A 58,304-nucleotide genomic window follows, 5' to 3' on the forward strand; every position below is an offset into this window, starting at 1 on the left:
CAGAATGAAGCAGGGCAAAGGCTAATAGAGTTTTGCCAAGAGAACGCACTGGTCATAGCAAACACCCTCTTCCAACAACACAAGAGAATACTCTACACGTGGACATCACCAGATGGTCAACACCGAAATCAGATTGATTATATTCTTTGCAGCCAAAGATGGAGAAGCTCTATACAGTCAGCAAAAACAAGACCAGGAGCAGACTGTGGCTCAGATCATGAACTCCTTATTGCCAAATTCAGACTTAAATTGAAGAAAGTGGGGAAAACCACTAGACCATTCAGGTATGACCTAAATCAAATCCCTTATGATTATACAGTGGAAGTGACAAATAGATTTAAGGGACTAGATCTGATAGACAGAGTGCCTGATGAACTATGGACAGAGGTTCGTGACATCGTACAGGAGACAGGGATCAAGACCATCCCCATGGTAAAGAAATGCAAAAAAGCAAAATGGCTGTCTGAGGAGGCCTTACAAATAGCTGGGAAAAGGAGAGAAGCAAAAAGCAAAGGAGAAAAGGAAAGATATTCCCATCTGAATGCAGAGTTCCAAAGAATAGCAAGGAGAGATAAGAAAGCCTTCCTCAGCGATCAATGCAAAGAAATAGAGGAAAACAACAGAATGGGAAAGATTAGAGATGTCTTCAAGAAAATTAGAGATACCAAGGGAACATTTCATGCAAAGATGGGCTCGATAAAGGGCAGAAATGGTAGGGACCTAACAGAAGCAGAAGATATTAAGAAGAGGTGGCAAGAATACACAGAAGAACTGTACAAAAAAGATCTTCACAATCCAGATAATCACGATGGTGTGATCACTCACCTAGAGCCAGACATCCTGGAATGTGAAGTCAAGTGGGCCTTAGAAAGCATCACTGCAAACAAAGCTAGTGGAGGTGATGGAATTCCGGTTGAGTTATTTCAAATCCTCAAAGATGATGCTGTGAAAGTGCTGCACTCGATATGCCAGCAAATCTGGAAAACTCAGCAGTGGCCACAGGACTGGAAAAGGTCAGTTTTCATTCCAATCCCAAAGAAAGGCAATGTCAAAGAATGCTCAAACTACCGCACAATTGCACTCATCTCACACGCTAGTAAAGAAATGCTCAAAATTCTCCAAGTCAGGCTTCAGCAATACGTGAACCGTGAACTTCCAGATGTTCAAGCTGGTTTTAGAAAAGGCAGAGGAATCAGAGATCAAATTGCCAACATCCGCTGGATCATTGAAAAAACAAGAGACTTCCAGAAAAACATCTATTTCTGCTTTATTGACTATGCCAAAGCCTTTGACTGTGTGGATCACAATAAACTGTGGAAAATTCTGAAAGAGATGGGAATACCAGACCATCTGACCTGTCTCTTGAGGAACCTGTATGCAGGTCAGGAAGCAACAGTTAGAACTGGACGTGGAACAACAGACTGGTTCCAAATAGGAAAAGGAGTACGTCAAGGCTGTATATTGTCACCCTGCTTATTTAACTTATATGCAGAGTACATCATGAGAAACTCTGGGCTGGAAGAAACACAAGCTGGAATCAAGATTGCTGGGAGAAATATCAATAACCTCAGATATGCGGATGACACCACCCTTATGACAGAAAGTGAAGAAGAACTAAAGAGTCTCTTGATGAAAGTGAAAGAGAAGAGTGAAAAGGTTGGCTTAAAGCTCAACATTCAGAAAACTAAGATCGTGGCATCTGGTCCCATCACTTCATGGGAAATAGATGGGGAAACAGTGGAAACAGTGTCAGACTTTATTTTTTGGGGCTCCAAAATCACTGCTGACGGTGACTGCAGCCATGAAATTAAAAGACACTTACTCCTTGGAAGCAAGGTTATGACCAACCTAGACAGCATATTTAAAAGCAGAGACATTACTTTGCCAACAAAGGTCCGTCTAGTCAAGGCTATGGTTTTTCCAGTGGTCATGTATGGATGTGAGAGTTGGACTGTGAAGAAAGCTGAGCACCGAAGTATTGATGCTTTTGAGCTGTGGTGTTGGAGAAGACTCTTGAGAGTCCCTTGGACTGCAAGGAGATCCAACCAGTCCATCCTAAAGGAGATCAGTCCTGGGTGTTCATTGGAAGGACTGATGCTGAAGCTGAAACTCCAATACTTTGGCCACCTCATGCGAAGAGTTGACTCACTGGAAAAGACCCTAATGCTGGGAAGGATTGGGGGCAATAGGAGAAGGGGACGACAGAGGATGAGATGGTTGGATGGCATCACTGACTCGATGGTCATGGGTTTGGGTAAACTCCGGTAGTTGGTGATGGACAGGGAGGCCTGGCGTGCTGCGATTCATGGGGTCGCAAAGAGTCGGACACGACTGAGCGACTGAACTGAACTACACTGAAGCTTTTTCAACTTCGTCAATTAGATAAGTCAAAATGGCATCTTGGCTTAATTTTAATTTGCATTTTTCTAATTAAAAATGGGAGTGAACCATTTGCTTTTCCTGCTCATGAAATATAGGCTCATATCTTTGATCATCTTATTGACTTGCAACAATCCTTTACATATTTGGGAAATTAGATCCTTTATTTACGATATTAGTTGCAAATATTTTCACAGTGTTGTTATTTGGGTTTTGACTTTACTTATGGTTGGTTTTCTACACACATTTTACAAACATTTCCATGTAGTAGAATTCACTGTTCTTTTATGGCTTCTAGGTTGTTTCATATTTAAAAATGCCTTCTCCTATTCTAAGATTATTCTTTTAAAATTTTTCTTCCGTTAATTCCTCTAGCATTTTCCTGATTTATATATTTAAATCTCTGATCCATCTTGGACTAATTTAATCCAAGGTGTAAAGGTCTAATATACTGGCTAACTTTTAAATCACACAGCTACCCACTTATTCTGGAACTATTTATTGAAAATTCCACCTTGTGCACATTGATTTTAAATGCTCCACTCTCACCAGATTGTAAGCTCCAAAAAGGAAGACTTGTATTTTTTTTTCCACTACTGTAGCTTGAGGAGCTAAAACAGTGCTAGAACATAATAGGCACTCTAAGATTGCTCAACATTTGGTGTGTACATATGTCTGTCTGTGTGTATGTTAAAGTAAAACACCATTTTAACCATTTTTACGTGTACTATTCAGTGGCATTAAGTACATTCACAATGTTGTGCAACCATCACCACTCTCATTTTCATAACTTTTTCATTATACTGAAGAAACACTCTCCCCATTAAAAGATAATTCCCTATTCCTCCCTCTCCCCAGTCCCTGGTAACCTCTATTTAACTTTCTGTCTTTATGAATTTGCCTACTCTAGGTACCACAAAGAAGTAGAGGCATATAGTATTTGTCTTTTTGTGTCTGGCTTATTTCACTTAGCATGATGTTCTCAAGGTTCATTCACGTTGTAGCATGTATCAGAATTTCCTTCCCTTTTAAGGTTTAATAATAATCTCGTGTATGCATATGCCACATTCTGTATGTCCATTCATCTGTCAATGGACATTTGGGTTGTTTCCACCCTTTGCCTACTACAAATGATGTTGCTATGAACAGTGCTGTACAAATAACTATTTCTTTGGCATATTTAGCCAGAAGTAAAATTGCAGCATCACATGACAATTCTGTTTAACTCTTTAAGGAACACCAAACTTTTTCTGAAGTACTCCACTAGTTTACATTACCATCAGCAACGCACAAGGGTCTCTATCTCACCACGTTCTCACCAAGACTTATTTTCTTTTTCTTTTTCATAATTACCTTCCTAAGAGGGATGAAGTGGTACTTCATTATAGTCTTGACTTGCACTTCTCTAATGATTAGTGACATTGAGCACCTCTTCATGTGCTTATTGGCCATTCGCATATTTTCTATAGAACAATATTTATTCAAGCCCATTGTCCATTCTTTAATCAAGTTGTTTGAGGTTTTATTGTTGAGTTATAGATTTTTTAATATAACTGGATATGATTTTTTAAATCAGTAATGTGATTTACAAGTACTTTCCATCACTATAGGTATTGTCTTTTCACTTGCACTTGAAAAGTATGCTCCATTCTTTGCCTCTTAACTTCAGAGTACCCTTGAGAATCTGCATCCGCTTCACCTGACAAAAGAGAAAACTGCAACCCAATCAAAGACAGCATGTCTGAACACACTGCCTGGCACCTAATAACAGCTCACAAGTTTCAGTTATTGTTAATGCTACTGTTGCTTCACAGACAAAAATGATCTATGAAGAATCATAGAAGCTGTTTCAGTAAGGCAATCGGTGGGAAAAGTAGAAAGCAGAAGTCCGTAAAAGCCTTAGCAGTGCCAGGCTTCACCAGCTCATAGCTATTGCCGATACATGGGTTTCCCAGGCCCGTTTACTTCTACTGAGCTCCGAAACACCCCTCTCCCAGGTAAACGCCGCCCGCCCCCAACACAACCAACCCCAAGGCCGCTTCCGGCCATTTCCGCCCGGCCGCAGCCAGTTAGTGCATGCGCTGTGGAAATGTTTGCGCGCCCGCTCCCAGCTCAGGCCGACACACCCAGCTTCCGGCGCCCAGATGAGATTTCCAAGGCTTGGCGCCTAATCATGACGTCAGCTCCGGTTGCCTTGCTGAATCGGAAGTGGGAGCTCTTCGGCCACTGAGACTGTGTTGTGTCGTCGCCGCTGTCCTTTCAGGCTCTGGTAAGAGAGGATATAGCTGGAGGGGAAGGGATCGTTGAGTCTGCAGTGGGATTTTTTTTTCTTCTAGTCGGATGCCAGTCCAAATCTCTGCACGCTTACCTCCTCCAAATTCTCCTGTCCTTTCCTGAACACTGGCTCTCCTTCATGAACTTCGACCCTGTCTGGTTTGGGAACCCCTTACAGTGCTCCTGTTTCTGGCATTTCTGCCCTCATTGCCATTCCGCTCCTGGAAAAGGCCAGAATCTTGGCCTTGCATTATCTTTGGCTTTCTTTCTCTAGAACGTGCGCCTAGTGGGTAGATCTCCCTGTGCGCCGCGAATCCCTTATGGAACCTGGGGGGATAAAATATGAAAAGTAGACAACAGATACTCTGGTGCCAAAGAAGAGAAAATTAAGCTTGGGTCCCTGTAGTCAAACAGTTGAATCCATATTGCAAGGTGTTGACATTTGTTAAGGCAAGTGATCATTCACCCCTCAAAACTTTCCTGTTACTGTGCTTCTTGAAGCTCCCTCAGCATTTGGGTTTGAAGGACACTTCTAAAATTAAGTAACCGAGCTCAGAAGCTTATATTTGATGGATATTCTCTTTGGAATCAGCTTTTCACTCCAAGAACGAGGATATGTATGTTTAGTCTCACTGCCATAGGCTGTTTTGGTCTCACATGGGAGCCCTCCTCAGATAAAATGGGGCCTAGGAAGGAATGCTGTCTGCTTTGCGACTTGATGAGATCCTTCTAGCTTGATGTAATGGAAGGATCTGTTGGCACATAGAGGCCTGAAAGGATTATTGAATGGAGCATGTAACAGTGAAATCATTTTTTAAATTTCTTTTTCGGTTTGATCTATGTATTACTCGGGGCTTCCCAAGTGGTGCCGTGGTAAAGAATCCGCCTGCTAATGCAGGCAGGCTCAGGAGACTCCAGTTCCATCAGTGCATTGGAAAGGTCCTCTGGAGTAGGAAATGGCAACCCACTCCAGTGTTCTTGCCTGGAAAATTCCATGGACAGAGGATCCGGGTGGGCTACAGGCCACGGGGTCACAGAATGAGACACAGCTGAGCAACCATGTGGGTGCATGCACACACACGTATTACTTGCCAGGAAAGAAGCCTTGTGGAGTATGATTTAATAAAGCTTGATTTTGACAGTCTCATTTTTGTGAAGTATTCCAAGTATTTCTGTTTAAAAGTAATACCAAATCTGATGTTAAAACATTTATGTGGTCATCTCTTTAAAGGCTGACAGTGCCCCCTTAAGAGGATTAGCCATATTCTTTATAAACAAAAGATTAACTTGGGAGGGCAAGAAGATTCTATAGGACTGGAGGTAGACAACTTTTATAAATGTAGAGCCTTGCAGCACATCTATCAGAAATATGTTTTTAAAGGGGATGTATGTATTTAAAGGGGAATTCCCTGGCAGTCCAGTGGTTAGGACTCTGCACTTTCATTGCCAGGGGCCCAGATTCAGTCCCTGGTTGGAGAATTAAGATCCTGCAAGCCTCACGGCCAAAAGTAAATAAATAAATAAAGAGGATGTATTTTAAAAACCAAATCCAAGAACTTCTAAGAATTGGTAGATGTGTCATGCCAAAGGCTGACGACAAGATAGTGCTTTATCTTTGTGTGGTAGTTGAAAGGAGATTATAAATTCCCAGTGAAACTGAATATTAAACAGAATATCAAGGTTCCATTTTATCAGACCTTTCTTTTGGAGTGGGTCACATCTGGGTGCTCTTTTTACATTTGTGAGATCCTTGACCAAATCTAAACTGACATCCCTACAAAGGCTCCATCAAATGATCAGTCCTTTCTTTTCATGTAAAACTTTCCTGGTTGCACAGTTAGCTCTTTTTCGATGAAAATAGTTGTTGCACACATTTGAAGTACATATGAGAAAGATGAGCTTAATGAGGTAGCAGCTGCTACTGCTAAGTTGTTTCAGTCATGTCTGACTCTGTGCGACCCTATAGACAGCAGCCCACCAGGCTCCCCCGTCCCTGGGATTCTCCAGGCAAGAACACTGGAGTGGGTTGCCATTTTCTTCTCCAGTGCATGAAAGTGAAAAGTGAAAGTGAAGTCGCTCAGTCATGTCCCACTCTTAGTGACCCCATGGACTGCAGCCTACCAGACTCCTCCGTCCATGGGATTTTCCAGGCAAGAGTACTGGAGTGGGTTGCCATTGCCTTCTCCATAATGAGGTAGGCAAAGCCCTTTTTGTCTTTCATCATGGATGACAACAGAGATTTATTTCCATTCTCTGTTCTACACGTGCTGAGATATCAAAGGGCCACAAGTGTCTGGCCTGATACCTTGACCTTCCACTGCAACCCAAGACAAACAGTAAAACCTTTACCTTAAAGTAGGATTATGGGTGCTGCTATTGATTACAAGAAGTTCAGGAGTGATTACATGTAAGATTGACTCATTTGATGCATGTTTGGGATTTTGTGTTTATGGAATATACCAGATACAAGAAAAAAATTATTAGGTATGAGCCTGTACTCAGATTGCTTACCTTCTAGTAAGAAAGAAAATCTACATTAGGAATACAATGTAGAAAGTTATAAATCCTGTTGATATAGATAAAATGTCATGGGAAGCTAACTTTTCGTGGGCCATTTTTTTTTAAGTCTTTATGGAATTTGTTGCAATATTGCTTCTGTTTTATATTTTGTTTTTTGTTTGTTTGTTTGTTTTTTATTGTGAGGCATGTGGGATCTTAGCTCCTGGACCAGGGAGGACAAGGAATTGAACCTACACCCCCTGCATTGGGAGGTGAAATCCTAACCACTGGGTTACCAGGGAAGTCTTAAGCTAGCTTTATGTAATGTGACAGTGTATTATTGAGAAAGGAGGAAATAATGCCATTTATGATGATAAAGCCTCTTTATGTCTCTTGATAGTCTTAAAGCCCATATGTGTCCTACGTTCTAATTCTTGGCTTTTCATTTGCTTCCTTTCTGCATAGATGGTGCAGGTGATGCATCTCCTTTGTACTAATCTGAACTCTTCAGCTGTATTTTTAAAAACCCATTTGAACTGGCTCCCACAGTGTAGGGAAATCTACTGGCTTTTTTATACCTGGGAAGGCTCTCTTTCCATCTCACATGTCTTTTCCTGCATGTTGGTTTAGTTTTAGGCTAGACCTTCTCTAGATGGTGGAAAGACAGCAACTCCAGGTTCCTGTCTTACCAGCCTAGCAACCTAAGCAGGAAAAAAAAAGTTCCCTTTTCTGTTGATTTAGCCAAAGACCTGAAGCTAGTGTTCATTGATTCTTTTAGGTTGGTGCAAAAGTAACTGTGGTTTCTGCATTGTTGAAGTTTACCATTTGATATTGGAATACATTCTTAAATGTGGTTATGTTATACATCATTTTGATGTGCATTTCTCCCTTTTTTCTTGCTAATGACTTATTACTTGCTATCTATTTTATATTTATTTTAGAGTATGTAAATAATGTTAGACAAAACCAAATTCGAGTGATTTTCTTATGCGAGTTCAAAATGGGTCGTAAAGCAGTGGAGACAACTCGAAACATCAAACTCATTTGGCCAAGGAACTAACAAATGTACAATGCAGTGGTGGTTCAAGTTTTGCAAAGGAGTTGAGAGCCTTGAAGATGAGGAATGTAGTGGCCAGCCATCGGAAGTTGACAGCAACCTATTGAGAGGATCATCAAAGCTAATCCTCTTACAACTACATGTTTTAAGAAGTTGCCAAAGAGCTCAGTGCTGACCATTCTATGATCATTCAGCATTTGAAGCAAATTGGAAAGTTGAAAAGGCTTGATAAGTAGGTAGGTGCCTCATGAGCTAACCGCAAATCAAAAAAGTCATCCTTTTGAGATGTCGTCTTCTCTTATTCTATGCAACAGCAAAGAACCACTTCTCAATCAGATTGTGACATGCAACAAAAAGTGGATTTTATATGACAACCAGTGATGTCCAGCTCGGGTTGCACTGAGAAGAAGCTCCAAAGCACTTCCCAAAGCCAAACCTGCACCCAAAAAAAGGTCATGGTCACTGTTTGGTGTTCTGCTGCCAGCCTGATCCACTACAGCTTTCTGAATTCCAGAGAAACCATTACATCTGAGAAGTATGCTCAGCAGATTGATCAGATGCACCAAAACCTGCAGTGCCTACAGCTGGCATTGGTCAACAGAAAGGGCCCAATTCTCCACAACAGCACCCAACAACACATCACACAACCAACGATTCAAAAGTTAAATGAATTGGGCTATGAAGTTTTTGTTTTTTTTTTTTAATTGAAGGATAATTGCTTTACAGAATTTTGTTGTTTTCTGTCAAACCTTAATGTGAATCAGCCATAGATATACATATGTCCCCTCCTTCTTGAACCTCCCTCCCATCTCCCTTCCCACTCCACCCCTCTAGGTTGATGCAGAGCCCCTGTTTGAGTTCCCTGAGACATACAGCAAATTCCCATTGGCTATCTATTTTACATATGGTAATGTAAGTTTCCATGTTACTCTCTCCATCTCTCTCTCCTCCCCTCTCCCCATGTTCATAAGTCTGTTCTCTATGTCTGTTTCTCCATTGCTGCCCTGCAAATAAATTCTTCGGTACCATCCTTCTAGATTCCATATATATGCATTAGTATACAATATTTATCTTTCTTTTTCTGACTTCACTCTGTATAATAGGCTCTAGGTTCATCTACCTCATTAGAACTGACTCATGTGTTCCTTTTTATGGCTGAGTAATAGTCCATTGTGTATATGTATCACAACTTCTTTGTCCATTCATCTGTTGATGGACATCTAGGTTTCTTCCATGTCCTAGCTATTGTAAACAGTGCTGCAGTGAACATTGGGGTACATGTGTCTTTTTCAATTTTGGTTTCCTCAGGGTATATGCCTAGGAGTGGGATTGATGGGTCATAGAGTGGTTTTATTCCTAGTTTTTTAAGGAATCTCCGTACCATCTTCTGTAGTAGCTGTATCAATTTGCATTCCCACCAACAGTACAAGAAGTTTTGCCCCATCCACCATATTCACCTGACCTCTCACCAACCTACTAGCACTTAAGTCTTCAAGCATCTTGACAACTTTTTGCAAGGAAAACAATTCCACAACCTGCAGGATGCAGCTCACCTGACCTCTCACTGACCTACTAGCGCTTCTTCAAGCATCTTGACAACTTTTTGCAAGGAAAACACTTCCGCAGCCTGCAGAATGCGGAAAATACTTTCCAAGAGTTCATCAAATCCTGAAGCATTTATGCCACAGGAACAACAAATTTATTTCTTGTTGGCAAAAATGTGTTGATTGTAATGGTTCCTATTTTGATTAATAAAGATGTATTAGACCCTAGTTATAATGGTTTAAAATTCATGGTCTGAAAACGCAATTACATTTGCACCAATCTAATAATAGGCCTTGCTAGAGAATCGGTGCCCACTCCTGAATCAGTCCCTTTGGCTAGAGAATGCTGTATTCTTTTTGGCCAAGCCAGATTCATATGCCCATTCCTAGAGCTAGTGGGTAAGGTCATCCCTTCTGAACACATGGACTGGGAGCAGAGTGGATCCCCAAAGGAAAACTGGGGGTGTCATGTTGAAAAATTGATATTTTGGAGACAGAAAAATAAAAAGAGCTCACTACACTTTTTGCATTCCTCTAGGTACCTCAGGATAGAGATAGGGTGGTGGTCAGCTAACAGTGACGCGATTCTTGGTGCTTCTACATGAATTAAGGGAAATAAGTAAGGGCAATGCCAAAGAACGTTCAAACTGCCATACAGTTGCATTCATTTCACATGCTAGCAAGGTAATGCTCAAATCCTTCAAGCTAGGCTTCCAACAGTACATGAACTGAGAACTTCCAGAAGTACAAGCTGGATTTAGAAAAGGCAGAGGAACCAGAGATCAAATTGCCAACTTGCTTTGGATCATAGAAGAAGCAAGGGAATTCCAGGAAAACATCTGCTTCATTGACTATGCTAAAGCCTTTGACTATGTGGATCACAACAAACTGTGGAAAACTCTGAAAGAGATGGGAATACCAGACCACCTTACCTGCCTCCTGCAAAACCTGTATGCAGGTCAAGAAGCAACAGTTAGAACTGGACGTGAAACAAAGGACTGGTTCAAAATTGGGAAAGGAGTACATCAAAGCTGTATATTGTCACCCTGCTAATTTTACTGCTATGCAGAGTACATCATGGGAAATGCCAGGCTGGATGAAGCACAAGCTGGAATCAAGATTGCTGGGAGAAATATCAGGAACCTCAGATATGCAGATGACACGACCCTAATGGCAGAAAGCAAAGAGGAATTGAAGAACGTCTTGATTAAGGTGAATAAGGAGGGTGAAAAAGCTGGCTTAAAACTCAGCATTCAAAAAACAAAGACCATGGCATCCAATCCCATCACTTCATGGCAAATAGATGAGGGAAAATTGGAAACAGTGACATTTTATTTTCCTGGGCTCCAAAATCACTGTGGATGATGACTGCAGCCATGAAATTAAAAGACAGTTGCTCCTTGGAAGAAAAGCTATGACAAACCTAGACAGCATATTAAAAGGCAGAGATATCACTTTGCTGACATAGGTCCATATATTCAGAACTGTGGTTATTCCAGTAGCCATGTATGGATGTGAGAATTAGACTATAAAGAAGGCTGAGCACCAAAGAATTGATGTTTTCAAACTGTGGTGCTGGAGAAGACTCTTGAGGGTCCCTTGGATAGCAGGGAGATAAACCAGGCAATCTCAAAGGAGATCAACCCTGAATTTTCACTGGGAGGGCTGATGCTGAAGCTGAAACTCCAATACTTTGGCCACCTGATGCAAAGAATCAACTCATTGGAAAAGACCCTGTTTCTAGGAAAGATTAAGAGCAGGAGGATAAGGGGGCAACAGAGGACGATCTGGATGGATGGCATCACGGAATCAGTGGACATGAGTTTGAGCAAACACCGGGAGATAGTGATAGGGAAGCCTGGTGTGCTGCAGTCCCTGGAGTCACAGAGTCAGACACAACCTAGTGACTGAACAACAACATTGCAATGTTTAAAGAGCAGGAAAGACCTCGCAAGGATTGTTAATTCCAGCTTTAAGTATGCTGTCTTTCTTTTTTGCATGATTAAGCTCAACTAAACTATACATAATAAAAAGTAAAATACATAGAGCAACATCTAACCTTTCAGTTCTCTGAAGTAGTCAAGTCCAGCAGCATGCTGAGACGAGACTAGACTGTCATTACAGCTCAGTAACCATTAGCTTTTAGGCAGAAAGCTCAACAGAGGAGCATGAAGCAACAGGTAGAGATGCCCCAGAACTGTCAAAAAGTGTTATAGTCTCTCTTCGAAAGAAGAACTTTTCCAACTTGTATTAGCTTTTGTTAGTGTGATTCCGTAAGGAGTCTTAACTCAATTAAAGGTAAACCGAATGTTCTTTTTTCCTCCTGCCTTAGTGTCCCTGACCCCACTCCTTCTAAGATCTCTGTCCTTGTAGCAGTTCAGCATCCTCGTAAGCAGAATATTCATACCCTTTGTCTCTTCTCACCCTTTTCAGGGTTGTATTTCTATGCTGTGGCCTTACAATTTCAGAAGGGGAGAAAGCCTTTCAGGGAGGTCTGCTCATCCCGTTATACCCCTGAGTCCCCTTGGCGCTTGGATGAGGAAATGTTATCAGAAGAGTGCAAATGCAGGCTCAGTCAGCTCTAAATACCTTTGAGGTATATATCTATTTCATATTACACAGCAGGAATTGTGTTTCTTCAGTATTGTAAAAACTAGATAAACAGGGAAGGTTAAATGTAGAATTAAGCAGAGACCATTTAGTTCTTGGAGAAAGAAACATCAGTAGTCATAAGCCAGGAAGTAGAGATAGATTGCTTACTATAGATTTAAAACCCATGGTATGTTCCCAATCTGATTCCTATCCTGGTTTGCAATTCCACCTCTGACATACAGGCTTCCATTTAGTTTCTGTGTAGCTGAGGAGTTCCTGGCTCCAACCCTTAAGTCACAGAAGCCTGAGCAAGCTCAAGCAACCACTTTATGCTCATGCTGAATGAGAACTAGTCAACCAGCCTAGAGATTGATGGGAAATCCATAGTTTTTGTCATGTTTAAGTGCCACATTGTTGTTACAACTAGTAGCTCAGTTTCCTCTTTGACTTGAATCATCCTCTCTATTTAACCTATTTTTTTTAAAGGTATAGCAAATAGAACATGTCAACAGATAAATGCATTCCTGAGCATCTTTTAAGTTTCTTGGTTTTAGCCACCCCCAAATCAGGCCAGCTTGTCCAGTTGGTCAGTTTGTAACCATTTTGTGAAAAATGCCTTGAATCTTGGAACAAAAGTTGGCAAGTCTTACCCAAAGCCTTTTAAAATGTACCATGGTCAAGAAATGGGAAAAGAAACAGCTATGATTTTATCACAATTGTCGTGTTATCTGCCCTGCCGTGTCTTAATACCTGTCCTTTCTATAGCCCCTCCCCCTAGGTCTGGATGGAGGATACTTTAAAGTGAAATGACAGACCAGGAGAATAACAACAACATCTCAAGTAACCCCTTTGCTGCTCTTTTTGGCTCCTTGGCTGATGCCAAACAGTTTGCAGCAATCCAAAAAGAGCAGCTGAAGCAGCAATCTGGTAAGTGGAGGAGCCAATAGCAGCGGATGAGATGACCTAGAATGGGGTCTTCCCAAATTAAGTATTCTTTGGGTCCTGAATTGCAACTGGAATTTGTATTTAGGTCAGAAGTTGGTATTTTATTCGTGTTTGTTGTTTGGTTGGTTTGGGGGACTTCTCCCCGTCCTATCCCTGGCTTAAAAAGACCAGAGAACAGATGGTTCTTGAGTAACAGATGCCCGTCATGCTCCCAAAGCTGTCAAGCTTTCTTATTTTACAAATCACCTAGTGAAAGATACTTGACAAAGATGCTACAATTTTTTTAACATAGGAAACTGAGGTTATAGTTGTAGGTGTGGAGAACAAGTCACATGCAGCTGTAGACAGCAAGTGTGTTAAAGGAAGACTTAGAGCTTTCTAGCCTGTAGAGAAATGAGATTTGTTCTTAACCCTAGTGCTTCAGAGTCTTATCTCAAGCAAAATGCTTCTTTCGTTACACTTTCATAGCTTACTGCTTTTAGAACAGACTTCTAGGAAAATCTGATCCTTTCCCTTCATGTGAAAAAAATTAGGACAATATCTCACTAATCAGAAAAGTGATTTTCCTCATCTGGGATCAAAGTAAAGATCAAGTCTAGCTTCCTCCCTATAGGTAATATATGAACTAGAAGAATTAGGATGCTATTTCCCAAATATATTAGTTTTCTGAGGGTATGCACAAACTTTCAGGGCAGAGATTGCTCCCTTTCTCCTCCCTCCAAAAAAAATAATGGTGTTTTTATTTTTAGGAAAGGAGAAACATTGATACTTTGCCTTTATTTTGTTTATTTCAGAAGTGTTCAGATATGTACACTTCTGTGTACATATAGCCTTCCTCTCTGATTAGGATTGAATAAAAAGGAAGTGAGAGCAAGACAGATGAGTAGTAGATAGAGATGGATGAAACAAAGAAGAAATACATGTAATGCTGACCTTTTTAATGTGATGGAAAGAGGCAGCTCTGAGTCTCAATCTCTGAAAACTTTCCCAGATTTCTAAAACATAGGCCCAGAATGGGAACCCTTGGTTTAGGAGATTGTAGGAGATTGAAGAGTGAGGAATTGGAAAAATAAGGAAATGAGAAAACAATTTTAAGTACGTGGTTGAGGGAAATTTTGCTAATCAGCACCTGTCACTCTTGGAATTCATAGGAGACCTTCATGGTATAGGAATAGAGCAACTGAATACTCATCCTTCTGGCCATAAACAGATGTAAGGCTGGCTAGTATTGGGAGCATTGCAGTGGGAACAAGTCAGGTGCATGCCCTTCTGTTACTATTTTGGCACCTCATCGTCTTAGTTTGTTTACACTGAGTTTGCCCAGGTCACCAGGTCTAACCTGTTTTCCTCCAGCAGTTAGTACTCTAACAAAACCTTTGACCTCCTGTACTGAGCTTCACTTTTGCTCAGTTCACCACACTGAAGCAACTCTTGCATCTGAGAATTTTGCCAAGGCTTTCAGAGTAACCATTTTATCAGCAGAGGAAAAAAGCAGATACAGGCTTGCATGTGGCTTTTAGTGAGCAACACTACTTATACATCCCTTTAGCATCAGTGCCATTCTGAGAAGCTCTCTTTTAAGTTGCTTTATAAAAAATTAAAAGGATTCTATCAATAAGAAAAAAATAACTAATTGAAAATGGGGAACAGTCTTTTGGACTCTATGGGAGAGAGGGTGAGGGTGGGATGATATGGGGAGAATGGCATTGAAGCATGTAAATTATCATATGTGAAATGAATCGCCGGTCCAGGTTCGATGCATGATACAGGGTGCTCGGGGCTGGTGCACTGGGATGACCCAGAGGGATGGGATGGGGAGGGAGGTGAGAGGGGGGATCTGAATGGGGAACACATGTACACCCGTGGCGGATTCATGTCAGTGTATGTCAAAACCAATACAATATTGTAAAGTAAAAAAATAATAATAATAGTAAAATTTTTAAAGAAAGGAATCATCTAAGTCAGAGCTTATGGAATGAAATATATGAATAATAAAGGGAAGTTGCATCATGAAAATAAAAAAGAAAATGGGGACAATTTATATATACTCAAATTACTTTAAAAAATCCAATCTAGCTAATAATTAGAGAAATGCCCATTAAGACAACAATTAGATAGTTTTTAGTCTGTGCAGTTTGTGAAGCTTTAAACAGATACTCTCTCATATACTGGTGCTGCTGTTAGTTGCCAAGTTGTGTTTGACTCTTTGTGACCCCCCCATGGACTGTAGCCCACTAGGCTCCGCTGTCCATGGGATTTTCCAGGCAAGATTACTAGAGTGGGTTGCCATTTCATTCTCCAGGAGAAGATCTCCAGGGGATCTTCCTGACCCAGGGATCAAACCCGAGTCTCCTGCTTTGCAGGTGGATTTTTTACCATTGAGTACTGGTGAAGCCCCATATACTCATAGCCATGTGAATTATAGTAGTTTTGGTTTTCTTTTTTGCTGCACAAGGTCCAGCTGTGGCACACAGGTTCTTTAGTTATGGCATGTGGGATCTCCTGGAGAAGGAAATGGCAACCTACTCCAGTATTCTTGCCTGGGAAATTCCATGGACAGAGGAGCCTGACAGGCTACCATCCTTGGGGGTTGCAAAGAGTCAGACGTGACTTAGGGACTAAACAAAAACAACAAATGTGGGATCTAGTTCACTGCTGCTGCTGCTAAGTTGCTTCAGTCGTGTCCGACTCTCTGCAACCCCACAGACGGCAGCCCACCAGGCTCTCCTGTCCCTGGAATTCTCCAGGCAAGAATACTGGAGTAGGTTGCCATTTCCTTCTCCAATGCATGAAAGTGAAAAGTGAAAGTGAAGTCGTTCAGTCATGTCCGACTCTTAGCGACCCCATGGACTGGAGCCTACCAGGCTCCTCCGTCCATGGGATTTTCCAGGCAAGAGTACTGGAGTGGGGTGCCATTGCACTAACCAGGGATTAAATCCTGGCCCCCTGCATTGGGAGCATGGAGTCTCAGCCACTAGACCACCAGGGAAATCCCAGAGTAGTCTTTCCGAGAGTAATTTGGTAGTACATATATGTTAACTTTTAAATATTCAGGCTTTTTAATCCAACAGTTCTGCTTCTATGAATTTATCCTACAGAAGTGCTCATACAAGTGCACAAAAATAATAAGTTATATGTGGTTCAGTGTTGTTTGAAATCATGAGAAATTGGAAACAATCCAACGCAGAAGACATAAGAGACGTGGGTTCAGTCCCTGGGTTGGGAAGATCTCCTGAAAGAGGGCATGGCAACCCACTCCAGTATTCTTGTCTGCAGAATCGCATGGACAGAGGAGCCTGACGGGCTATACAGTCCATGGGGTCGCAAAGAGTTGGACACAACTGAAGTGACTTAGCACCCACTCACATACCGTGACAGATGTTAACCTGATTTATTGTGGTGATCATTTAACAATATATACAAATATTGTCACGTTGTACACTTGAAACGAATATATGTCAGTTATACCTTAATTTAAAAAAACAAGACGTTGCCTGACTTGCTGCTGCTGCTGCTAAGTCGCGTCAGTTGTGTCCGACTCTTCGCAACCCCATGGACTGCAGCCTACCAGGCTCCTCCGTCCGTGGGATTTTCCAGGCAAGAGTACTGGAGTTGGGTGCCATCGCCTTCTCCAGTGGCCTGACTTGAAATGTTCACTAATAAGTTAACATCCAAAATTAACCTCCCCCCTTGGTGACATTTATCATGTATACTTGGTTTCTCTTAAAGAGAGGATTGTAACTGTTAATGACTTACATTTTCTGGCAGATGAACTCCCAGCCAGCCCAGATGACTCGGATAATAGTGTGTCAGAGAGCCTGGATGAATTTGATTACTCTGTGGCTGAGATCAGCCGCTCATTCCGTTCACAGCAGGAAATATGTGAGCAACTCAACATCAATCACATGATCCAGAGGATCTTCCTCATCACTCTGGACAACAGTGAGTTACAGATTTGCAGCCAATGGATTCACTACTCTGCCTTTCCTGCTTGGGCTAGGGATTCACTCTTAGAAACTTACTGTATCTGATGATTAAACAAATCCACCAAACTCCCAGGAACACGGGTTTATTTATCTTTTCAAGGAAGCTTTTGTTAAAGCAGTATTTTGACACACATACAACTTTCATTTCTGTTTTTATACTGACTGGACCGTGTAGCTGCTGCTGCCTTTTCTACTTTAAAAGGGCTATGGGAATGGTAGCCAAGTCTGTTTTCTCCTCAGGGGTGATCGAAACATTTTGATGCAAGCCCCAAGAAGAATTAGATAGTGTTTCCCCTCTGTGCTCTGTCTGTAGTTAAACCCCCAAACTACTGCTGATGTCTGGGATTTACTGTTTAAATGTCATGATGTTAGGTTTATAACAAAGCACGTGCTCTTTGGGGTGGGGGTGGGGGGGTTAAATCTGTAGATACTGTTCTGTGTGTCAAAATCACTCTGATATTACCTGAGTCAAACTTCGGATTCGAGAGAAATGCTGTCAAGATCAGTTGTCTGTGTAAGGCAGAAGCATTATCCTTAACCTATCAGACTAAAACCATTTCTCAGGTGACCCAAGCCTGAAAAGTGGGAATGGCATCCCCAGCCGGTGTGTGTATTTGGAAGAAATGGCAGTAGACCTGGAAGATCAAGACTGGCTTGATATGAACAACGTAGAGCAGGTACCATTCTTCCATTCCTTCCATGAACCTTCAGTAAAAATCAGCCATGCAGCTGAATTCTGCTCTCCATTCTCCAACCGTGGCTTTCTTAGCTCTGTCTCTTATACTGTCTGTGTTGTCCCTCTTTTGGATCTGCTCATCTACCCGTGGTCCCATGTCCAAATCTACCCATCCTGCAAGACACAGTTAATAAGTCATCCCGTTTACAAAGTTTCGCCTGGTATAAGTTGTTATTTTTTCTCTGGGCTCTTACAGTAATCTCTTGCATCTCTTACAAGAATTGTCTCTTTCCATCCCATGTAGTGGTTTCTTTATGTACCTCTCTTCTCTCTCCCATAGACACTTAACTTATTGAGGCCAAGGCCCCTCTCTTTCTTTATATCTTTTTCAAAATCAAAACTACATTCTACCTTACAAGTGCTTAATTAATATTAAACAGATGAAAGTTTGGTAGGGAAGACACTTGACAACTTGTAGTTTAACTTCATACATTTCAACTGTCTATATAAAGTCTGAGTGAAATCAGCAATCATGAAGAGTAGATTTCATATATAAGTTTAATGTCTCATTCTCCACACCATTCAACAAATATTTTAATGCTTACTCTGTGCTTGGGGCTATGCTATACACTTAAGCTTGCTTTAGGATAATGATATAAACAATTAAATTTGTATACATAATTTTTTTTAATTGAGGGATAATTGCTTTACAGTGTTGTGTTGGTTTCTGCTATACAACAGTGTGAATCATCTATAAGTATTAATATACATATATCCCCTTCCTCTTGAGCCTTCTCACCAACTCTCCCCATCCCACCTCTCTAAAACTGAGCTGAACTCCCTGTGTTATACAGCAACTTCCCACTAGTGTTTTATTTCACACATGGTAGTGTATATATGTCAGTGCTCCTCTCTGAATTCACCCCACTTTCCCTTTCCCCCCCTCTGTGTCCACAAGTTCATTCTTATATTCCTGCCCTTTTTCCCCTCTTACATTCTGTGATTCTCATTATTACCTGTATCAAAATTATCTTTTATGTCTTCATGTTCTAAAATTAACTTTGCAGTGGACAGGGATGGAGGTAGATAAATCAGGAGTTTGGAATTAATAGATACACACTACTATATACAAAATAGGTAAACAACAGAGACCAACTGTATACCACAGGGAACTATATTCAATATCTTATAATACCTATAATAGAAAATAATCTGAAAAAGGATAGATATGTGTGTGTGTGTAACTAAATCACTTTCCTGTAACACCTGAAACTAACAGAACATTGTAAATCAACTATACTTCAGTAAGAAAATAAATAAAAGTGTAAAAGTAAATTAACTTTGCAGTGATTTAGTATTTTTGTTTATTTGTTTTTCCTAATAGGCTGTCTTCACTCGCTTATTACTTCAAGATCCTGGCAACCACTTGATTAACATGACTTCTTCTACAACATTGAATCTCTCTGCTGATCGAGATGCAGGGGAGAGGCACATTTTTTGTTACCTTTATTCCTGCTTTCAGAGAGCCAAGGAAGAGGTAAAGGAATCACTGCCATTAAGTACTCTTGGGTATGACGTAACCCAGAGAGTTGGATCGGTGTCTTTTATATTAGTTTGTATATATCATAGTGTATCTGAAACTGGATATCAAAGGTCCTGTTAGTTTATGTTCTGAAGTTTTAATTTCTCCTTTTCTGTGGCTTGGGGTCTTCCCCTTCCTCAATTAACAAGTACCTCTTATTATTCTTTCTACAAACATCTTAAAAAAAATCACCTTTATTAAAAAAAAAGATCTGATAAATTCATTTCTACTGAGGTGTGTATAACAGAGTAGACTAAGCTTGATCACTTCCAGCAATAGAATTTCTAAGAGGTGATTCCTTAACCCAAGGAATGAACTCTCATGGCTTTTCAAGCATCCACAGGAAAGCCCTGTTGTTTTGGGACACAGTGTCTTCCCCTTTCTGTTTGCTGTATCTGCCCTTCTGCCAGGTCACAGAGCTAGCATCTTCCCTCTCTTTGTTGCTGTTTCCAGATTACCAAAGTTCCAGAGAACCTGCTACCCTTTGCAGTACAGTGTAGGAACCTCACTGTGTCCAATACCCGAACAGTCCTTCTCACCCCAGAGATCTATGTTGACCAAAACATCCACGAGCAGCTGGTAGATTTGATGTTGGAAGCCATCCTAGGAGGCCGTGAGTACATAAGCAAGATCTGTGAGCGTCTGCATTTGATTTCTGTAACATTCCTCTGATTGCATTAAAAAGCCTCAGAGTCACTATGGTTCCAGCATAAATGAATAAAAAGAGCTCACCTCTTGACCTTTGGGTTTCAATACCAGTAGAATTATCAAAAGTTCAGCAGAGTAAAGAGCTGTGTGTAAAGGCGTATAGAAATTCCTTTGGCCTCCTCTCTTTCGTTTGTCTTCCATCAGATTTTGAAGGTGTAGCTGAGTTTCTGGATGAGGTCATCGAAGCCTTGATATTAGATGAGGAAGTTCGAACATTTCCAGAAGTCATGATTCCAGTGTTTGATATTTTATTGGGCCGAATCAAAGATCTAGAACTCTGCCAGATCCTGCTGTACGCGTATCTGGACACTCTTCTCTATTTCACTAAGCAGAAGGATATGGCCAAGGTAGGTCTGAAAGCTCATATGTGTTCAGTTGAGTTGGAAGCTTATGCTTCCCTGTCCTGAGGGCAGTGTAATATTACCTATTGTGTAAGAAAGGTACAATGGTTCTTACATAGCCTTTTTTTGTTTTGTTTTGTTTTTTGGCTACGCTGTGTGGCTTGTGGGATCTTAGTTCCCCAATCAGGGATCGAACCCACATCCCCTGCATTGGCAGGCAGATCCTTAACCACTGGACCACCAGGGACATCCCAGTTGTTGTATAGTCTTAACTCTTTGAAGCTCTCTCACCCCATCACTTACTTCATCATATGGACAATTGACTAGGACTTGTCTTTTCCTACAGGTTTTTGTAGACTACATTCAGCCCAAGGATCCAAGTAATGGGCAGATGTACCAGAAGACCTTGCTAGGAGTAATCCTGAATATCTCCTGCTTATTAAAGACACCAGGAGTCATAGAAAATCATGGCTACTTCCTGAACCCATCTCGTTCCAGTCCCCAGGAGATCAAAGTACAAGAGGCCAACATTCATCAGGTGGAGCTGTTTCCTGGTGCATTCCAGTCCCCAATCTCTTAAGTATTGTTTCCTCAGGAAGCAAATGCAGACAAGGCTGCTTGAGCCTCTTGGGAAAGCAGATTGATCTGGGTGACTCTCTGCCGTAATCGTGTAAAGAAATGGCCCTCTTTTTAGCATGCGCTAAGAGCAGAGGACAGACCCTTGTTTGGTTCAGAATAAGCTGCTACTATTCTTTGCCCTGTGTTGTAGCACAGTCACCTGCTCTCAATTCTCATTTTCCTCACCAAGGTATTTCTTATAACTTCAGCTTCTAAAATCTTCTGAATGAACTCCAGCTTAAAAGCCAAATTGTTTTCCTTTTCCTCCTTTCCCCTATGTCATTTCTTTGGGCTTCCTAGCATAAATTATATGGTAGAAGTCTGGCCATCATACGGCAATCAGTGGTTGAATTGGGGGCAGTTTAAATCTCCCATCATCACACCTTTCTAAAGCAGAGGTTGGCAAATTATAGCAGTGGTCAAATCCAGCCTGCCGCCTTTTTTTGTAAGTAGTTGTATTGAACCTAGCCATACTTCTGTGTATTGTTTGAGGTTTGACTTTATGCCACAGTGGTAGAGTTGAATAGGTGCTACAGAGACCATATGGCATGCAAAGCCGAAAATAGTTAGCATCTGGCCTTCTGAAGAGAAAGTTTACCAACCCCTACTCTGAAGCTATGTAAATGCTAGCTGTAGTTTGGCAGCTCATCAGGAAGACTTACACGTGCCCAGAATTATTATTTTTTTTTAAATCAGAAGTGGGGGGGGCAGGGTAAGGCACAGGGAGAGTAAGGGAAAGATGAGGATTCCTGTATTGTTGGAAATGGCCAGTGGCTGAGGTTTGAGAGTAACGAATGTTAGGATTGTGCAACTGGAATGTTCTGTGGTTGTGTTTTCCGGTTAAACAGTTCATGGCTCGGTTCCATGAAAAGATCTACCAGATGCTGAAGAACCTACTCCAGCTCTCTCCAGAAACCAAACACTGTATCTTGTCCTGGCTCGGAAACTGTTTGCATGCAAACGCAGGCCGCACCAAGATTTGGGCCAATCAGATGCCAGAAATCTTCTTCCAAATGTATGCCTCGGATGCCTTCTTTCTGAATCTGGGTGCTGCTCTCCTGAAGCTATGCCAGCCATTTTGCAAACCCAGATCCTCTCGGCTCCTCACCTTTAATCCTACTTACTGTGCCCTGAAGGAGTTGAATGATGAAGAACGAAAAATAAAAAATGTACACATGAGAGGTAGGGGGGAGCTGGTCTTCTCAAAACTGTGTGTGTGTAACATAAGGCCTTCACTTCCATATCCTTTTCCACAAAGGTCTCTCTTTCTCAAAGAAGATAAGGCAAAAAGAAAAGCTATTATAAACTTTTAAAAGACAGACTTTTAAAACTTGATAGTTTTAGATGTTATGCTTTACTGAGGCCTTCTCTCTGAATTTGGCAGACTTGGATATTCACTCATTCATTCATTCTTAGGAAAATGAATAAAGGACAGTCTCTGTCCTTTTTGAACTCAAAGGCTCCAAAAGGAGGCAGATATGTTAACAGATCATGATAATATGGTCTAGGGCTAAGCTATAGGAATCCAGAGAAGGGAGTAAATGATGAATTCTGCAGAAGGTTGGAGGTCTTCATAGCTGAGTCTTGAAAAATGTGTTGGGTTTATCAAGCAAAGCAGTCCCTTTTATAGAGGAAATAACTATGAAGGTACAGAGCTGTGAAACATCTTAACTAAGGAGCATTAGGAAGCTCCACATGGCTAGAACACAGGGTAGCTGGGGGAAGGGGTATGGAGGAAGAATATTGAAGCCAAATTGGAGAAAACTCAAATAATACAGAAAAGTGAAAAGAAGAAAATAAACCACTCTTAGTTCTACCACTCAGAATGAATCTTAATTATTATGTATTTCCTCCCAGTTTTTTAACTCTTCTAATTATAAAAGTAACATGCTCAAAAGCAAATAATCTTATATACAGAAAAGCACAGAATAGTAACAAATGATTACCTATCTCCTGGAAAAATCTATCATTCCTTTTAATTTTTGGTGATTTCATGACCAAGCTAAAGAGATTTAACTGCGTTTCTATAGACAGAAGCTAAAAGACATTTTTAGACCAATAGAGTAGGAATGTTACAAGATCTGTTTTTAAGAAGATATTACTCAATTCACTGGAAGCAGGATGGAAGTTGAACTAGAATAAGGGGACACTGGAGCCAAGATAGATGTCTATTGCAAGACATTTACTCTTCCTTTTCATTTCTTTGAGGTTTGGACAAAGAGACCTGTTTGATTCCAGCTGTACAGGAGCCAAAGTTTCCCCAGAGCTACAACCTTGTAACAGAGAACCTTGTCCTGACAGAGTACACCTTGTACTTGGGATTTCACAGGTAGCTCCTCTGATGTCATTAGGAAAGAACTGTTTGGTTGTGTTGATATCAGAAGGTTAAAAGTGAGTCTTATAACAATCTCACTTTATTCTGAAGGCTTACATTAGGATCTACTAGGAAAAGGGCATTACACGCATTAATCTTTGTCTAGATAAATTGGCTTTATCCATGTACCTTGAATTTATTTTGCATTTTTGACCTGTTAAACTTTTTTAAAAATTAAAGATACACTATATTATATAAATATAGTGTAATGATACAGTATGTATTTCTCTCAATCTGCACATTTTTAAATCACTATCTTCCTTTTGTCATCCACACAAGTGGAATTTTCATTTAATATTTCACATTCTGCTCTTCGGTTTCATTACTTATTATGCCTGATGAAAAAAGAGAAAGCTTTATTCTATGGTATAGAGAGACAAAATTGACAAAAATTAAATGTTTTAAGAGATTTCAGAACAATCATAAAAATCTGTGTATCAAAGAGGATTCTGGATGCGTGAAAATTTGAAAGCTAAGGTGTGTAACTTCCGAAAATGGTCTGGTTCTGGCTAACCACATGTCATTCTGTGATTTTTTTTTCCCTCTCTGATTTAGCTGATTGTGACAAGCATAAATAAGGGGGAAAAATAGCTATTCACTCATAGTCTATAGGAAGGCGTATTGAAGACAGCAATTTTTAATGCCTTTTTGGGAAACTTAAAATGACATAACATTTTTCAAAGCTCATCAGATTTTTCAAAAAATGAAATTATGTCTTTACTAGAGCTACTTTCTCTGTCATTGATATTTTAAATGAGACAGTAGATAACAACTTACCACATATTTATTAACCTATTAAAACACAAAAATGAAAGTCATCTAGTTTCTCATTATTGGCTAGCTAACCCTAGACATCATCCACAGGGCCAAAGAGAATGAGTTTGGACTGTACACGCAGACACAACTCTCCATGACATTGAACTATGGGTCTTCCTTTCATTAGAGAACATTTGGATGACCCTTTTTGAAGAATCACTTAATTTTATATTGGACATCCGAGGACTGGAAGCTGCTGTTAGGTTGCATTCCAGGTGGCTTCTGGTTTATATGTGGTCATTGCTAATCTGGGAAGTGCCTGGTGGCTCAGTCTGTAAAGAATCTGCCTGTAGTGCAGGACACCTGGGTTTGATCCCTGGATCAGGAAGATCCCCTGGAGAAGGAAATGGTAACCCACTCCAGTATTCTTGCCTGGAAAATCCCAAGGACAGAGGAGCCTTGCAGGCCTCAATCCATGGTGTTGCAGAAGTCGGACACGACTTAGTGACTAAACTACCACTACCATCACCACCATTGCTAATCTGGATTCCATTCTCACCAGCTTTAGTTCTCTACTAACCGTGAAAAGACTGTCCATATATCCACATCCAAGTACAATCATTGCCCTTGGGTGGTGTCAAACTATCTTGTACTTTGCCTAATCATTATATATCGTACATAATAAAAGCCCAGTCTACACCCTGCTTAACCAAGCCACTGTTCTTTGGATAGTGCATTTCAGCCAAAGGCAACTAACTATATGTTGAATATTTGATAACATTTTCCTGGTGCTGTGCTCCCAGCCCCATTCTGTCAGTAACTTTTGTGATATCTGTGTCATCACAACCACAGCCCTACATCCTAAAAGGGAATACTAGAATAAATATATGAGGATTTGTTTTTCAGAAACAGTCTGTACTCAACCATCTGTGTGTGAGCCTTCTGACCCAGTCTCTTCTGCTTTCTTTTTTTTTTTTTTTAAATAAATTTATTTATTTTAGTTGGGGGCTAATTACTTTACAATATTGGAATAGTTTTTGCCATACATTGACATGAATCAGCCCTGGGTTTACATGTGTTCCCCTTCCTGGACCCCCCACCCACCTCCCTCCCCATCCCATCCCTCTGGGTCATCCCATTGCCCCGGCCCTGAGCCCTTGTCTCATGCATCGAACATGGAATGGTGTTCTGTTTCACATATGATAATATACATGTTTCAATGCTATTCTCCCAGAACGTCCCACCCTCACCTTCTCCCTCAGAGTCCTTAAAATTGTTCTATGCATCTGTGTCTCTTATTCTGTCTCGCATATAGGGTTATCGTTACCATCTTTCAAATTCCATATATATGCATTAGTATACTGTATTGTTGTTTTTCTTTCTGGCTTACTTCACTCTTCTGCTTTCTTGAGGGCAGGTTGCATGATCAGATGGTAAAAATCAACCAGAATCTGCATCGGCTGCAGGTAGCCTGGCGGGACGCTCAGCAAAGTTCCAGCCCTGCTGCTGACAACCTCCGGGAGCAATTTGAACGACTGATGACCATCTATCTTTCTACCAAGACGGCCATGACTGAGCCACAGATGCTACAAAACTGCCTAAACTTGCAGGTGTCCATGGCTGTTCTCCTGGTTCAGCTGGCCATAGGCAACGAGGGCTCACAGCTGATAGAGCTGACTTTTCCTTTGCCAGATGGCTACAGTTCTTTGGCTTACGTGCCAGGTGAGCTGACTCTCCCTTGAGAATTTTCTATTTATAGCCATCTGAGTTTAACTGGGTCACTTTGGAAGTATAATACTCAAAATATCCTACCTTAGCTATCATTCAGTTGTTTTTGGAGAAACAATTCAAACTCGTAGATAATGTCTGTTGGTCAGAGCCTGGGAGAACTGACAGCTGGTTCTTCAGTTATGTTGCCACTGCTCTGCAGATCAGAAAATAATCTTCAGAGGGTGAAGTGCAGTCAGGGTTTTCAGAGCTGTTAGTTTCTATCATTAATATCGTTTGTCATTCAACTTATTAATTTATCTGTCTAACCCTCCCCCCCATGCTAGTCTTTAGGAAAAAAAAAAGTCATCTCCTCTTGGTTAACCCAGAACAGAGAATGTGTATGCATGTTATATTGGTTGAGGGGTCAGCAGGTATTGTCCATCAAATTTAGGTTATATTTTTCCTTTAATTTTTATTCTATCTTGGAATATAGTTGATTTACAATATTTTGTTGGTTGCAGGTGTACAACAAAGTGATTCAGTTATATATATATACATACATCCTTTTTCAGATTTTTTTCCCATATAGGTAATTACAGGTTGAGTAATTTCCTATGCTATATAGTAGGTCCCTTGTTGATTACCTATTTTATATATAGTAGTATGTATGGGTTAATCCCAAACTCCTAATTTATCCCCCTGCACTTCTTTTCCCATTGGTACAGGTTACATGCTCTTAATCCCTGTACTAGTCATTGATTGCTGAGTAACAGATTACCCCAAACATAGCAACTTGAAACAACAAACATTATTACACACAGTACCTTCGGGTCAGCAATCCAGGATTAGCTTAGCTGCATGGTCCTGACTTTGGTCTCTCACGAGGTAGCAGCCAGGGCCATAAGAATCTGAAGACTCGACCAGGGCTAGAGGATCTGCTTACAAGGCTAGTCATGTGGTTGCTGGCAGATCGCAGTTGCTTGCTGGCTTCTTTTGCAGGCCACACAGGACTCTCTTTAGTAACTATTCATGGTATGGCAGCTGGCATCTCTCAGATCAGGGGACAAAAGTGGAAGCTGTAGGCTTTTATAACCTAATTATGGAAATGACATGCCATCATTTCTGGAGTAGTGGAGGAGGAGATATACAAGGGCATAAATACAAGAAGGCTAGGATCAGTGGAGCACCCCAGAGACTGATGACCATAGTCATCTAATGTTTTCATCTCTATTCAAGATTCTTCATCTAAAGTGTTATTTTAACTCACAGTTAACTTTGAGTGTGGAAGTATATATCCATCAGTGTACTTTCTTAAACTGTACTGGTGTGTTAACAACGTTTTATATCTCTACTGTTCTTTTATTTACTTGGATAAAACTAAAATTGCCTTACATTCAAAGGAGATTCTGCATTTTTTAACTTATCCTTTCTAGTACCTGCAAGACATTTGGGGGTTCTTGTAAACCTTCACTAAGTAGAGTAAAAGAGAAGAATTTAAATATTGCTTAATGCAGAGAGTCAGATGTTTGGCTAATTCCAGTGAAAATTTTGTTTCTCAGAATTTTTTGCAGATAACTTGGGTGATTTCCTCATTTTTCTCCGTCGCTTTGCCGATGACATCTTGGAGACATCAGCAGATTCCTTGGAACATGTCCTTCATTTTATCACCATTTTCACTGGAAGCATAGAAAGGTGAAGTGCTGAAAGCGTGGCTCTATCACAGTGCAGAGCTGTGAAACATTCAGAAGACTTCGAAGCCAAGAAATAAACAAGCCTGAATCATAAGGGGTTGCCTTCAGAAGTTGTGTTAACATTAATGAATCACCTGACTATACTTATGAGTAGCCCAAAATCCCATACTTGAGAAGCATAATAAACAAAGGACTTTGCCCACAGAGAATTTGAACCTGCATATAAGGTACCAGATGGGAATTCCCCTGCTAGTCCCTGGTTAAAATACTTAACCTTCATGCCAGAGACCTTGCCAGGCGCTAATGATCTTCTAATGTCTGATAACAAAGTTTGCTGTACAGTCCTGAATTGGATGAGCAGTAAACTTGGGTAAATGCTCTCTGATCTCAAGACTTACCATTCACAGCTTCTAGTCCTCTTTTCCAGAGGAAGATGCTCACTGACCTGTAGAGTTGCTTCTCTGATTTCCTGGTGGTGGTAGACCAAAGGAAACAATGTGTACGTAAGTGAGAATTTTCTGCACAGAGAGCCACAGTCCCCTGAGCCGTGTCACTGAGACATAGATAGAAGCCACTCCTCCACTGAACTGAACGGGCCTAGTGAGAAATTCTAAACCAACAAGTGTTAGGCACACCTGGTATGCATTGTAAGTTATGTAGAATAATTAATTATATCCTGATCCTTACCCCCAGAAAGCCTGGAAAGGCAAGTTTATCCCAGGTGAAGCTGTCAGAGAATAGTAAACAGTAGTACATTATTAAAGAGAAATAAACAGAATGGCAGAGCATTAAATAGAAACTTACATGCTCACCCTCATCATTGGTAAGCCGTGATCTTAAGAACTGAATGGTATACTCTGCATATCCCCAAGAAATTGACAGACTTAAAACTGCTCAGTCCTGTTTTCTCCTGTAACTCTCTGTACAGATATTACATGATGATGTTTTGATTCCTCATGTGGAGAAAAATAGTTATAAATTTGGGACTAAAGTTTTCTGCTTGCTCAGTTTGCTTTCTGCCCTATTCATAGGATGAAGAATCCCCACCTAAGGGCCAAACTGGCTGAGGTGTTGGAAGCAGTGATGCCCCACATGGATCAGATCCCAAATCCCTTGGTATCCAGTGTCTTCCACCGGAAACGTGTGTTCTGCAACTTTCCCTATGCATCCCACCTTGCAGAAGCTCTCATCAAGGTCTTTGTGGACATTGAGTTTACAGGTAAAGCAATCTAGAACCAAGAAGCTAATGTGTCGCTTAATCAGTTTTTAAATGTAAAATACCATAAGCCATCATTTACTGCATATCTACCATGTGCTACCTTGATGCTAAGTGCTTTTTTCACATTGTTTCCTTGTCACCACCTTGTCAAAATTTCCTTGTCAAAAATACAGGAAAGCTTTACTGTATTATCCTCTTTTCCCTATGAAGACATGGATGCTCAAAAAAGATTATATGTTCATGTCATACAACTAAGTGGTAGAATCAGATCTGTCTCACTTTAAAAAAGAAAGACATACACTCTTAACAACTTTACTATCACTTTTGATAGACTCATATTCAAATAAATTAGGCTGTCCAATTAAAACCTGAGTCTTGCCTCAAAATTATAGAATGGTGAAGAGTAAGACAGTATGCTGATTGACATATCCTTTTATCTTGTCCAGACAGTCTAACTGTTCTACAGTTTGTTAGATTAAGAATAACAGCAGGGAAAAAAAAAAAAAAGAATAACAGCAGGAAACATTCCCTAATTTCTCTCATGGCCTTTTGAGCTCTAACCCTGAGATGCTGTGTTTGAGTTAAGCAGTACCCCATCTCAACCAGTAAATAAGGTAGCAAAGTAGTTATTTAAGACCCCTTTAAAGGGGGTGTCCTACCATCCAGTGATAAATACAGTTAACATTAAAGAGACATTTAGCATTTTACTGACTGCTTTTCTCTATTAGAATTTGGACTTCGTTACTTGCTCACCTCTGAGACTTAGTTTCCTCATTTGTAAAATGGAGTTGAAGTGATGATTGAGATAGTATATGTAAATTTTAATTTTATATATATATATTCATATATATATGTATATCTGTATAAGAAATTGCACAGTAAATGCTGCAATTATCTCATTATATGGCTACTACAATTCTTTGGTTGTAATATTAGAGGATGAATTATAAAATAATTATTTATTTGGGTGCTCGGGGTCTTAGTTGTGGCTTGCAGGATCTTCAGTCTTTGTTGTGGCGTGTGGAATCTTTAGTTGCAGCATGCAAACTCTTAATTGAGGCATGTGGGGTCTAGTTCCTTGACCAGGGAATGAACTTGGGCCCCCTACCTTAGAAATGCAGAGTCTTAGCCAGTGGGCCACCAGGGAAGTCCCAAGGGTGAATTATAATGACTGTTTTATTTTCTGAGAAAGTGGAAGTTGAAAAAGATTTAAGAGACTTGCATTAAGTTGACCCAGAAGGAAAACCAAAGCCTTCTGACTCCAAATCCCACACTCCTCCTTTATTATATGACCCAGCCTATGGAGCTCTAGTGGTACCTTTGGCATGTCAAAAGCTGTACAAGCCTCAGATTTTCAGCTCCTGGCCTGATTTTTCAGAGTAATCAGGACCCAGTTGGCCCCACAGTTGGGATGTTATCCGTGAAGAATGTGGGGATTACTTAGTGGCCCATGCTGCACGTGGCTGTCACTGCCACAATGGCTAGCTCAGAGGCCTAATTCAGAGTCGGATAAGCACTCTATGTTTGGATGTGAAAGCATTTGTTTCCCTTGGCTTTTATTTTGCAGCTCAGTCCTCATCCTTTCCTGAGGTCTGTATCCTTTATATCTGTCTCCCTCTTGTTCTGTTGATAAGGAAATAAGTAAACACTTGGGTACAACTCTAGATCTTTATAAACTCCCAGGATTGGCTTTACCAGTATCCTTAACACATTCAGAATTTTCTAAAAAATGGCTACACATAGACATAGGGCTTCCCCAGTGGCTCAGAGATAAAGAATCCACCTGCCAATGCAGGAGACACAGGTTCAATCCCTGGGTCAGGAAGATCCCTTGGAGAGAGAAATGTCAACCTACTCCATCTTTCTTGCCTGGGAAATCCCATGGACAGAAGAGCCTGGTGGGCTACAGTCTGTGGGGTTGCAAAGAGTTAGACAGGATTGATATCCATCTGTCCGCACATAGACATAAGCTCATATTCTTTCTCTAATGGTACTGGCTCTGCTGATGTTTTGCTCTACCTTATTCCAGGAGACCCCCATCAGTTTGAGCAGAAGTTTAATTACCGCCGCCCCATGTATCCCATCCTCAAGTACATGTGGGGAACAGATACCTATCGAGAGAGCATTAAGGTGAGAGTGGTTTTGGTGAAACCAAAACTGAGTTATCTTTGCTGCAGATAAGCCCTCGTGGGTTGTGATTCAAGACTAAACTGATTTTCTCTTGGGCTGGGTCTTAACAGGATTTGGCTGACTATGCCTCTAAGAATTTAGAAGCCATGAATCCCCCACTTTTCCTCCGCTTTCTTAACCTGCTAATGAATGATGCCATCTTCCTTCTGGATGAAGCCATACAGGTAAAACAAACAGATTTAACTGCTCTTATACCATCATGCATACTTTTTACCTCTTAGTCATAACAGAGCAATCCTTATGCCCCAAATACCTGTCTTGGACACCAAAATTTTGCAAGTAGTAATGTACTGCCAACCTTGCCATTATAGTTGGATAGCTATTCTTCCATTAGAGACAAAGATCAAGGATCATCGAAGCCTTATGAGCTAGGATGAGATTTTGGCAGAGTGGAAAAGAAAGTGTGAAAGAAAAGCCAGACTGGCCCAACTAATCAGTCTAGCACTACAGAAGGAAATTAGAGAATCTTCATTCAGTTAGTGACTTTCAGCCTTCTTCCATTGCAAGACATCAGTAACAGTGACCAACCAAAGCAATGATCCTTATCCCTCTTTCCTAAAAGACTCTGACTCTTATGCCACTATTTGAAAAAAGTCTCTGGTTTGGGTAATTTTTTTCACATAGAGACTCCAAATCATCAGTATTTTTCGTTTGTCCACTGCTTCCCAAATCTTTAGCTCTATCTGAAACATGAGTTTTACAACATACACCAGAGGTCACTCAGCTCCTTTAGCTTAACCATCTCTTGTGGAGCTGCTTCTTTCTCCTATAAAAATTCCCTTTATCTGCAACAGGTGTAAGATAGGGCAGTGACCCAGGGGGAGACAGAGCAGGTAAGTTATGAGGGTAGCCTGTCGGATAGCCCACACACTCCTTGTGTTGATTAGCAGTCTCCCAGTAACTTGTATTTAATTTGTGAAAAAATGCTCCTGCTTTGATCATAATCCCATGCTTGAAGATTTTTAGATCTGTTGCCTTAGAAAACAAGTAATAAATAGACCTTTCTCAGCAAAAGCTGTGTGACAGAACGAATGACACAGACAGCATCTCCATGGGACTATAAGCATAACATGCTTGCTGCAACAGCAAGAGTGATGAGAAGTAGAGGGTTTTAAATATTTATGGTTCTCCTTCCAGGCATCTTGCATATTTGATAGAGCTTTGTTTTTTGATAAGCAGTTTTGGGAGGTGGTTTTGTTTTCCTTCTTTCAGGAAGGGGTCATCCTTTTTTCCCTGTAGCCTGTTTGCTTTTATCAATGTTTCATATACTGTTTATCCTCTTCTCTGTTTCATAGACTATAATATTTCTGGGGGAATAACCCATTACTCTCCCCAGACTGAAACAATGTTTCCACGGTTTCTTTTTAAAAAAATGTTTTAAAGGCTGTGCCATGCGGCATGTAGGATCTTAGTTCCCAAACCAGGAACCCATGCCCCCTGCATTGGAAGCACAGAGCCTTAAACAGTGGACCACCAAGGAAATCTCACCTCAATTTCTTTTTAAACTTAATAAAACCTCCTGTCTCTTATGTAGTCCTTGGTTTTCCCAGCTTAGTGGACTAGATTTTAAATAGGACCTCTTAAATATCATCTTCCTTTTAATACACTTTGTCCTCTGATACATTCCACCTCTGGTTTCTGTAGTATTTGAGCAAGATAAAGATTCAGCAAATTGAGAAGGACCGAGGTGAATGGGACAGTCTGACTCCAGAAGCCCGCCGAGAGAAGGAGGCTGGCCTACAGATGTTTGGACAGTTAGCACGTTTCCATAACATCATGTCCAATGAAACAATCGGTACCCTTGCGTTTCTGACATCAGGTAAGGACACAACACACTGCTTTCCCCAAAAATGCAGTGGTTAAGACCTGCTTCAATTGAGGGATCAGCCCCGCTGAGGCTCTGGTGACAGTATCCTCCTCCACAGTCTGAGAGGAAGTGAATCTCTAGAGAAGCTTCAGAAAGAATGTTGCCCACTGTTGACATGGAAATGAGGAAATGGTCACTCTCACACAGCTGCCAGAAAGCATAAGTTAGTGACATTTTTCTTGAGCACAACTTAGCCATGTAAATATATCTGGGGGTGTTTGTGTTGACTTGAAAAAATATCCTTGAACTCTGGTTAAATGTGGTAGATCAGAGACATTTATCACCACTCCCTCTGTAGCCCCACTGTCCAGTTCAGCAGGCACTCGCAACATGTGTCTGTCAAGCATTAAACTGCAGCTAATCAGAAATGAGATGTGCTGTAAGTAGAAAATACACACTGCAAGACTTTGTATCTAAAAGTAAAAACTTCCATTAATACTTTATATTGGTTATATATGAAATGGGGGCTTCCCTGGTGGCTGTGATGGTAAAGAATCTCCCTGCAATGCAGGAGACCTGGGTTGGGAATATCCCCTGGAGAATCCAGCTCCAGTATTCTTGCCTGGAAAATTCTGTGGACAGAGGAGCCTGGTGGGCTACAGTCCATGAGGTCACAGAGTTAGATACAACTGAGTGACTTAAGCACACACACACAAATACGAAATGACAACCAAGGATCACCAGGCATTTGAGAAAATCCTCTCAACACAAATAATAGCCGAAAACGCCTTCAAATGTGTTTATAAGTCTCAGAGGGATGAAAGAAGATACAGCATACACAAGACAAGAACAAAGAGGCAATACCAGAGATTATCTAAAGAATAAGAGCTCTTGAATATTGAAAATACAACTTCAGAAATTTTGAAAAGTCAGTAGGACAGTTAGAAAATAAATTCAAGGAACTCTTCAATGAAAACAGATCAGAAAAAAAAATAGATGGAAATTAGAAGAGAAAGAAGAAGAAAATATCAATCTATAAAGTCTCAAAAGAGAAAAATGAAAGGGAGCAAAGAAATAATACCCTCCAAATTCCCCCAAACTAAGAGGTTCTAAATCAAAAGGAGCCCCTAAGTGCCCAGCACAGGGAATCTTCAAGACCCTCACACTAAGGTATATCATTGAGGTATTTTAGAAAATCAGGGTAAAGAGGAGATCTTAAAAGGTCCCAGAGAAAAACCAGGTAATGTGCAATGGTTTAAGCATCAAAATATCTTCGAATATCACAACAGTGACATTTGAAGCTGTAACACAGTCCTGATGGAAAATTATCTTTTCAGCCTAGAATTCTATAGCCAGCCAAACTGTCAATCCTGTTTGAGGGTAAATGTAAGGAAATTTTCAGATGTGACGGTATCAGATTTACTTCCAGTGTACCCTTTCTTGAGAAGCTACAGAGAGATAAACATACTCCGTCAAAATGAAGGAGGACCTAATTAAAATTAAAAGCTTTTGCACAACAAAGGAAACTATAAGCAAGGTGAAAAGACAGCCTTCAGAATGGGAGAAAATAATAGCAAATGAAGCAACAGACAAACAATTAATCTCAAAAATATACAAGCAACTTCTGCAGCTGAATTCCAGAAAAATAAATGACCCAATCAAAAAATGGGCCAAAGAACTAAACAGACATTTCTCCAAAGAAGACATACAGATGGCTAACAAACACATGAAAAGATGCTCAACATCACTCATTATTAGAGAAATGCAAATCAAAACCACAATGAGGTATCATTTCACACCAGTCAGAATGGCTGCTATCCAAAAGTCTACAAGCAATAAATGCTGGAGAGGGTGTGGAGAAAAGGGAACCCTCTTACACTGTTGGTGGGAATGCAAACTAGTACAGCCACTATGGAGAACAGTGTGGAGATTCCTTAACAAACTGGGAATAGAACTGCCATATGACCCAGCAATCCCACTGCTGGGCATATACACCGAGGAAACCAGAATTGAAAGAGACGCGTGTACCCCAGTGTTCATCGTAGCACTGTTTGCAATAGCCAGGACATGGAAGCAACCTAGATGTCCATCAGCAGACGAATGGATAAGGAAGCTGTGGTACATATACACAATGGAATACTACTCAGCCATTAAAAAAAATACATTTGAATCGGTTCTACTGAGATGGATGAAACTGGAGCCCATTATACAGAGTGAAGTAAGCCAGAAAGAAAAACAACAATACAGTATACTAATGCATATATATGGAATTTGAAAGATGGTAACGATAACCCTATATGCGAGACAGAATAAGAGACACAGATGCATAGAACAATTTTATGGACTCTGAGGGAGAAGGTGAGGGTGGGACGTTCTGGGAGAATAGCATTGAAACATGTATATTATCATATGTGAAACAGAACACCATTCCATGTTCGATGCATGAGACAAGGGCTCAGGGCCGGGGCAATGGGATGACCCTGAGGGATGGGATGGGGAGGGAGGTGGGTGGGGGGTCCAGGAAGGGGAACACATGTAAACCCAGGGCTGATTCATGTCAATGTATGGCAAAAACTATTCCAATATTGTAAAGTAATTAGCCCCCAACTAAAATAAATAAATTTATTAAAAAAAAAAAAAATGAAGGAGGAAAGGGGAATCCCATAAGAGAGATGCAGAGGAAGTTCCCAGGCTGATGATGGAGGTAGCTTGTGTGACTACACTATAGGCCTATAAAATTGGAGTCCAGATGGGAGTGATGGATGGAAACTTCCAAAAAACATCTTTAAAAACTGTTTTTGAGAGTTCTACATTTCTGGTGGAGAATTTAGAAAGATTTAATGATAGGTACTCTGAAAGTAGGCAAAGCAATAATTAAAATTTTTATTAAAAGTGTACCCACTCTCAGCTGGAACTAGTTACAGAACAAAGAGACCTCTGCCCCAATTCCCAAGAAGTATCTTGACCATGAAGTCTCTGAGTTGGGAGTTGTTAGGGGAAACACATTGACTGAAACTGCCTACCCTGGCCAGGCACCATAGTAGCGATTAGCGTGAGTTATTTTATGACAGGAGGTCCTGGTAAAGAGCATGGAACTAAGCTACCACCAACCGGAAGAATTTGAGAAAGGCCAAAGGAGATGCCACGTATCCTACCCACTCCAGGAATCCTTCTTGCTGGCATCCATCTTGGCTGAGCAATGCATGTGCCACCAGGAAGGACCCTGAGTCAGAATGATGGGCCAGAGAAAACCCAGGAACTAATCTCATCACCATAAAACCTGAGACTGTGAGCCACATGGCAGAGCAGTCCTCCTGGGTTCCCTTACCCTCCTGCTCTCCACCCAGGCACCCCTTTCCAATAAAATATCTTGCTATATCAGCAAAAACAAAGTGTGTGTGTGTATATATATATTATTATTATTATTTTATATAATTATTAGAATACTGTGTGGCTCTGCTGTAAGTGATATTTTCATGCTCTTAATGAAAAATCTAAATTATTTCTCCAAAGATCTGCTTATATATTAGGGAAATTTATATGAGGAGACAAGGGACAGGAATATGAACTAAACTCCCACCAGTAGTAAAGTCAATATATAATGACTAAAATGGAAAAATTAAGAACCAGCAATACTAAACAAGCTGTACTCTACTTGGCTTGTTGCACGTGGCATGTATGTATGTAATTATTTTGGAATTAGTGACCTAGCAGTCAGTTTCTTACAAATTTGTTATAGGATATAATAAGTCTAAAAGGTGTATGTATACACATTGAGGTTCATCAATTAGTATAATGCTTTTAACAGGAAAAAATTTAAAACAATCATAATATCCAGCAACAAAGATACAGTAAATAAATAATTCATGGTGCACTCATATGTGGTTGTTAAAAAGGCTATCAGTTCAGTTCAATTCAGTCGCTCAGTCATGTCTGACTCTTTGCGACCCCATGAATCCCAGCACGCCAGGCCTCCCTGTCCATCACCAACTCCCGGAGTCTACCCAAACCCATGTCCATCGAGTCGGTGATGCCATCCAGCCATCTCATCCTCTGTCGTCTCCTTCTCCTTCTGCCCCTAATCCTTCCCAGCATTAGGGTCTTTTCCAGTGAGTCAACTCTTCGCATGAGGTGGCCAAAGTATTGGAGTTTCAGCTTCAACATCAGTCCTTCCAATGAACACCCAGGACTGATCTCCTTTAGGATGAACTGGTTGGATCTTGCAGTCCAAGGGACTCTCAAGAGTCTTCTCCAACACCACAGTTCAAAAGCATCAATTCTTCAGCGCTCAGCTTTCTTCACAGTCCAACTCTCACATCCATACATGACTACTTGGAAAAAAAAGGGTATAAATCATCACTATCCTATAGTACTTCATATGATTGTTGTTTATTTGCTATGTCATGTCCAACTCTTTACGCCCAGTGTAGCCAACCAGGCTCCTCTGTCCATGGAATTTCCCAGGCAAGAATACTAGAGTGGATTGCCATTTCCTTTTCCAGGGGATCTTCCCAAACCAGGGATTGAACTCACCTCTCCTGCTTGGGAGGCAGATTCTTTTCCACTGAGCCACCTGGGAAGCCCACTTGATGTGATAGAAATGTATAAATCTATACTGTCCAATACTATAGCTACTGGCCACACATGGCCATTGAACACTTGATATGTGGCTAGTGTCCCTGAAAAACTGGAGTTTTCTACTTACTTTTAGTTAATTTAAATAGCCACACATGGCCCGTGGCTACCGTGTTGGATAGCACAGGAACCTATAAATGGTAAGATATTTATGATACTGTTAACGAAAAAAGTTACAAAGTATATATAATATGATAATCACTTTGTTTTAAAAATGTATATGTGTGTAAATATGGACAGAAAAGCTAGGACATATTAGCGAAATGTAACTAGTGTTTACTCTGAGTGGTTGTTTTTGTATTTTGTTTGCTTTGTTTACCTAATATTTTCTAAGATTACTGCAGTGAAAATGGATTTCAAAAAAAGCAGTCCCCAGAGGTCTCTAAGTAAAACTCTAGATGCAATAAGTTGAAGATTTCGAGTGGATTGGGTTTTCACAGGCTTTGGCTTTTTTTCCAGAGATCAAGTCCCTCTTTGTGCATCCTTTCCTGGCCGAGCGCATCATCTCCATGCTGAACTACTTCCTGCAGCACCTGGTTGGCCCCAAGATGGGGGCCTTAAAAGTCAAGGATTTCAGTGAATTTGACTTCAAACCCCAGCAGCTCGTTTCAGATATCTGCACCATCTACTTAAATCTTGGGTACCTGAGATTTAAATGTGACAGGCCAGGGGGGTTACTCATGTTTTAACTGGGGATTTTGCTAATAGAATGAAATAACTAGCTGGTAATTATGTGGAAGTAGAAAAGATTTGTTTCTAGTTGGCTGACGAAGTAGTCTTCTGTGGTTTTAAATCATGAGATTTCGTATGACCTGTTGGATGTTATTTAGAATTTCCAGCATTCTGCCTTGATCTGTTCAAAGATAAACTTTACTAATTGTTTGATTGTTTGGAAAAGCAGTAGTTTTTTATTTTAAAAAACAGTATATTTTTATGGTCACCAGATACTTGATAAGACTTCCTTCCTAAAAATTAGCAGAGATCATTCTATAAAAAAGAACATTCATGATACCTAAGTGATGGGGAAGTTTGTTTCTCAAGCCCTCCGTTATTGCCCTCTTTGATCTGCCCTCTTTGATCTGCCCTCTTTGATCTACCCTCTGATGCTTAGTTTCTTTCTGATGCTGACCTTCCAGGGATGAGGAGAATTTCTGTGCCACTGTGCCCAAGGATGGCCGTTCCTATTCCCCAACTCTCTTTGCACAGACAGTCCGAGTCCTGAAGAAAATAAATAAGCCTGGGAATATGATTGTGGCTTTTGGCAACTTAGCAGAGAGAATCAAGGTGAGGAGGATAATTTGCTTATTAACATGTTCAATAAAAATCATGTTGTCAGCTCAGCTGTTTTACTTTTTTACCCAACTTCATAGGGAAAAAGAGCATTGTGTTGAGAAAGTATAAATAAATGAATGAATCCTCCTGGCCAGTCGATAAGTAAAACGACCATATTCTTTAATAGTAATTTTCTTTTCAATATGAGGGTGAGAACAGAAAAATAAGAAGCTTCTGCTAAAAGAAAAAAATTAACAGATTTTAATAGGCTGTTTTTATGAAAACTTCTCTGTACAGTGTTACCAATAGATTTGAAAATCTGTGATATTAACACAGAACTTTTTAGAATAGAATTCAAGATTACTAGCTTCTAGTCATTGATTTTTATTGATTTTTCTCTGTTCTATTTGTAGTTGGCTTATATAGGAATAACCATACATTTTAAAGATTAAAATACTATATTGTACTCAGCTAATCCCTTTGGTTTGAACAGTTTCATTAACAATTACAAAAAGGAAACATTATGGCAGAGTCTAATGGAAAACCTTCCTAACTGATTACAGTCTTCCCTTCATTGAGTTACTTTTTTATTGAATTGAGCTTCATCTTTGCCTAGAGCTTAGGCAGATGGATCCCTGAGGAGCTAGAGTCATGAAAGAATCAAATGCTGAAGCCACTTTTAAATTCCTATACCTGTTTGTACCTAAAACCAGAAACTGCTTTTCATACACAGACTACATGAGTGACTCTGTAATTATGCAAATCAGAACCCCTGCAACCTCGCATCCCCTTACAACAGGGCTGTTGTCAGAAGTATGGATGTTGTCTGTGATGTTTTGTTTTGTTTTGTTCCCTGTAACACTTAAAACTCATTTCCAGTCATGACTACTAGCAGCTGAGCCAAACTGACTGAAGATTCAGAGTTGGGGCTAAATGTTAAATTTGCTCCTGTAATATCCATCCTGGCTTGTTTAGACCATAAAGATAAAAACTATTCCTATCGCTGAACAGGGTTATTAATGACCCCTTAAGACTAGGGAATCGTCGCGGAGCATTTTGAACTCAGCTGCTTCTGTTAATTCCCCCTAACTGGCTGGTTCTTATGCTCAGTCCCTAGCAGACCTCCAACAGCAGGAAGAGGAGACCTATGCTGATGCCTGCGATGAGTTCCTGGACCCCATCATGAGCACACTGATGTCTGACCCCGTGGTGCTGCCGTCCTCCAGAGTGACTGTGGACAGATCCACCATTGCCAGACATTTGCTCAGGTGAGCCAACCTCCAAAAGCAGCCTCAGGAGTACACGTGTACCTTTGTCTGCTGTCATCTTTTTCTCCCGCTACTGGGTACTGTGCACCCAATAGGTACCCCAGATTGTTAGTTTATTAACGTGCTGTGTGGAGGAGGCATTTTGGTAGAAGTATATCACTTGATTGTTAAGGATGTCAACATCTGATATAAGACACTCTGTTAAGAATTGCTGGCGCTAACCTTACCTCGTCTTCCTCAAGGAAATAATTCCTATCAATATTTGTTATAAAATAAGTCAACCTGGCATATAAGTTGACTTGAAATTGTGGCTCAGCTAGTAAAGAATCCACCTGCAATGTGGGAGACCTGGGTTCAATCCCTGGGTTGGGAAGATCCCCTGGAGAAGGGAAAGGCTACCCACTCCAGTATTCTGGCATGGAGAACTGCATGGACTGTATAGTCCATGGGATCACAAGAGTCAGGAACGACTGAGCAACTTTCACTTTTAGTTGTAAAAATATAAAAGACAGGTTGTTGGGGTTTTTTGTTGTTTTGTTTTTAATTCAGGTTTTACACTCATCATATGGGTTTACCGACATTCTGCTGCAGCTGTTAGACTCAGCCATGGTGACTTCAAGTTTTCCTCAGCCTACCTCCTCTAAGTACAACATTAGATAGAAATGGGTACTGGGAGACTCTGCCTATTTAAAATGAAGTTATATAAGCTGACCCAAACCTAGGGAAATAATGTTTTTTAAATATTGGAAAAAAAGATGTTTTGCTTGATGGTTTGTGATTAAGCGCTCACTGTATGCATGATTCTGTGCTGGGCAGTATGTCTTTTCCAAAGTGTCACTGAGAATTTATATTTTTATTGTGGCTTCAGAATACAGAAAGAAGATATATTAGCCTTTAAAATATGTTATAAATCATCTTACCTGGGAGGAAGCCATAATCTGCATTAGTTGAAGAGCAGTTGGTTAACTAAATCAAGTGTCAGTCTACAAAGCTTTATCCCTTAACGTCTTACACTGTTTCAGGAGTCTGTCACTAAAACTCCAAATAGCTCTTTATGCTGACATGATTGTACAAGGTCTATGTCCTAGGGCAGTGGAATCAAATACCATCTGAAGAGTGGGGCTTCCCTGGTGGCTCAGATGGTAAAGCATCTGCCTACAATGCAGGAGCCACAGGTTCAGTCCCTGGGTCAGGAAAATGCCTTGGAGAAGGGAATGGCTACCCACTCCGGTATTCTTGCCTGGAGAATTCCATGGACAGAGGAGCCTGGCAAGTTACAGTTCACAGGGTCAAAAAGAGTCAGACATGACTGAGCAGCTAACATTCACACACACACACACACAATCTGAAGAGGAATGTTGAGATAATGTTTGTAAAACAGAGAGACAAAGTAAGTAAATAATCTGCAAAGAAACCTCTCCCAAATCACTCTCTCTTGTCTCATTCTTTCTAACCTCAAGCTAGAACTTGATTCAGAATCATAGTAATACACTCTAGCTTCATTCACAGGGTGAGATGTCCAGGTGTTCTGTTTTTGGCTGAGGATGTGAGAACTTACAGAAATAACCCCATCTCCCTTTTTCTCTTTGTCCCAGTGACCAAACAGATCCCTTTAACCGTAGTCCCCTCACCATGGACCAGATCCGGCCAAACACAGAACTAAAAGAAAAAATCCAACGGTGGCTCGCAGAGAGGAAACAACAGAAGGAGCAACTTGAATAAATACTGTGACCTAAGCAAACCAAAAACCAACCCCAGAGTGTAGATAAACAATTGTGGTTTCTCTCTTTCTGGTTCTGTTCCTTTCCTTTTTCTTGCCTTTTATTTTTAATTTTTTTCCCTTTACTGAACTAGAGAACAGCTCTTGCTCAAATTATGGTAATTAAAATTCCTAAGAACTTTACAATGCACCTAGCTTGCAGGAAATTATATTTCTTATAGCATCACCACATTTAGAAATCATCACTAATTTTTACCTTTTGTTATCTCTTCCTGTTCCTTCCCCCTTTTCCTACCTTAAATTATATTAACTTCAGCTATTAAAACCTCCCACCTCCTTACTATTTCTTCTCCGAGAACTGCTCAAACATCTTTGGTGAGCACTGCTTTTAAGTATATGATGTCACATATTTCAGTGACAGCTGATATCAGAAAGTCCTATGTTATCAAGGTACTTACTAGTTAGTCTTCATGACGCAGCCCTTTTCCTTGTTACAGCTCTACACTGTTACAGAATAACTTTTTATGTAAAAGCGGATACCTTGATGTTTGAATAGATTTTTTTTAATAAGATGACAGATGAGATGAAAATAGGAATCTTATGCAGCTTCGGTGGGTAGCTCTCAGTTTTGTGTTCTCTTGTAACTCAGAGATACCTTGGAGGGCAAACACTCCTCCATGGAGTTGTCATTACACAGAAACTTCAGCCCTGTAATATTTTTAGGAGGATTGGTAGAACAAATTTGCAGTTTTGACACTTTATTCAGAAAACTCCAAGGTGAAAAAAGAAGGTTGTTGCCCTTTTTATCTACTGGAAATCAAGGACTAGGCTTGTGTAGAAAAGTTAGGCAACAAATATTGTAACCATGAGACATGTCATTTCAAGACACTAATATCAGCAGTGTATCTCAGTGTATATATATATATATATATACACCATGTACTTTTTTATATTGGCCTAGTATAATACAGAGAACCACTTTATATTGTCTCTTCCATGGTAAGATGTATGCAGTGTGTGGCCATGTTTACTGACACTTACTCTAGACAGAATTCTGAGACTGTAAAATGTATATAGTTCATGTTCGTTTGGGCTTATGACCTGATAAGAGCTGCTTCTAACTCAGCCTTAGGTCATCAATTAACAGAATAGGAATTTGAGCACAACCATGTCCACAAGCCATTTTAAATATCCACTTAGCCCTATATAGTTATTTAGCAGGTGGATGAGCCCCTCACTTTACAGGTTGAGCTTGAGCTCCCTACTAAATCGTGCAGCTTAACATGCTGAGTAAGTCGCATTCCCCTATGGACTGTCTATACCAGTATCCCTCTAAGCCCGGAAATACAACTAACGAGTGATATGATCTAGAAGCAGAGGTCATTGCTTCACTTCAAGGACATTTTTGTTAACCATGGCCTCTTTCAAATAAGACGGTAGTTCTATGGTAATCCAATACAAGTTGTTAGAAGCAGTCCTTGATGTGTTTTTGATGGTTCCAGCAGGAAACTCTGAAGTTAGAGGGCATCCCACACTAGATTAAAAAGTAGATGTTGCCTGTCTACTTATAGGTGAAAAATGTAGTCCAGGACTCTCGCAAATACTAGAATGTATGATAGTAATTCAGTGTGTTCCCTGGGCCTTTAAGGCACAGGTTGACAGGATTTATTTTCTGAAAATGAACTTCATTTCCTATTTATTATCTTCTACTTCTCTGAGAATGAACTGTATAAAATAAGCTTCAATCTACTTGCATTTATCTTCCAAACCCAATCAAATAGGATATTTTCACTTTTAAAAGAAGTGAGGAAAAGACCAGAGTTTCATAGGAGAAAGGAAGGAAAAAACGGGCACAAAACCTCAGAAGGCAGCTGTTCACAGCAGCTTTCTAGTTAACAACCTCTATGCTGCCTCTTGTATCTGTGTCTGTATTCCACTTCTGTATTAAGTCTTCAGATTGTAAGCCTTTTCTGGCAATTTTTTTTTTAAAGCTCTTTTCCTGAAACTTTTTATGAGTGGTTATGGCACCATGAATGCTGCTGAATATCTTTAAACTCATCACAAAGGCAAGTGCATAGCTTAAGGCCACTATTGGTAAGGAAACCAAGTGTCCTCTGTGCCTTTTTCCTTTCCTTGACATAATTCAAGAACATCCCAAAAATGAGACTAAAAAATTATCATCTTGGTATAACATGGTGCATATGGACACTTGGAAGCTTAAAGAGGGATGGTGTTGTCTAGAACTCAGAAGCAAGCCCTAAATCGATTAGAGCAGACTTTCTGACATACCTAGCTTTATGTGTTGACTTTGCTAGAGTATAATAGGAAAATGAAGACTCTCTAATCAGCTCTAGTATTGCTTACTAAGAGGGTAATACTAAACTTGGAAAATTATTTAAGTAGGCTTCATCAAGCAATCTGGATTTGTTTGTTTTTAATATAGTTTTTAATGGATATGTGAAAACCGAAAGAAATGTCAAAGGTTTTTTTTTTTAATGGTGCAGGTGAAGGTGCCCGTTGCTATTTGGTATCACACTCTACAAAAGCTTCATTACTTTATTTGATGCTGGTTGCTAAGCAGCCATTGCACAGAGCATAAGTCTACTGGGTGCCTTTACAAGCCAGAGGCTGATGCTGCACTGTTGATGTCATGTGAGGAAATAATGCACATGCTCTAACTGGTGAACAGGAAAAGAAAAAGAACCTGGAAACAAAGAAAATGAACAAAATGACAAAAAGATTAACTGAAATAAAACTTGATCAACATAACTATTTTGAAACATTCCAGGAAGGTTACTTCTTGTCAAACTTGCCTGGGGGTGTTTGTTCAAAGCCTGTATTTAATAAATGAACATCTGACTTACAACCTTTGTTATCACTTCCTTTATTACAGTATTAAAAATCTAGGAGCAGTTTCAGAAATCCCTCTGAAAACTTCCAGGGCTCTGAATGTCACTTTTTTAAAAAACGTGGTAGCAAATGTATGGCCTGGCTGACCTAACCTGCCTTACCAGGCTTCTGGACCATGGAGTTATCTTCAGATGAGTCTCGGGGCATGTTTTTTCCTAAGCAGATGACTTTTGGCTTCACTTTTTTTCATCTGGCCCAAAGCCCAGGTCTCTTTTTTTGCCTTGGCCACACTGCAGCATGTGGGATCTCGGTTCCCTAACCAGGGATCGAACCCTTGCCCCCTGCATCGGAAGTTCAGAGACTTAACCACTGGACTACCAGGGAAGTCCCCCAGGTCCTTCATTTTAATCATTCACTATCAAGTTCCACTTTCTTGCCCCTTATTTCTGTACCCCTGCTATGCAAAACCTCAGCCCAGATTAACCCAAGCATTCCCCCGTCCTCCAATATCCCAGCCACAGACTACTGTTGGAGAAAAATAACACCATCTTTAGAGTGGTACAACCACAGACTTGTCCCTGATGTTCCCTAACAACCCTTCTGTGTGTCCTTAACTTCAACAGCTAGTCCAAATTTCAACCTCTTTCCTTAAATTTTCTCCCACCCTCCCACTTGCCCTTCACACTCGGATGACCTTGCCTTCTACTGCATAGCCTGCAGAATTTCCACTTTCAAACTTCATCATCCCATCTGTGGAAAAGGCCCCAAGACTCCAAGGCTAATCACTCCAACTTTATTTCCGTCTCATTCAGAATCTTGTCAATCCCCCTTCTCCATCTTCAATCTCCGTTGATTTTCCTATCACTCATATTTGGTTTTCTGACCAGTATTCCTTTATAGCCATATTTCTTCACTCATTCACCCTGGCTTCTATCCTAACTGTTTGAACCTGCTCTAGTTAATGTTTCTATATAGCTACATTAATTTTCTAATTCTTAATTTTACTTCTCTGGAGTACCAGGCAACTGAATCACTCCTTCGCTGAAGCGCTGTCCTGACTCCTTGATATCACTCTAATTTTTCATTTCACCTCTAACTATTCCATCAATCAGAGTTTTACTTCTGTTTACGCTTTCCCGGGTACATTACTTATTCTATTTTCTTCATCAAAGGCCACATCCCTACGTATGTCTTTTCTTCCAGTCACATTAACCACAAAGTTCAGCTCTGTAGTACACAGCTGTTCCATCGTATATCAACCCAAGGATCCCCTTCTCTAAGAAACCTTCCCACATCAACACCACACATAATCCTATACTAATGCCTCTTCTGTTTCCATTGCCACCTTTTCAAATCCCAACTCTGCCACTCACTAGCTCTGTGGCCGTTTATTTACCAATGCCGGTCTTAAGTGGGGCCACTACCTAACACACAGGCTTTCTTCAGATTCCAGAAAGTCTGACAGACTGGAGGCCTTCGGTAAATGTAATTTTGTCCCTTGTATCTGCATAGTTCCCTTGCGGCTGGTTAGGGAATTAGGGGAACTGGATTCAATCCTGATACAGGAATCAAGTGAGACAGGGATTACAAAAGGTCAACTAAAGAAAGGCAATGGGCTGAGTCAGGTGACAGGTTGTGGCGCCTGCTTCGCCTTTAACTCCGTGTCTGGTCTAGGACCCTCTCTGGCTTTGTAAGACAAGTACGTTGGCCTAGAAAAACTGCAGCGGTGCCTTCCAGCCGTAACTTGTCCCGTTCTCTCAGAAAAGCTGCAAACCCACCCCCAAAACCCGAGGTCTGCGCCTCGGGCTACCCGGGAGACGCATGGCGCATGCGCATTCCCTCCTCGCGCCGGCCTTCCGGACCTCTGAGAGCGGCTGCCCAGAGAAATGCCTGCTTCTCCGCGGAACTCCGTTGTATTTTACGTGCTCTCTGATCTCATCTTCTCGTATCCACTTTCTCCTCTGTGACTAAAGAAAATAAACTGGCCCACTGGATGCCGTAAAGACAGTGGGACACCTAAATATCTCGGACCGGCGTGGAAAGGGGAGGCCTGACCTTGGAAGCGTACCGGGGTCCTGCGGAAGGTCCTTCCGGGCGGGTGACATTCAACCGGCCAGTCGGGGCGACGGGGTCTCCGTCCTAGGACCATGGCTCAGTTTGTCCGTAACCTCGCGGAGAAGGCGCCGGCGCTGGTCAACGGTGAGCGGGGCGTCAGCCAGCCGACGCGGGTAGCGGGGCGGGCGGGGAGGCCTGCGAGGGCCGAGGGGAGGACTCAAGCGGCCGGAGGGAGTCGCGGCTGGCCGGGCCTGAAGTGGGGGAGGGGGGAGGGGGAGCTGGTGAGGGAGAAGACAGATTTGCGGTTCTTTTCTACCCTTCCGCTGGCCAGGCCTGCGGCTTGGGTTCTCTCTGCTACCCAGAGGTTCTGAACTCTGACCGTGATTGTGAGGGGAAGGAATGTGCAGACAGCCGGGGTTGCCCAGCTGCAGCCGCCATGACGCCCTTCGACCTCCAGGAGGAGGAATAGAGAAGGGATGGCTTTTTTGCGAGAGCGAGGGAGACGGCGGGCAGAAACACGTGAAAGCATGGAAATACGGTCCCACCCGCTTGTCTGCTTCTCAGTGGAGTATTTGGAAGGCTGCAGAATTTCTAAGGATGCGTGACCTTGGAAACATTGCCTTTGCTTTTTATTTTGACCAGATACTGAGATGCTTCTTTAAGGAAATTTTTAGGTGGAACTGAGCATTACGATCGAGTATTCCTGCTCCGGTAAACACAGAAAGAAATATGTGTAAACAGTAATGTTTATTATCATTGCTTAGTGTTCGTGGGGTACTCCGTTTGAAAAAGCTGAATGCCTCCTTCACTGGTGGAACGCTGTATTGGAGAACAGCCCTGAATAGTCACAGCCCAGAGTAGTAGTCTTCTCAGTAAATGTCTCATTTGTCTGCAAGCTATTCATTTTATCCCCAAAATGAGATCAGTTAAGTAGACGGAAGCTTCTTCGCTAGATGTGCTGTATGTGCTGTATTCTAGTAAGTGGCTGAAGCACAGATCTCTGAATGGCTTTCGCTCAGATTTGATTATGAAAGTGAATAGAATGAATTTTTTAATACGTGTAATATTTTTTAACCTATTTTACTGCAGTCGGTATTTTCTTATTGTCTCCTCCTTTTTCTTCATCAGCAGTGGAACAATGAGTTACTGAAGGCCTGACAGTGCCAGATACTATAAATACTTGATCCTCTCCTACAGAACCCCATGGTCCACTACTATTACTATCAGTTCACACACTTTACCAAAGAACTTAAGTTTGCAACTTGACCAAGATAAAGCTCTACTTGTTTACATAATACAAGGAAAAGTAGCAGTGGCTTCATTTTTTGGACTTTATGGAGGATTTGAGGCTAATGTTTATAATCACAAATTTCAGGTGGATTTTTTTTTTATCCTCCTTTCATGGCTTTCATTCCTGGTGGCTCAGACGGTCAAGTGTCTGCCTGCGATGCTGGAGACCCGCGTTCGATCCCTGGGTCAGGAAGATCCCCTGGAGAAGGAAATGGCAACCCACTCCAGTACTCTTGCCTGGAAAATTCCGTGGACTGAGAAGCCTGGTAGGCTACAGTGCATGGGGTCGCCAACAGTCGGACACGACTGAGCGACTTCACTTTCACATTTCACTTTTCCATGGCTTTCACATCTTCTTGGTGGAGCGTCTTGGGGAATTGCAGACTAATTTTAATAATAATTTACAAAAAGAAAAGTAATGTGAAAATAATTTTAATTGTGAGCTTTGTCAACCATTTCCTTTATTATTATGAATAATTTAAAGATAAACGTTGTTATCCTTTCAGAAGTACTCAGGAGAACTCATCTGGGCCAGAATGTTAAAGTGGAGCTGCATTTTGCTTTGTCACTTAACTCTGTGGTATTAAATATTAATGTTAAATGTCTAAAAAAAATTACTGATTTTATCTGTTAATTCTCCTGGAGGACAAAGAAGCTTACAGAAATAAGTAATTTTTTTCATCAGACTTCCCCAAAAAGATCATAGAGTCTGGGGATTTTTGTTTTTATTTTTTTTCCTACTTACTAAACTCGAGACTTTATTTGGATTTCACCAGCTTTTCCAGTGAATCTCTTTCTGTTCCAGGAGCCAGTCCAGGTTACTGCAGTGCAGTGAGTTGTCAATCTCCCTAGTCTCCTGTGTATGTGACAGTTTCCCGATCTTTCTTTACCTTTCATGACCTTGACAGTCTCAAGGTATTTATGTAGGTCTCTGTGTAGGTATCCTATAAAGATGTTCCGCGATTTGCATTTGTCTGGTGTTTTTTTCATGATGAGTCTGGAGCTATGGATTTTTTTCTCTAATTTTTTGGCTGTACCTGGCGGCTTGGGGGAATCTTAGTTCCGACACCAGGGAGACGTGCGCCCCCTGCAGAGGAAACGTGGCATCTTAATCACTGAGCCCCTAGGGAAGATCCATGGAACTATGGATTTTGAGAAAGAATACCACGGATGTGAAGTCCCCTCATCACATGTCAGGATGTATCAACAAGGGATATCCATATGTCCTCACTAGTACAGTTAGCTTTCATTGCTTGGTTAAGGCAGTTTCACTAGGTTTCTCCTAAAGGTACTGTTTTTTCCTTTCCATACTCTGTTCTTTAGAAGCAAGTAACTAAATTGAGGGAGGCAGAGTCAGGATTCTGTCTCCTATAGGAGGGAATATCTACATATATTTAAATAGAATTTCTTCTATGAGAACGATATGTCTGTTCCCCATTTATTAATATTTGTTCAGTCCATACTGTATGGACTCACGTACATTTATTTCATACCTTGTACCTCCAGTAGTACATTATTTATTTTGTTGCTCAGATTATTCTAGCTTTGGCCATTGAGAACCCTGTCAGTTTGGCACCTCTGCCCCTTTGACATCCCCCTGTACTTTCTAGTATTGTGAGACAATTGCGACTTTTCCTCCTGCCGTGCCAAATGACCTGCAGGATCTTAATTCACCTACAGGGATTGAACCTGGGCTCCATCAGTGAAAGCACTGAGTCCTGACATCTGGACTGCCAGAAAATTTCCCAGACTCATATATCCCCTGCCCCAGCCTTAGAATTTGCCCTTTCTCTAAGGAACCCTAGTTCCTTTTATTGAACAATTTGCATTTTGAAGCTAAGATCTAGATACTGGGTATGTTCCTTGCTACTCGACTGTGTTAGTCTCCTTTTACTCACAGAATATAAGTTCTAAGACCTCCGACAGATGTCTAAAACTACAGATTGTACTGAGTCCTGAATGTTAGTTTTTTCCTATAATACCTATGATGAATTTTAATCTATAAATTAGGCATAGTAAGAGATTAACAACAATAATAAACTGAACAATTATAATAAAATACTGTGATAAAGGGTTTCAGGGCTTCAAGCCACAGGAATTCCCTCATGGTTCAGCAGGTAAAGAATCCACCTGCAATGTGGGAGACCTGGGTTCGTCCCTGGGTTGGGATTATCCCCTGGAGAAGGAAATGGCAACCCATTCCAGTATTCTTGCTGGGAAATCCCATGGACAGAGGAGCCTGGCCGGCTCCAGTGCATGGGGTCACAAAAGAGTCAAACACGACTGAGCGACTAACACTGCAATAAAAGTTATGTGGACATGGGCTCTCTGTCTCAAAATAATCTTTTTGTACTGTATACTCACCCTTCTTGTGAGTGAGATGTTATAATGTGTACGTGATGGGATGAGGTGAGGAGCATGATGTAGGCATTGTGATGTTGCATTAGAATGGAGTAGGGACAGCATGAGATTTCATCATACTACTCAGGCATACAATTTAAAACTTACAGATTATTTCTGAAATTTTCCATGTAATATTTACAGACAGTAAAACCAGAAAGCAAAATCACAGATAAGGGGGGATGGCTGTACTAGAATATCATTGCCTGTAGGCCCTGACAGTGGACAAAGAGGTATCTGTATATAGGTATTCCTCTACTTATAAGAAAATTACATGCCAGTAAAATTACCACAAGTTGAGAATATTGTAAGTTGAAGATGCGTGTGTTACACCTATTCCGGCAAACGTCGTAACTTAGCCTAGCCTACCTTAATCTCACTCAGAATATTTACATTAGCCTACAGTTAAGCAAAATCCCCTACCATAAGGCCTGTTTTTAGTTTTATTTTTTAAATCTGATTATCTCATGTAATTTATTGAGTGCTGTATTGAAAGTGAAAAAACAGAATGATTGTATGTTGGTTGTTTACCCTCATAACACATGACCGACTGTCACTGCAGCTTGCTACCAGTACCCAGCATTAAAATAGCATTACAGTGGGGGGTCCAGGAAGGGGAACACATGTAAACCCATGGCTGATTCATGTCAATGTATGGCAAAAACTATTACAATATTGTAAAGTAATTAGCCCCCAACTAAAATAAATAAATTTATAAAATAAAAATAATAATAAAATAAAATAAAATAGCATTACAAGAAAGTATGGTAGCCGCTGTGGCCAGCCTGGGAAAAGATCAAAATTCAAAGATTCATTTTTACTGATTGTGTATCACTTTCACATTGTAAATTGAACCATCGTAAATTGGGGACCATCTGTATACTCACCCATGGGTGTGTAGACACACAGAGTTGAACAATGTGGGGGTTAGGGACACTGACCCCCATGCGATTGAAAATCCTAATATAACTTTACAGTTGGCCCTCCATATCCACAGTTGCACATCCATTCTTTCAACTAACTTCAGATTATGAAGTACCATAGTACATACTTATTGAAAAACATCCACATATAAGTGGACCCACACAACTCAAACACATGTTGTTGAAGGGTCAACTGTAATTGTTTCTATATTGATCCACCTGTATATCAACTAAACATGAATTCATACTGAATGTCTCCAGCTCTAATCCAGTACCACTGGATATGTTTTTCCCCCATCTAAAACCCCTCTATTTTAGTAAGAAACCTAGCTGCCATCATCCACCATTCATTCACTTATTTTTTGTTCATCCCTTGTATACATGTAAAAGCAGTCTCAAACTTTTTAACCTGTGCTCCCTGAGAAGCAAATATACTAACTTAAGTACAGCGTTTGTATACATTGTACTGATTTGTTTGTATTTTTTAAGAGTGTTATATCTGTGTGTTGAAGTTAAAGACAGTTTGTTGACTGTTAAGACTTTGTTCTCCTTGATAACACCATCTTACAGGCATTGGCAGTTCTATTTAGAATTCTCTCTTAGAGCTTTGTGTCTGCTTAAAGATTTACCCATGGCCCTAAGCCACAGGATGATGGAGATAGTAATTTTAAGAGTAGTAAAATACCTAAATACAGGCAGTTAATAATAGGGGAAGTGCCAGGAGCTTTGGATTATCAGTCTTTGAACAGCAGACACTTAATGGATGCTTATGTATTTGTGCAGTTTTTATTATGCTGTCTTGTAATTTTTTATGTAAAATACCTTTCTCCTGCTGAATCACTACCATAGTCTCCCATCTAACCTTGTTAAAAATCTTTTTTTCCTGCAATAGTAAATACTGTTTACTATTACTGAGGAATTTCAGCTTAATAACAGATTCAAGTTTTGGCTGCTCCTAACAATACATGTAGGTTTTATTTTTATTATTTGTGGTATTTTGAAGGAAGAGCAGCTGTGCTTTTGTTAATCCAGCACATATTGATGAGGATACCCAAAATGGGTACTAATTGGTATAATTCCATCTGGATTTGTGGCCAATATTGTGACAAGTTTTAATCTTATTCCTAAGGATGCCATTCGACATAGTTTCTTCCCTCCCCTTCACCACTTCCCTCGAAATTTTTTGTCTCTACAGGAAAATATGGTTACATTGCTGCTCTTGTTTTTGAATCCAACTTCTAGTGACTTTGTAGTTAACTAGATTTGCCATTAATAAATGAAGTACCAGTACTCTGGTACTGGCCACTGGTGAAGTCCTGGCATAATTGGATGTGCTTATAGCTTCCTGCCTGACTGAACGGGCTTGTGACACAGGTGTTCTGTATCTTTAAAAGCCTCTGGTTACCAGGGAGCAGCTTTGACTTTTCACACCGGGTGCACATTTGGTATAAGCAGTGAATGAATGTGATGCATGAATAAATATTTGTGTCCAGCCCACACATCTGCTTCTTTCGGTCTCTAGTGAGTTCATCCTGGTTTTTTGTTTTGTTTTGTTTTCCAGCTGCTGTGACTTACTCGAAGCCTCGATTGGCCACGTTTTGGTACTATGCCAAGGTTGAGCTGGTTCCTCCAACCCCTACTGAGATCCCTACAGCAATTCAGAGCTTGAAAAAAATTATCAACAGTGCTAAAACTGGTAGCTTCAAACAGCTCACTGTTAAGGTAACTATGGGCTAAATGAAAACGTATGTGCATACAGAAAATGTCTTCCCTTGGGATTTCTGATTGTTTTGATTAATATATGTATTTTTTCAGTGAGGCTGGAACCAGCATAGCGAGAGATGATCTCTTTTTTGACTGCGGAGAAAGATATTTGCCTTTCTAACTTTGTCATCTAGGTTGAAATAATTGGACTGTTTTTATGTTTTAGATTCCTAATAATCTTATAATGAAAAAGTGGTTTTTTTACTGGGTAGCTTTTTTTTGTTTCCTATTTGGGGTTACTGCATTAAAATATGATGACTTGCTTTGCTGATTCTGTACTTTTTTGTCTGTAGTCCTAAAACTTTCCCCAATTTGGCCAAAAGATTTCTTGGACTATATCACAATCAGGTAACTAACACTCATGGGACATAAAAATACCAAAACCTAGAAGCATATAATATGATATGAAGGGTGGAGATAAAATCTAAGGACTATAAAAGTAGAATCTGCAGACTTCCTGGCGGACTGGTGGTTAAAACTCCATACTCCCAGTGTCGGGTGCACAGATTCGATTCCTGACCAGGGAACTAAGACTCACATGCCTCTCGGCACACTTCCCCCGCCTTCCCCACACACACACACACACAAAAAGAGAATTAGAACTTGGATTTTATGTTTGCTTAATCTAAGCACAGGATACAAAAAGCCTAAATAAATTATTGCTGGCTTTAGAACCTGCATTCTAGAAAATATTTTTGTTTTTGTTTTTGTTTTTGTTTTTTTAATATGTTTCTGGCTGCAAGGCATGTGGGATCTTAGTTCCCTGACCAGGGAACGAACCTGGGTCCCTTGCATTGCAGGCATGGAGCCTTAGCCACTGGACCACCAGGGAAGTCCCCAAGAAAATATATTTGTTTTTCAAGAGACTTCCAGTATTTCTGGTTTCATTTGAAGGGGAGTATTGACTTCCAGGTGCTAAAAGAAAAAGGCCCAATTTTGATGTGGAAAGGTTTTTTTTTTTTTCAACTTGAGTTTCAAGATCCATATTTGTGCTTCTGTGAAACACTGTTTTCTGGAACTGTGTACATACTTTTTCTCTTAGGGCAATGAAACACTCAGCTGTGAGACTGAGTAATTGCTGAATACTTGGAAAGAATTAACCAAATAATAGAGGAATAAAAATGATGTCTAAAGGGAAAGATAGAATACTTCATCTTGCAACAGATTTTCTTTGGCCAGACAGAAATGTCTGTTCAGAGACTTGCCTTCCTATAGCCATCCTTTCATATGAATGCCCTTTCTAAATGTGGCAGCTATTTCCAGGATGTGGGTTGTTTTAGGGCTCATAAAGTGTCTCATAAACTAATAATGAAAGGGTTAAGTCAGTTCAGGTCTTCAAAGAATGCTTTGAAAGAATTTATAAGCTCTGGACTACTTACCTTACATAATTGAAAGTTCAAGGGTTCTCAGCAGTTAAAGTTAATATCAGTAATTCTTGACTTTGACTAAAACTGCCCTCTAATTTGAATAGCGTCCTTATATTCTCTGTCACTTAATCCTGGAAAAGAATAGTTTTAAATATATAAGAAAAAAATGTACATTAAAATTTGTGCTTCTTTTTTCAGGAAGCTCTACTGAATGGTTTGGTGGCCACTGAGGTGTGGATGTGGTTTTATGTTGGCGAGATCATAGGCAAGCGTGGCATCATTGGCTATGATGTTTGAAGACCAATTTTTAACATGTGATTATATTTGCTTTATTATTCAAGTGTTCTTGGACCATGTGTGAGCAGACTGCTATTTGAATAAAATAAGACAATGTGTCAAAATCAGTGTTTTCTCTATCAAATACTACTTGGAAGGTCACAATTTCTCTTGATATTAAGTTGGGTTGTCTTTTGCTTTAATATATTAATACAGCTGTAAATGCATGCCTTTGCTTAGCCTGCAACTGGAAAAGATATATATGAGTATACCAACCTGGTACCTGTATAAATGAGGTTAACTTTATTTTGAAGGCTTGAAATAAATGATATTTAAGCTTTATTTCTAGAAAAGCTGGAGGAAAGGCTTTGAGAAAATGAGAACTTGCTCCAGTAAGAGAAATAATAATACCATGTGCCAAGCATGATACAGTTAAATCACGTAGCATGGTTTTTTTTTTTTTTTGGAAAAATCAGAGAAAGATCCCTTTGACAACACCTTTTTGTCAGCTTGAATATAGCTCCCGCAACAGAACAGCATGATGATAATCTGTGTATCTTTGTAACATCTTTAACGTTAGGACAGAGTGAATGAGAGCAATAACGTATTTTTCATCTGATTTTTACATTTGTTATATTATTAATCTGTCCAGTTTTTAAGGACCTATCTTCGCAAAAATAAAATATCCTATAGATATTTAACAGGGTTATGATTCAGTACTGTCCTTGGGTCTACAATAGTATATTATGTCCTGAAATAAATACAAGTGATTGGTATCAGTCTGTCATCTTGAGCCATTTTATTGAGGATTGGGAGTGATTTAATCATTCACTGGCATTTCCTGGGGTTCTTAGCATCTATGAATAGCTCACTGGTACGTTTCTAAATCTGTTGTGACTCTCTTGCAGCCACTGCACAACATGGAATAGCAGCTGATGATAACCAAAAGATGATGGCATGTTGGAAAAGCATGGCTCACAATACAGTATTAATCCTTTAATAGTATTGAACCTTTATCCAGTCAATCCCAAATTTACCAGCTGGTTCAGAATGCTGCTGCTTCAGCCAGTAAAGGGCACAGCTTTTCTTCATGATAGGCAAGAACTCTCCACGGAGGCACTGCTACTCTGAACTTGAGATAATGCCTAGCTTACTGCAGGTGGTCAAAACTGAAACCACTTCTTTTCAAAAGCATTTAGTAACTTAAAATATGCATAGCAGAAGACTGAGAAACCCCTACTACAATGATGGTGATTTTCATGAGTTTCTCTATTGTATGTGTGAGTGAGTAATGCAATTAATTTTTTTTAATTTAAAGGTGTGATGTGGTCCGCTGGCACTAGTAAGAAACCTACAGAGCGTAGTTGATACATGATATGTAATGTGATTTTGTTTTGACCACATGGTCACACCAGAAAGTCCTCAAAATATTTACTACTCACTTCACTGCTACTTCCTCCTCCTTTGCCATCTGGCAGCACACCTCTGGTATATGGTGGCTAACAATGAATGTACAGCATTCTCTTGTGTTAAAATAGCAGTGAACTCCATGAAGCAGCCATTTCTGCAGGCCTGTTAAACCCCAGATGTCTTGCCTCCTAACACAGAACTGTTTAGGCTGTCTTTCACTGAAGTTTTTTGTGTCAGGTTTTTGCCATTGGCAACTTCAGTGTACCTCAGATATTTATGGTGCACCTCCTAAATCCAGGTATGCTAAATGGTAGAAACATTCATGAACAAGACTGTTAACTGTTTCACAGAGCTTGGTCTGGTTGCTCTAAGCATACAGTTGGGGTAACGTGTGGTGGTCTGTAATGAAGAAAGTGCAAGGTGTGAATGGAAGAGTTCAACCCAGAGTCCCAAAAAAAGGGATTATAGGGAGGCTGTCAGAGGACCTAATATCTGAAGTAAACCAGAAGAGTAAGAACCAAGAAGAATGGAACAAGTATACTGAGCAGGTAAAACAGCCTTGCAAAACTAGTAAGTGAGAGATCTGGTACATTTGAGGTGGTTCTGAGAGCACAGTACAGCTGACTCTGATTACAGAGGAGAGTAGTGAAGTGAGACCAGAGTTATTGGGGACCAGATCATAAAGTGTCTTTATGCCACATTAAGGATTGGACTGTGTTAAGGGCAGGAAATGAAAACCCATTGAAGGAAGTATATATGCTTCTCAGATTTCTAAGGATAGCTCAATATAGCTTTTTTAATATTTCATATTTGTATAGCACTATCTCATTTAGCCCTCAGCTTTCCTGAGGCATGTGTCCTAAATGGTAGACCCACTTAAGTCAGGAACTAAGCATCAGAAACACTTGGTGATTTGGCTAGGATCCCATAATCAGTGGGACCACAGTTGGGCTCCAGGGGTGATCCCACATAGTCTCTGCCCCGCCTTTACTCCTTACATACTTCCCTCTGTTGAATCGCAGTTCCATTCTGTGTTGTGTATTCTTCAGTGCTGTCTGTATATTCTCAGTCCTTTGCCCTGCTATCAAGCTGTTAAGCTTTCTCATCCCATTAGATGTCAGGCTACCTAATCTTATGTAAAGTGATAATCTAGTTTTGTGAGACTTAATATTTCCTAATTAGTGTGGTTTTCATTTCTACTGAAATACAAATTGGTATGACCATGATCACTTTTCAGATGAATACAATAGCAATTCCACCAGAGATTCCCTTACCAGGCCTGTTTACCAAATGAAAGGCCCTGATACTATTAAAATACTGATAAAATACATGCCAGGCCTTTAGCCTTGACAATATGCCTTAGCCTTGCTTTAATCTCATTCTGCTACCAATTAGGGTTTCAGCCACAGTTTCTAACCAGTCCCTATAAGGCTCGAAGCTTTAATTTTCAGATTATGTACCCACTGCCCCTGATTGTCGCAGTTTTCTACTACTCAGGCCACTCTATATTTCTTGGTAGATTTTTTCTCCTGACTTTATGTCACTCTACAAAACTATTTCTGTCTTAATTCTGGGTAATTTCAACATACACATGGATCGGTAGTTTTCAGAGAAAGGAAACTTAGAAATTTAAAATTCTCAGGCCCTACCTAGAACGTAGGTGTGGGATCTGGCAATCTGTTTGAACCGGCTCTGTAATTTCTGATGCATGCTGAAGTTTGAGAACTGTTGACATAACTGATGCTTCCAACAAACTATCCTCAGTTCCCTTAAAAAGTCCAACACTTACCTCTTCACCTTCCTTGGGCACTCATTCCTGTCATTACCAAGAAATTCAACCACTCCATAGTTCCAGTTTCACACAGCCCTTTCTCTGATCACCTGTTACTTATCTTTCCAGCCCATTCCCTCTAATAGCCCAACTATTAATTTGGAGTCACTATGACCATCAATAAATTGACACCTCCTTCACACCTGATGTCCTCTTTTCCTTCCTTACCCAGCTTATTTATATTCCATAGTCTATCAGGATCACTGTCTTAAACCCTGAACAGCGTTGCCTTTTCTCATTTTGTTGTATTCATTTGCCAAAACCACATCCTTGGCCAAATCCGCTTAGTCTTAGT

General features: G+C 40.5%; 2 protein-coding genes across 6 annotated transcripts; both read left to right on the top strand.

Moving 5' to 3' along the window:
* The first annotated feature begins 4,578 nt into the window (after window positions 1-4,578).
* Window positions 4,579-44,709, top strand: UBE4A (ubiquitination factor E4A). Of its 5 annotated transcripts, none has more exons than XM_081541096.1 (21): window positions 4,579-4,648; window positions 12,187-12,349; window positions 13,111-13,272; window positions 17,059-17,313; window positions 17,823-17,953; window positions 19,337-19,489; window positions 19,988-20,147; window positions 20,387-20,589; window positions 20,930-21,121; window positions 22,050-22,383; window positions 23,410-23,530; window positions 25,749-26,053; window positions 27,601-27,733; window positions 28,764-28,951; window positions 30,981-31,081; window positions 31,192-31,305; window positions 32,786-32,960; window positions 38,043-38,223; window positions 38,720-38,867; window positions 39,966-40,123; window positions 41,719-44,709. In XM_081541096.1, the coding sequence occupies exons 5-21, from the start codon at window positions 17,900-17,902 to the stop codon at window positions 41,843-41,845; spliced, it is 2,847 nt and encodes a 948-aa protein (XP_081397222.1). In that variant the 5' UTR covers window positions 4,579-4,648; window positions 12,187-12,349; window positions 13,111-13,272; window positions 17,059-17,313; window positions 17,823-17,899; the 3' UTR covers window positions 41,846-44,709. The 5 variants fall into 5 exon arrangements, with proteins under 5 accessions (XP_081397222.1, XP_081397218.1, XP_081397220.1 ...); XM_081541092.1 differs by having other exon boundaries at window positions 17,059-17,232; window positions 17,841-17,953; window positions 19,988-20,168; XM_081541094.1 differs by having other exon boundaries at window positions 17,059-17,232; window positions 17,841-17,953.
* A 2,071-nt stretch (window positions 44,710-46,780) lies between these two features.
* On the top strand, window positions 46,781-55,547 carry ATP5MG (ATP synthase membrane subunit g). Its single transcript, XM_081541103.1, has 3 exons — window positions 46,781-46,892; window positions 52,923-53,083; window positions 54,691-55,547. Exons 1-3 carry the CDS (start codon window positions 46,841-46,843, stop codon window positions 54,787-54,789), a joined length of 312 nt encoding a protein of 103 aa, XP_081397229.1. The 5' UTR covers window positions 46,781-46,840; the 3' UTR covers window positions 54,790-55,547.
* The last annotated feature ends 2,757 nt before the right edge of the window (window positions 55,548-58,304 follow it).

The sequence above is a fragment of the Giraffa tippelskirchi genome, chromosome 11 (assembly GCF_054371585.1).
Source record: "Giraffa tippelskirchi isolate mGirTip1 chromosome 11, T2T-mGirTip1v1.2.pri, whole genome shotgun sequence".
Taxonomy (NCBI): Eukaryota; Metazoa; Chordata; class Mammalia; order Artiodactyla; family Giraffidae; genus Giraffa; species Giraffa tippelskirchi.

What these genes read in the sequence shown, in the direction of transcription:
- UBE4A (XM_081541092.1), top strand. Translation starts at nt 13,152, where the DNA reads ATGACAGACCAGGAGAATAACAACAACATCTCAAGTAACCCCTTTGCT. An exon ending in TTCACTGGAAGCATAGAAAG is followed by an intron (nt 27,734 to 28,763) that starts GTGAAGTGCTGA and finishes CCCTATTCATAG; the next exon opens with GATGAAGAATCCCCACCTAA. An exon ending in TGTGGACATTGAGTTTACAG is followed by an intron (nt 28,952 to 30,980) that starts GTAAAGCAATCT and finishes ACCTTATTCCAG; the next exon opens with GAGACCCCCATCAGTTTGAG.
- ATP5MG (XM_081541103.1), top strand. Translation starts at nt 46,841, where the DNA reads ATGGCTCAGTTTGTCCGTAACCTCGCGGAGAAGGCGCCGGCGCTGGTC. An exon ending in GGCGCCGGCGCTGGTCAACG is followed by an intron (nt 46,893 to 52,922) that starts GTGAGCGGGGCG and finishes TTTGTTTTCCAG; the next exon opens with CTGCTGTGACTTACTCGAAG. An exon ending in TCAAACAGCTCACTGTTAAG is followed by an intron (nt 53,084 to 54,690) that starts GTAACTATGGGC and finishes TTCTTTTTTCAG; the next exon opens with GAAGCTCTACTGAATGGTTT.